The sequence below is a fragment of the Ixodes scapularis genome, unplaced genomic scaffold (genome assembly GCF_016920785.2).
Source record: "Ixodes scapularis isolate PalLabHiFi unplaced genomic scaffold, ASM1692078v2 PGA_scaffold1__304_contigs__length_218370807, whole genome shotgun sequence".
Taxonomy (NCBI): domain Eukaryota; kingdom Metazoa; phylum Arthropoda; class Arachnida; order Ixodida; family Ixodidae; genus Ixodes; species Ixodes scapularis.
In genome coordinates, this window is record NW_024609846.1 from 63,252,638 (window position 1) to 63,316,087 (window position 63,450).

At 44.4% G+C, this 63,450-nt stretch overlaps 4 protein-coding genes across 4 annotated transcripts; 2 read left to right on the forward strand and 2 right to left on the reverse strand.

The window, feature by feature from the left end:
* Positions 1 to 5,559: 5,559 nt before the first annotated feature.
* On the reverse strand, positions 5,560 to 9,583 carry LOC120846657. Its single transcript, XM_040218502.3, has 3 exons — positions 9,534 to 9,583; positions 9,128 to 9,335; positions 5,560 to 5,788 (listed from the first exon to the last, which is right to left on the reverse strand). The coding sequence occupies exons 1-3, from the start codon at positions 9,571 to 9,573 to the stop codon at positions 5,731 to 5,733; spliced, it is 306 nt and encodes a 101-aa protein (XP_040074436.3). The 5' UTR covers positions 9,574 to 9,583; the 3' UTR covers positions 5,560 to 5,730.
* Positions 9,584 to 28,459: 18,876 nt separating this feature from the next.
* On the forward strand, positions 28,460 to 32,452 carry LOC115315071 (P2X purinoceptor 7-like; the record flags this gene model as incomplete). Its single annotated transcript, XM_040218490.1, has 3 exons — positions 28,460 to 28,521; positions 28,597 to 28,803; positions 32,299 to 32,452. Coding segments are annotated over 3 exons (423 nt in total), but the record flags the coding sequence as incomplete, so codon positions are not given.
* A 4,882-nt stretch (positions 32,453 to 37,334) lies between these two features.
* On the reverse strand, positions 37,335 to 41,303 carry LOC120836226. Its single transcript, XM_042290203.1, has 11 exons — positions 41,206 to 41,303; positions 40,095 to 40,197; positions 39,750 to 40,032; positions 39,350 to 39,713; positions 38,878 to 39,051; positions 38,716 to 38,791; positions 38,503 to 38,613; positions 38,166 to 38,414; positions 37,937 to 38,108; positions 37,596 to 37,744; positions 37,335 to 37,516 (listed from the first exon to the last, which is right to left on the reverse strand). The coding sequence occupies exons 1-11, from the start codon at positions 41,272 to 41,274 to the stop codon at positions 37,335 to 37,337; spliced, it is 1,932 nt and encodes a 643-aa protein (XP_042146137.1). The 5' UTR covers positions 41,275 to 41,303.
* A 5,063-nt stretch (positions 41,304 to 46,366) lies between these two features.
* LOC115319203 (monocarboxylate transporter 14) lies at positions 46,367 to 59,986 on the forward strand. Its single transcript, XM_040218503.3, has 4 exons — positions 46,367 to 46,538; positions 49,313 to 49,456; positions 53,541 to 54,386; positions 59,352 to 59,986. The coding sequence occupies exons 1-4, from the start codon at positions 46,367 to 46,369 to the stop codon at positions 59,498 to 59,500; spliced, it is 1,311 nt and encodes a 436-aa protein (XP_040074437.1). The 3' UTR covers positions 59,501 to 59,986.
* The last annotated feature ends 3,464 nt before the right edge of the window (positions 59,987 to 63,450 follow it).

Below are 63,450 nucleotides of genomic sequence, written 5' to 3' on the forward strand. Positions count from 1 at the left end.
TATTGCGGCTACAACAGTGCTGCAACCAGAGACAGCCATGTGGATCAAAGCGCGGTCAAATCCACCCCATCTTAACGGTGACATTGTCTGTGAGGCTTCCCGGATTTCAAAACCTGGCTACGAAGTGGCAGTACCTCGAACGCTGACTACAAGTATAGGCGGCCATTTCAGCATCCTGATGATGAATCTCGGGCATAACTCCGTCACTCTTCAGCAAGGACACTATGTCGGCAAGTCGTTTCCTCTCACTCTAACAGAACTTCTAACAGCGGCTATCGATCAACCAGGATCGTCAGAACTACCCTCAAAAGAATGCGCACAAATACCATGGGATCTGTTCCAGTTTGGTCCAACCCTCGCCAATCATCAGATTGAATCCCTCAAAGAACTAATCACAACCTACTGGGCATGTGTGGCACTAACTCCGAACGAACTCGGATGCACACATCTAGCGGAACACAACATTAATAGGGGCGATCATGCTCCCATTCACCAGTCCTTACGTCGCCTTGCTCCAGTAGAGCATGCCGTCATCCGAACACAGGTCGACGACATGCTTAATAGAGGAATCGTCACACCATCCAACAGCCCATGGTCGTCACCGGTCGTCTTGGTACGCAAGAAAGATGGGACTGTACGTTTTTGTGTTGATCACAGGAAGGTCAACAGCATCACGAAACAGGACGTATATCCCCGACCTCGCCTTGATGATTCACTAGACAGACTACAAGGCGCAAGTTTCTTCACAACACTTGACCTCTTGTCAGGATATTGGCAAGTACCTCTGAACCCCGACGATGCCGAAAAATCGGCGTCAATAACTCCTGGCGGGCTTTACCAATTTACGCGATTACCATTCGGCCTTTGCAACGCGCCAGCTACCTTCCAACGTCTTATGATAGAGTTCTAGGCCACCTCAAGTGGACTATGGCTCTGGTATATCTTGACGACATTATTGTATATGAGACGACGTTTGAAGAACACAACCGAAGACTCGAGCTTGTTCTTGACGCGCTACAACGAGCGAAGTTACGAATCAAACCTCAAAAATGCTTTTTTGGTTTTGAAGAAGTTCTCTATCTCGGTCATGTTATCACCAAGAATGGCATCAAACCCGATCCTGCAAAGCTGGAAGCGGTGTCACAGTATCCAAGACCAAGCCGCTTTTCAGAGGTCAAGAGCTTTCTCGGCTTTGCATCCTATTTTCGCCGGTTTATACCACAATTCGCCAGTCGTGCAACACCCCTGACACTCCTACTTCGTAAAAACAACCATTGGCGGTGGACAATAAACGAGGAACGTGCCTTCAACGACATTAAGGAAAGCCTTCTTCAGGCACCAATCTTAGCCCATTTTAACATGGAATTCCCATCTTTTCTTCACACCGACGCCAGTGGAACTGGTCTTGGAGCTGTATTACTCCAAGAACACCCCGACAAATCTCAACGAGTAATCGCTTACGCCAGTCGCCGCCTTACCGATGCCGAACAACGCTACCATTCATCGGAGCTCGAATGCCTAGCTCTCATCTGGGCTATTCAACACTTTCGGCCCTACTTGTATGGTCATCGTTTCACAGCCATTACAGACAACTCTGCGTTACTTTGGCTACAGTCGAAACGAGACCTTACCCCCAAGCTTGCTCGCTGGGCTCTACTACTCCAAGAGTATCAGCTGAATATCTGCCATCGAGGTGGAAAATATCACACGGACGCCGATTTTCTCTCACGCAATCCTATAGCCCCAGCTGAAGAACAGAACAAAGAAAAGGTTCAGTTTTGCACCCCTGTGTTTAACCTTGCTGAATCTCAAACTTCCGACCCAGAAGTTCAAGATATTATGTCGCGACTGAGATCTCCTTCTAATACAGCGGAACGACGTCTACGCCGCGCCTATCGTGTCTGCGATGGGCTCCTCTGCCACCGCGGGACGCAAGGTTGGTTGTCCTTCGTGCCCACGCAGTTACGTACCGCCGTGCTCCACCTGTGTCACGACAACCTAACCGCTGGACATTTAGGAAGAGACAAAACTACAAAGAAGATCTTGGAGCGCTACTGGTGGCCGCGTTGCCGAATACATAGCGTCGTGCATTAAATGTCAGTCACGGAAAATGGCGTCCAGCCTGTACCACTGTGGCGTCCAGCCTGTACCACTGCCTAAAGCACCCTTTGAAATTCTCGGCATCGACCATCTCGGCCCGTTCCCCCCTACTCTAAGTGGTAACAAGTATGTTCTTGTCGCCATCGATTCCCTAAGTAAATGGGTAGAGTTACGTGCAGTTCCAAGCACCGCGGTCGACCACATCGTGCTATTCTTACGACAACAAGTTATTCTTCGGCATGGTGTACCTCGCGTCATCGTGAGTGATCGCGCCTCATCTTTCGTTTCCCGTCGGTTTGCGAGAGAAATGGAAACTCATGGTATCCATCACTCTCAAGCGGCGCCATACCATCCACAAACAAGTGGTCTTGTTGAACGGGCCAACCGCACCATCAGTGGCATACTCGCGAGCTACGTGAACGAACAACATAACAACTGGGACGAACTGGTGTCATACGCAGCCTTTGCAATGAACACTGCTGAACAATCAACAACCGAGTTTACCCCTTTCCAAATAGTGTACGGACGGACACCAGTTCTGCCCTGCGAATCCGGTGACAATGCCGTTTGGAAGCTAAGAACAGAGCACTCTACAAGTAGCTCTCGACGCCGCTTCCAAGCCGTGCGAAAGAAAGCTCGCGATTCCATGTTGCGTGCTCAGGTAAGCACTCAAGAACGCACTGCTCCATCATTCCCCCTACCTCCTGTACGTTGTGGGGACTGGGTTTTGGTACGCCGACCCCTTCGAAAGAAAGGCCTGGCTGAAAAGTTACTCCCACGCTACAGAGGCCCCTGTGAGGTTCTTCTTCAGCTGGGTCCTGTGACATTTCAAGTTCGTGATTGTACTGGCAGTCCCCATCATACCAATGCAACATTCACGGCACATCGTAGCCACCTTAAGCACTACGTCCCACGTTCGTCGAGACACACACACCATGCACCTCAACTCGGTCCATGAACTCGATCATTATCGATTCATAGGGCGGAGGGGGCGAGTGTAACAGCGAAGAAGAAAGGAAAGAAGAAGAGGTGCTCCGGACAGGGAGCGAGGACGAGAACGTTGGAGAACTTTGGAGAACCCAGGAAATAAACCGTGACAATATTAGTAGAGTGTTGAGAGTATGTGCTAATTAAATCACCAAAAAACCCTTGCAAAACGAGGTGGTTCTATAAAAATTAAATTGTCAATTCCTTATACAGTCATGTATCGTTAACAGATAACAGCTGAATCCCCCCCCCCCCCCCCCCCCCTTTTCATACTATAAGTCACTGATATAAAAAAAATGTATTCTCCCAGTTCGCCCCCTAAAATATTGTCTATACAGCAGAGTTTTCATATTAACGATAAATCACTGTACTTACATTCATTGCCTTTACCAGTTCTTAAGGATATGTTAGGTTATGTTAAGTTTCTACTTTAAGCAGGATTAAAACTGAGCAGGTATAATCAGCGGCAATATGAGCTGCAGCAGCCTATAGTGCAAGCCGAAAGGGTAAAATGTCGCATCTGGTACCTCCGGCAGGCTAAGCTATAAAGTTGGCTGCGCCAAACTGCAGCAATAGGAAATCCGACAGTCTTTTGCAACCTCTCTTTAAACATTAAAGAATTTCCGTCTTCTTTGCCGGCCTCAATGCTGCTGGGCAAGCTCATATTACCGCACGTTGTGCTTCCAACATGCTATAAAAAGTTCGCTACATTCTTTGACGGCCAACTATCGAAAAAAACTCTGTGCAAGACCAGGACTGGAGCACAACGTTTTTGTCCCAGCCTCTCAATTCTGATAAATGTCTAGACAGAAAAAAACTTCGAGGCCTGCTCAAGTAGCAAAAGGCCATGTGTTCCAGCTTGTGTTTTCCTTTTTTGTGTGTATTTGCCAAAGTACTAATTGGCTCGAGGGCTCTATATTTTATAGATAAAATAAATAAATAAATAAATAAATAATTTTATAGATAAATAAATAAATAAATAAAAATAGTCCATATTTAGCTGGGCACTGGGTTCTCTTCAAAACGTTCCCTGGCGAGGCGCGGTTGCCCATTTTTCCAAAGTAAAACCTACCGAACCATCCCTAATTCATGACCGGTCTTTCTAAACAAGCATTCGTTTTCAGGATCTTGCTATAGTACCAGGATGGGCTCGAGGGCTTTACATTTTATATTCTGCCGTTAGCTGGAAACTGTGCTGTCGTCTAAAAGTTCCCTGGCGAGGCGCGGGTGCCCAAATTTCAAAGCATGATTGAATTACTAAAATCAGCCGAACCCTTCCCCATTAGAACCGGTTTTCGCAAAAAGAATTCACTTGGGAGTACTTGCCTTAATACCAGGGTGGACTTGAGGGCTCTAAAGTTTATATTCTGTCTTTAGATGGGAACTGGGTTGTCCTCAAACACTTCCCTGGAAAGGAGTGGGTGCCCAAGTTTCAAAAGATGAAGGAATGCGTAAAAACTGCCAGACCATCCCCAATTTGTCAACGGATTTCTTAAAAAGGATTTGTTTTTGAGTATTTGCCATAGTAAACGGATGGGCTCGAAGGCTCTACATTTAATATTCCGCCTTTAAGTGGGAACCGGGTAGTCTTCAAGACGTTGCCTGGCAAGGCGCGAGTACCCCAATTTGAAGTGATGAACGAATGCCTAAGAACAGCCGAACCATCCTTACTTAGAGAGCGGCTATTACAAAAAGGATTCGTTTTTGGAAATTTGCCCTTGTACTAGGATGCTCGCGAGAGTTTTAAATTTGGTATTCTTTCTTTAGCTGATAAGGACGCTGTCCTGAAAAGATTTCCTTCCGAGTCGTGGGTGCCCAAATTTCATAAAGATGAACGAATGCCTGAAAGCAAACGAACCACCCCACTTTAAGATCATTTTTTTTAGATAAGATTCACTTTGGAGAGTTTCCCATAGTACCAGGATGGGCTGAAGCGCTCTTTATTTGATATTCCGCCTTTAGTTGGGTATTGAGTTTTCTTCAAAACGTTCCCTGGTGAGGCGCGAATGCCCAAACTTTAAAAGATGGAACAATCTGCAAAAACGGCCGATTCGTCCCCCACTTTGAAACTATGCTACTTGGTATGCGTTGAATGTTTTCATGATTTGGCATGATGTATACAAAATATAAAATTATAACCCCCGTTTTCGCGTTGCCAGCCTTGCGCCTCTTGCAGGAGTGGTAACTTTAGCCGATCGCCGCAATTCTCACGTGCTGCGATTCCTTCTAAAATTTACAGAATTAGTGGTTTTCGTTGGCGTGAATTTGAAGGGTGTTTTTGAAATATTTAAAAATATGAAAAAGGAGTTTGTGAACTAGCCATCTATGCAATGCCCCACTGGTCGTATAACGTACGGGATTATGCTGCCTTAATGTAGCCTCAACAAAATGAAAAAATAAGAATAAACGATGCGAACTTCATATAAATGACAAAAATTTTTATTTAATGTTGGAGTACATTCGAGCGTGGTGTAAATGCTGCATGAGCGATAGTTTATTTATGTCCTTTCAGCTTAACTCGAAAGGCAGCCGACGCTAAGCGCTAATGTGACCAATCAAGCAGTGTAAAAAGTGCAAGTCACTGGGCCTTTTTTAAATTTTTTCAGTGATGATAAAACATGACGAACGCTGTGACGGTGCCTTTTAAAGTTGTCGGATTAATACAATCATTTCGAGGCGTCGGATGCGTCTGGACCTAAATCTGAAACAAAATATAGGTGATATACTCTTACTAAGGCGCAGGAACGTTTAATCATTTTTGAGCACATTAAAAAGTACGTTGAAATCAAGGCTGTTATCACGGAAAGTCTGAATTTCCCTGGCGGCTGCCTGAAATCTTCCGATCTCTGCCGAAATTTCCTTCGCCTGCCCAAATAATTATAATGCTGAATATTCGTAGTTTTCTGCATCACTTCCATTTTTACGATGAGAGGTGTATCTTTTAGCTTTGACGCCTCGCGGTATACGTTTTGTAAAAATTAGTTTATCGGGCCAAAACAGTGGTTAAAGCAAATCTGGCAAGGGGAAGTGTTACCGGGAGACTCAAACTAATAAATGAAAGCCTATCTTCGCCTTAGATGTTATGCACGTCATCGAAACATGGTACTGGTTTAACAATTTCTTCAACGCTTTTCGTTAAAGTAAGTCCAAGACAAAAGGTGTAACACAAGCTTGAGTTCTCAAACTCGAACTCACGGAACACAACACACAGTTAGCACCATTTAGTGCACGGCACTTCACGAAATATTATTAGTCATGGTAAGTATGTATCTCCAGATATCGCAGTATTTCTTCCTGTACTCAAGCTTTCTTTTTCGAGGATGCAGAGTGAGGTCTGCTGATGTTGCCGCAAAAAAGCAGCAAGAGTGCTCCTCAGTGTTTCCAGATGGTCGCACAACAAACCGTCAAACGAATGGAGGGAATATCACAAATGTAACCAAGGCCACTGAAATTCGATGTTCTTTCTCGAAAAAAAAAAACATAATTGACTTTTAAATTCCAGTTATACACAGTTCCCGAAATTTCCCTCAGACTAGCAACGTTTCCCTCATTCCCATATAGACCTGAATATTACCTTAATCTGGGGAATTTCCCTCAGGTTGGTAGCCCTGGTTCAAACAGATCGACTTGTTATTTTGGGGTTATATTAGGTGTCTTTTTGCAGGGCATGACAGAGCTGGTGACGCGTGATATAAAGGAGCTAGCGGCGAGGTTTTTAATATTATGGTCGATTGCAGTGAATTAAAAGATGTACAGGTTCGCTCAAAGTAAAACGGAGCGTCGGAGCAGTGGCCAAACTGTATCACCGCTCTACCTATCAACGCCGACTGGTACAGATAGGTGCCGTCTGCGCATGCGCGCATCCCGTTCGCGGTGCCCATTGTCTTAATTGTTTAATCTTCGCATTAACGGCGTCTCGAGCTGCCAAACGCTATTCCGATAAACACCGCTAGGTGTACGGCTCACATGGGGAGATAGTGCTGAGGGCAAGTCGGAGAGGGGCGAGTATCTTTCCGTGCGTGCTGAGCACCTAGCGGTGTTTTTAGGAAGAGCGTTACGTCGTTCGAGCTACCGACAACATGTGTGTTGGAAGAAGAAAACGGAGGCTCCCGCAGAAGGCACGTTCGCATGTGAAGATGGAGCCTATCAGTTCCAGCCGGCGCTGCTAGATTGCACGGCGATGCAGTTCGGTCGCCGCTCCGGCGCTCCGTTTTACTTTGACCGAACCTGTACTTTGTGCGTCAAGTGAGCGAAGTTACAGTTTAAACGCGCGTGGCTTGCACCTTGAAATAATTTAAGGTGCAAGCCAAGCCACGATTTGCTTCAAGCTTGTTTATTTGGCACTTGAGCGCACAAAAAATCACTGGAAAAAATAGTTCTTTCAAACAAAGAAGGGAAGTTGTGAAACTAGCCTGTCCCCGATTGGGTCCTGTGGGACTCAGTGCGTGTGAAAGGCAACAAAACAGTTGGGGTTTTGGAGGCACAGAAATACAACACACTTCAGACATTTCACCCTTGATTTGCCCGCGCAACCTGGATACCTACACCTCATATGTGATCCAAGCCTTTGGTGCTCTGGGAAGTGTCCTGTCATGTCATATCTGACATCATCTGGAGGAAGCGGAATGATTTTGCTCCTCTGCCGCCCAGTGTGTGTAGTCTCTTCCTCATTGCTCTCCTCTTCCTGCTCTCGCACTATCTTGGATCCCCGTATTTCTGCTTGAATGAGTGAAATTGCAAGATCTAGTCTCTGCTGTTTTGGAACGTCAGCTCGTTCACAGTCTCTCTTGTACTCTATCCAGCCGTTACAACAGGCCAAGTCTAAGAAGTGGGCAAAGACGCGGACAGTCCATTTCTTTGTTCGCAAAGATATCCGATAGTAGGAGACAAACCTGTCAATTAAATCAACCCCGCCCATGGACCTGTTGTACCTTGCAACTGCATCGGGTTGCTTCACTTTTATTTTCTTCTTTTCAGCTTTCGACCACCTCTCGCAACTTCCTTCGGGCTCTGTGCCGAATGCAGTGGATAAGACCAAGACAGCTTTGTTGTCTTTCCACTTCACAATGCACACTTTGTCGCCACTTCGCACTTTACAGTGTGACTCACCGCGCTGCATTGACCGGTCAGGCGGCATTGTCCCTGCAATGCCACGAGTACGGTTGGCCATCACTGTGCCGGTCATAAAAACATTTTTTTTCAATGAGGTGCTCAGCTATCTTCAGGCCCGTGAAATACTTGTCAGTGAACACGAAAGTCTCTCGGTCCCTCCTTAGTGTTTCGAGAAGCTTCTTGACGACGCTTCCCCCAAGTCCGAACTCTCGCATGTCATCATCAGACACTGTGCCCTTGCCAACATAGATGGAAAAGTCCAGAACCAAGCCATCCGGAGATGCCATTATAAAATTTTTAAGGCTTACAGGATTTGGCTTGGAAGGCACAGACTGCCGCACGGGACATCACCCCGAGAACGGAATCATCTGCTCATCGATTGATAGTTCACGAGATCGGGGCAGCTCCAAGCAAGCATTTCTGAACGAGTTCACAATAGGCTCTACTAGAAAGAGCCTGTTTTCTTCCTTTTGTTTTGTGGTTACCGACACCTTGTCAACAAAGTGAATGTTGCTTCTCAGTTCAAAGAACCTGTTTCTTGACATTGCTTGTGCAATTAGATCAACACCTAGCACTTGGGACCAGTAGAGCCGAACTCTTGGGAGCTTCAGTACACCCATGGCAATGTGGATACCAACAAACATCTTCAACTCTCTTGAATCCGTTTGAATTGACCTCTCCCCCTTTTCTTGAACGGAATATAGATTTGTCTGGCATGCTAATTCCTCCCAGAAGTCCTCTTGAAAGTATCTAAGAAAATATTTCAATGGTGTGTCTGGCTCCTGGCGCGCCTGGTTGCTTGGTATTTCCTCCTCTTCTTTGATGGTAATGCCGGAAAATCTGATTTCAAAAATAAGAAGTGGGTTTCAGTGCACAGAGCATCTTCTAGTTTACTTGATATACGCGTAGAATACTGAAAGATACATACGCTTTGCTCCTCCACCTTGGCGGAGTCATTGCTGGTGGCCTTTGGTCACTTTGATCGTCCTGGCTGTCGTCACTATCATCATTCTCAGGTTCTGTATCACCACGGCCGTCCACACCATTGGCAAGAGCATCGGTGCCCTCTGAGTCTGTAAGATCAGCGTCACTTTCTTGCAGTAGGGCCTGAATTTCTTCGTCAGTCAGGTACGGTGCTGAAAGCAATCAGGTGGTACTTAGGACCCACAGTACCCGATTGGGGACATCAGATCTAAACAACGCTTAACAGCAAATAACAACGCAACTGTGACACTAAACTCTTCTCAGGCAGTGTTCTGACCTTTCAAAAGGACTGCGACACCCTGAAAGTAACGTTCTAGTGCATATTGCTTGAGAACAAAAAAATTACTCACCACGAGGACGACGGCGTGCGGATTCCATGGAAGATGCCATCTTGGAACGCGCTGTGCAGCGCTTCTGCTGGACCGGTAGCGCCATCTCACGGAGCGTGCATAAAGTAGTGCTTGCAGAGGCGGGAAATTTGAATTTGAAGGGGAGAGACCCATTGGGTGACCAACTGCACACGCTTAAACCACTGTCCCCGATTGGGGTCACAGGGACTGAGGAGGTTAATATAGGGTGGTCCAAGTCACCAGGCTCCATCTAAAATGACCGTAACAATCGACACCTGCGCGTATCAATCAAAACTTTTCGTCAAAGGTAAATTTCACAGGTCGGTTTTTTCTTGTAAAATTACAAACCGTAGTTTTCTTTCTGTAAAAAATAAGGCCAAGAAACTTGCCAGGGTCTATGGCGGGCAGTGACGCAGACGACAGGGGTTCAGTAGCGGGTCGTGTTTGGCGTTCGTATTGATTGATGGCGTCGGGAGCAGCTTCCGAAGGTGCAGCCGACCAGCGAAAGAAAGCAGACGACACACAGACGAAATCCGAATGCCATTATTCTACAGTTTTTAGTTCTCCAGTTCATTGAGGTCTAGGAAAAGAACACAACAGAGGAATTTTTTTTTATTCTCAGCTTTTGAATTGAGAGGATAAACATGGATATTTAAATTGTCCCTGGCTAGACCAGTTCCAGTATTCTAAAAAAATAAATGATATGTCTCGACATTTTTATGCATTTAATAGACATATAAAATGTCACCAAAAGCACTCACATTGGAAACTTCCTCAACTAGCTCAATAACACGGAACCACTCGAGAACCCAGTTGCCAGAAATCTCGGTCACCAGTGGACTTTTGGGTTTCTCGTAATGACGTATGCAAAGAGCAGTGTTCATAGCTACCTGGTTGGCGGTCCGGGCACTTTTCCAGCGTCACATTTCTCCGTGTTTCCTTCATAATCCTCTGGGAGTCAACTACTTTGTTTTCGGTCGCAAACACCTGGTGTGTTTTTTGTACAGTAAAGCACTTCAGCCAACCACATTTTGAATGGAAGGATCATATTTATTTAACGTGAGACCCTGCCATGTCGACCGGCGCCTTTGGTCCTACGACCGTTTTCGACGTTGCATCTTACGATTTGGTGCGAAGAGTCCAGACACCAATGCGAGATCGTTCGAAGCACACGACGGCAATAAAAATGGCACACATGAACAGGTTGATTCCACTCAACATACTGAACACATTGTCGTAGCTGCCTAGAGAATCCCTAAAAATGCCTAAAAAAAGGAAAACAAAAAGAAACAGTATAATATATTAAGGCTTAAAATTATGCTATTTTTTCATTCGAATGAATAAGATCAGTGCGAAATTATTAAAATTAAACGTTACGCAGGGACATTTTTATTCAGATTTGTTTAAGTCAAAGTGACGTAACCGTTGAGTAAAATTTCGCCGTAGCTCCGCTCCGCAGCATGGGCCGAGAGCAGGATGGGGCGGAAGCAGAGAGAAACAGCGAAAATTACGTCATCGGCGGTGTCAGATTTTTACTGCCAACATTATTGATCAGCTAAGTTACGCAACTGCTCATAGGCGTTGCTCGCACGAGCAGAACCCCCCCCCCCCCCCCCCCCCCCCCTCTCACCACGGCTCGCCTCCCGGCGTTCGACGCGCCGGACGGCTGTGATGGTAATTGCAGAGTACTCTACGGAATACGAACGTTTCTAAGCTCGGCGTCTAGGTGGCGTTTCACCGTACTCTAGTCTTTGAATCACACAGTTTTGCAACGAAAATCTAGATGGTGCTTCAAACGACCGGAGGCATACTGAAGTGAGTGAGGGTGGGGGGGGGGGGGGGGGGGGTGAGGGAGGGAGGGAGGGGAGGGGGGGCACTTTCCTCCCCGCTCCATGGCAGTTCCACAACTGAGGTAATCAGGTAATGTTGGCTCCTGGTGACCTCTAAGCTGGTTCGGAGATGCCGACAACGACGTCATGACGCCTTTGACATATAACAGTTGGCATGTCCTGCAAAAATCACCATGCGTTAAAAAAAAATAAAGACGTGTTATGTCAATTTTTGCCCAATTTAAGCACAATAATCAAATTTAGAGATCGATCGACTATGCTAGACGGTTCATTACACAGAATTTTCCAAACGGCTCCAGCTTTCCGGTAAAAAAATAATATCGCCGAAGCCTCTTTTATACTTACTTCCCTCCTCGGCCGCCGTATTAGCGTGGTGTCAGCTTTACTTTATAAATCTTACGTAACCCATAGAGAAATTAAATAAAACATTACATGGTCGCCATCTTGTTTAGTGAAATGAAACAAAAAAGGTCCCTTTGCCTGGTGTAAAAACGTTCGCCTTAGGTAAACCCATTTATCGTGCGTGTAAAGAATACCTTGAGTGATCACATTTAGAGTAAGTTAAGAATGTTTTGAAATACATAAAACAGAGATATCGGGTATGTGAAATCCACTTCCTCAAATAACTGAAGCAGACACAAAACAATTTCTTGTAAATTACTCTGTGCGTTACACATACCTATGAGTGTCGGTGTGACGAAGAGCATAGGTATTAAGAGCACCCCCGAGCATCCAAAACAGGCCGAGATGGATTCCACTCCGAGATAGTCAGCCATCAGAACGGGCTCCACAGAGACAAGAAATCCAACGGACAGAGAGATGCACAAGGACAGTAGTATGATTTCTACGTAGAGTGTAGCGTACGGCATTAGCACCATGGAAATGCCCAATATAAAAAAGTTAGCCATGACGACGGTGCAACGTCGAAGCAGCAGTTTGTCGGCTAGCAGTGGAATAATTATTCGGCCAACTAGTTCACTAATAGATCCGTATATGATGAGTGATTCAGCTTTCGCTAGAGCTGAACCTTTGTCCACGGCGTAATCAACCAGGACCGATGAATTCACAAAGGTCGTGATGTCTGCCGCTATGGTAGCAGTATTGATTACAAAAAACATTGGCTTCCGCATTAACTCCAGTATTTTCGTTCCTCTTCCTGAACACTGAGAGCTGTCGCTTTCTCGTCTTCCTGCTAGTTCTAACCCTATAGAATGAGGATCATAATTCCAACTTGAAGTCTCTGATGCCACTGCGGTATCTCTGTTTTGGACTATTAAGCTTTTCCCTGGTGCTTCTTTTAAGAGAAGAGTGAGGGTTGGAATGTTCAGGGATATTGCCCCAAAGATGAGTAGTGTATCGCGGAAGCCATACTCTTGCTCTAGGAAGGCCAGCAGATTCGGGAACAAAATACCAGAGCATGACCATCCAGCATACTTGATTCCCAACGCTACGCTCCTGTAGCGGTCAAAATGCATTGTCAAGATGATGCTCAGGGTGAGCAGGGTGAGTCCCACTCCAAGACCTACAAAAGAAAGTCAACTTCAAAATCCGAAATAATGACAGATGCCTCCATACATACGTTTGTAGACACCTAACACCAGTTCTTCCATAGATAGTACCATTATTTAAAAATGAATTAAGTTATTCGAATTTGAGGTTACGCAAAGCAAACAAATTCTCCAGTTAAAAAAAAAAAAACTTATGTCGGACTGAAACACAAGTCAAATTCTAATAAAAAAAGGCAATATTTTCCTTTAAAAAAGGTCTTATACAGCTCAGAAATTTCTCTTTCTTTATATTAAAACCTCTTTTGTTATAATTATTTTTATACCCCAAGTAGCACATACTAGGCTCCAAAAGGCCTGCGGTGGTCCCACGTAGGCAGCCCACCTGGGTCCCATGTCGCTTTTGCAACTTGAGCCCAAGTCGGCCCGACCCCGGCTGCCCACCGGGCTTCCTTCGTGGGACCCGCAGCGGGCCTAGTTAGGCAACCCACCTCGGCTTCTTTCGTGGGACCAACAGGGAGCCTACTTGGGCATTCCACATGGGTTGCCCTCGCCGCACCCACAGGGGGCCGACTTGCGCAGTCTTCCTAGGCTTCTGTCAGAAGACCTCCAGCAGAAGTTCGACCCGATTTATTGTCATGTGAGCTTTTCAAGTGAGAAAAACTACTCTATTTTACAATTCAGTGATAGACTGAGTTGATCTGTAGTCGTTATAAATAACTCAAAGTGCCTTGTTTTGTAATATCTGAAATTTTCGTTTTAGGGGCCCCACAGTGGGCTGTCATAATCCATAACGGGTAGAGTTCAACTTGTATGTGCAGTTGTTTTTACTTGAGGTGATGAGTTTCTTAAGGCTCTCTATAGTGGAAAGATGCTTTGCATGACCCGTTTGCATATTTGATCAACATAAAGTTGTGGAAGTTAGTTGTGGAAGTCGTAAAACAACAACAAAACATCGTTTATGAAGAACTTAATGATGATGGAAGAAAACAACTGAGCCATTGCTTAGAAGGACTCACCGTGAATAGCCCCAAGCGTTACATTCATCCACGTCATGTCTGGTGCAAATCTAGAGGCTATAAACCCAATCGAGTTGAGCATTCCTCCAAAAAGGGAAATTCGAAAGATGGATATTCGTCGTTGTAAAACCGCCACGATAATGCCTAAACAAAAAAGTAGGAAGATCGACAGTTATTTTCGCTAGAAGAGCTGCCGTTATGTTGAGGGCATGCAACACTCACAACTGGTATACGTATAAAACAAAAAAACAGCGCCTTTCGAATATTTTTTTTTTCTTAGCTAATTTAGAAAACAATTCTTCAACCTTAGCCTCCACAGTTATCGTCGTTAAAATCTATAGATATCATTGCGTCCGGTGAAAACAAAATTGCAACTTGTACGCGATGTACGAATATTCCAGATCCGGCAATTGATTTTCTGATTACGGTCATAATAGTTCGTGAATTTACAAGTGCAACATTATTGACACCTAAGTCAACATACCGTGGCGGCTTAAGGCAACCTAGCCAATCCATTTAAACGCTGTCCCATCTTTTCCCGCATTGACCAGTGCGAAATTGATTTCATATTTCGGATATTAGTTTGCTGTATAAAATCGTATCGATCACTCTTCCCCCCTTCCTTCCTTATTGTTTTCAGTGAATTGCATAGCATATAAACTTTTTCAGCCCTATTCAATTTTGTATCTACCAACGCAATTATGTTTTTTTCAGTTTTCTTTCATTTTCTTTGTTTTTGTTTTTGCACACAGCTACGCAAATATCTGTTTTTCTTCAGTCAGTTACATGGAAGATTGGTTTTGTTCTGAGCATCTTTATATATTTATGGTAAATAAATTCATTAATAGGTGTAAATGGCACTTGGCTCGTCGTACCTGCAATATGACACATGGCGATGATGATACACTCTGGCCAAGAAGCAACCTCCCGGTTGACTTGAAACTCCTTCATCAGGTTCACGTATAGGAATCCTGAGTTTGATATAGTGACTGTTGCCAGGCAGGTTGTGAGAGCAGCGGCTGCCACCAGGTGCCAGGAGGTGTCGACTTCTTGACGCGGTCTCGTTTTGCTACTTTTTATTTTCGACGGTGTTCCAGCGGCACTAGCCGCAGTCGACAGACTCATTGCTCCTCTGAAATAAAAGAGTTTGCAATAAAAAAATGTAATGAATAAAATTAAGTTAGAAACAAACCAAAGACGTGGAACCATTTTGTTTTACAAAAAAGCTTTAAACCTGATCCGAAGTTCGAGTGCGTGACTCAGCATGCAAACTATCAACGCTGTTCAAAACATAGCTCAGAGCAGTAATTCTCTGTTTCAGAACGTCAAGCACGGCTATTACTGTAACAAAATAAAATTTCAGTTAAAATTAAACGAATCAATATTGCGTAGCGGTCTTTTTTGTGGAAAGCTTTGTAATGTATGAAAGAGGATGTTAGCGCAGAACGATCTTTTGGAAATCACTCATAAAGTGATCCCTAGAGGGAGAGTTGTTTGTCCCCTTTTTAGTGTCAGAGCGTCGGCTTTAAAATCATAAATTGTACATTAGTGACGTTTATAATTCCTGGAGAAGGCGAACAAGGGGGACGAAGGGCAAGCACAAACCTTCAAACACAGCCTGGTGCGCGACTGAAAACATCCTCCTGACCCTGGTATCGAACCAGAGACCTCACCATTTCCAGTGGAGCGTTCTACCAACTGAGCTAACCAGGAGATAGACGTCAGCAGAGCAAACAGGTTTTACCAGCTGCCACCAGTCTAACACCAACAAGGGTGAGCGACGTGCATTTTAGGGGTATGATGATAACTCAGTTAATGCAAAGGTACAATGAAGCTGACAAGAATAACGATAATAATCGGTGGTGAAGGGGAACAAGGGGGACAAAGGACAAATCCAAATCTCCAAACACAGCTAGATGACTGGTGCGCAACAAAAAAAAAAATCCGCCTGGTGCTGGTGTCGAACCAGGGGCCTCTCCATACGCAGTGGAGTGCGCTACCAACGGCGCTAACCAGGAATTAGACATCAGTAGACAAAATGGGTTTTAACTACTGCTACCAATCTAACACCAACAAGGGTGAACGGCCTGCATTTTAGGGTTGTGATAATAAAGCAATTCATGCAAAGGTGGCAGGCGAGCTGGAAAAAAATACGATAATAATTCCTAGTGGAGGGGCACAACGGACACAAAGGACAAACACAAATCTCTAAACGAAAGAAGAAGTCCCTGGTGCGATGCCAGGAACAGCCAGGTTTTTTTTTTTTCAGTCGCGCACGAGTCACATAGCTGTGTTTGGATATTTTTGTTAGTCCTTTGGTCCCTTTTGTTCTTCTTCTGCAGAGATTAGTATCGTAATTAATTTCAAGCTCGATTGCACTTTTACATTAATTGCATTATCATTATAACCTTAAAATGCAGGCCGTTCACCCTTCTTGGTTTTAGACGGAAGGCAGCTGTTAAAACCCTTTTGCCCTACTGACGTCTAACCAGAGGTTTGCTCAGAAATTGAAATTAGAAAAGGTGACTAAATTTTTTTCTTTCTTTTCGGGGGGGGGGGGGGGGGGGGGGAAGGGGGGGGGGGAAGGCGGGCGGCATTGAGAATAGAGGAGTCGTTGCGAATTTAGGGGGTGCCTTCAGAAAAACAAGGGGTTGTACACTACCCCTAGGGTGTGTGTAGGGAAGTCACCGCGTCAAACTCCTAGTTAGCTCGGGAGTTCGCTTCCGGCTTGCGACGAGAGCGGACGGAAAATGCAGCGCTCTGATAAAAGCGCGTTATCCGCTCCTGCGAGCCGAGGAACCAACGATGCCGCGGGCAGTAGTAACGATGACTATCGTATTCTGTTGCCTCGTTTCTCCGACGGAAAGATGTGCATGAACTCCGTTTTTTTTACACGCCGACCTTTCTGGAAGACCGTACCGAGCCGTCGACTTTTGCGACGGCTTGAAAGACATCGTGGATTCCAACGACGTGGTGTCACTCGGCAAATATCAGATGAGCCACGTCTGGATGGTGACGTTAACAAGCATGGCAGTCACGGAAAAGCTGAAGGCGGCCGGGCAGCTCAAGGTGAAAGGAAAGAAGTGCCCTGTGATTGACCCTCAGCCAAAGGACGTGAAGATGAAACTGTTCTGGCTGCCGACATACCTGGAGGACAGGCGGGTCGTTGAAGCCCTGGAACCCTACGGCCGGGTACAAACCATCACGAGAGAGGAGTGGCGAGTCCCGGGCATACAAAACATGGAAACCCTCAACAGGGAAGTATCTCTCACCTTACACGACACGGTGACCTCCGGAGACCTCCCTCACCTGATCAAGGTCTTCGGAGTGCAGTCTCTTCTTCTGGTGCCAGGCAGGCCACCGCTCTGCCTCCGGTGTAAGAAGGTGGGCCATATTCGGAGGCACTGCCGTGCCCCAAAGTGTGCTCGATCCAACCGTTTCGGCCATGAGGGCAGCGACTGCTTTTCAACGTACGCCACTGCGCTGAGAGGCTCCGGGGAGGACACCCGAGGAAACGACAATAATTTAATGGACATCTCGGAGGTTGTAGGCGTGAATGGCAACATCCCTTTAATGAAGCGCTCCAGCGGTGCTTCCCCGAGTCCTGAGTGCTCAAAGCCAACCGGAGAAAAGTCGCCTGGGGAACCTGCCAGCACCACCGTGTTTTCTGTGAAGCCCGACACCAATCCGAGCGACGGCGGCGAAAACTCGGTGTCGGGTAAAGTACAGGTGTCGATGGCAGCAGTTCCCAAGGACCGCCAAGCGAGCCTCAGAGTACTGGACCAGCGCGACGACGTCCAAGAACCCTCTGACATGGACACCAGCACGGCGAAGGAAGGCAAGCGAAGGCACGGGGAACCGCCCAGCACTTATGAAAGTAAGCGGCTGAACGCAAAGCCGCGCGCTGCGCAGAAGTACCCTTTGCCTTAAAGAATGGTCAGCGGCTTACGCTTTGCTACTCTAAACGTTAGAGGGTTTAATTCCAGGAAGCGACAGTACCAATTACGGGGTTTACTCGAGCATACAGAAATTGATATCTTGGCACTGCAAGAAACAAAACTGTCTACCGAGGAGCAGGTTGAGCGCGCGTTGCAGTCCTTTCTGTACAATTATGAGGTTTGTGTAACCCATGCAGTAGGCCTTTCAGGGGGTGTTTTCTTTTCATAAAAAAAATCCGTAAATATGTCACACGTAGCGATCACAAGTGACCTTTGCGGTCGTTTTGTTCTTTGTGACTTCGTAGTGTCAGAATCGAGGTGGAGGGTGATTTGTGTCTATGCTCCGAATTGTGTAAATGAACGAGTAGCATTTTTTAATCATCTTCGGTCGTATACTGCGTGCGATAGGCGGATAGTTATCCTCGGAGATTTCAACTGCGTTTGCGACACGGCTGACCGAGCACCGCCTAGAAGTCGCCTTGACAAAAGCGAGCAGGTATTACTGGATGTGATAGAAGAAGGCGACTTAATTGATGTAGCTTCTTTTCAACCGAAGGGTAGGAACTTACTTTTCACGCATTTTCAACAAGCTTCACACGAGCGGCAAGATAGAATTTACTGCTCCTTAGATCTCATTAATTAACTAAGTGCTTATGTTGTCAACCCAGTGTTTTTCTCCGACCATTGTATGGTCGCTACAACGATTGGGCAAAAGCCGCGAAGAGAAAAGCCAATTAATTGGAAATTATGGAAGCTTAATGCTCAGCTTCTCAAAGACGAAGTTTTTGTGGCGGATACAGGAAAGTTAATCCAAGAATTATCCACCCAAAAAGGCCGTTTTCACACGACGTGGGAGCGACTTGCGCAATTTATACGAGTACGAAAGTGAATACACAGGACAGGGATTTGAAGATATAGCTTGCGTTAAAGCCCAGCTTGATAGCCTTTATCAAGAGCGTTATCAAGGGGCGGACGTACGTGCTCGAGCTGAAAAGTTCCTTCTAGGAGAGCAACCAACAAGAAAAGCGCTGGAAGACGAAAAACGCCATGCTTTAAAAAAGGAAATTCTAGAAATAGAGCATAACAGCAGAATATACACAGATAAACAAGAGATATATAACACTTTCCTTGAGCATTATCGCTCAATTTTTTGCCTAAAAACGGCTCCGCAAGAAATGGAAAGACTCGCGAAACTGATCACATTGCTACCCAGGCTAACAGAAAAGCAGATTGAGACGCTCGAGGAAACCATCAGTTTAGCAGAAATCGAGGCCGCGTTTGATGCCCTACCTCAAGGAAAAACGCCGGGACCGGATGGTATTATATCAGAGTTTTATAAATTACACAAATATGCAATTTGTCCAATACTACAAAAAGTGATCCAAGACTCATATGACCCCAACGGGTTGCCCCCTTCCTTTCTGCGAGCTCACACTGTTCTCATTCCCAAAAGCAAAGAACCCAGCACACTTCGCCGCGTAGGAGGCTATCGCCCTATAACTTTGTGCAATGTTGATTATAAAATTTTCGGAAAGGTTTTGGCAAACCGGCTGCAGACAGTTATTCAGGAGCTGGTCGGAGACCATCAAACATGTGGGATTAGAGGAAGGGCCATACAAACCAATGTGCATTTAGCCCGTTCTGTTTTAGGAAACGTATCTAGAAAAGGAGACCAAGTGGCAATGCTTCAAGTTGACCTTGAAAAAGCTTTTGACCGCGTTCAACATCAGGTGCTTTTTAAGGTTATGTCGCATGTTGGTGTTGGAAAAATAATCCCACAGGGGGTTAAGATTTCCTATAAGGATTGTCACACAAGCTTAATAGTAAACAATACTCTGTTGGAAAGCATCCCAGTGAATTCTTCGGTACGGCAGGGGTGTCCCTTGTCCCCCTTACTCTTTGCCCTCTACCTGGAGCCGCTTTGTCAAAGTGTTATTCAAAGTAATAAGATCAGCGGCTCACCTTGCGGAGCGCGGAAACCAAGGTTTCGGCCTACGCGGACGACATCGCATACTTGTGCAAGGATAACGAAAGTATCCGCCACGCTGTTGCGCTTACGCGCGATTTTTGCGCGGCCACTGGAGCAGAGGTGAACTGGCAAAAGTGCCGAGGTTTCTGGCACGGCTCGTGGGCCGCAACGCCAGCCAAGTATGAAGGAATTGAATGGAGTTGCACACCGTGTAACTACCTTGGAGTGCCCCAGCAGCACTACAGGAACAGCACGACCTACTGGTCCGAAGTGGCGACTGACCTCGACAAACGCACAAAGAGCTGGGCACACCGGGATGTGTCGATCTTTACACGGTCGACCATGTGTAATATATTCCTCGTGGCCAAACTCTGGTATGTTCTGCAGGCTCTCCATTGTGCAAGGTGCAACATTCAGAAGTTTCATCGCATATTTGCCGTTTTTATTTGGAAATCCACCTGGGAGCCTATACGGCGGGAAAACCTCTTCCGTCGCATATCGGACGGCGGTGTTGGTCTTCCGCACTTATTCGTTCAACAGTTGGTATCCAGGTTTTTTTTCTGAGGGATCGAGAAACTCCTTTGATCCGTGAAACGATGCAGGATGCACTGGCATGCTTTCTTCCAACATTTGTCGTATCATCAGTCGGAGACGCGGACCAACCCGCGAGACTAGTGGGCTATCTGAAAGAAGTTGTCGACACCTTTAACTTTTTAGTAGTTAGGTTCTCCAGGGAATACCTTGCAAGTGTTACGAGGAAAAAGCTTTCCGAGACCTGGTGGATGTTCTTTTTCCAACTCCAATTTATCGAACTGTGTTCAGTTACAGTCGCGGCCAAGATGTATTTTGCCGGGTTAAAAAGATGGGCGTCCCGCCAGCGGTCAAACCGTTTTTCTTTAAGCTGCACTGTTCTGTACTTCCTACCAAAGTCTGGTTAAAAGGAAAAGGTATTTTTGTTCCATGGACAGAGAATTGCTTGTTGTGCAAAGCGCCAGAAACTGTGGAGCCTATTTTTATTGATTGTTGGGACGCCTTTTTTTGGGGGGGATGTCCTGCAGCGCACGAGTAAAAAAGACCTAGACATGTCCGCGCATTCAATTCGTTTTCTGCCTGTCGCGTCGGGTGACACTGTCCCCTATGATCTAATCATGATCTGAGGTTTATATGGCATCTGGAAATCTTTAATGGATGTAAGAAACGCTATTCACTCACCAAGGACTGTACGCCTGCATTTTATTCAGTTAGTAGCGCAAGTCAAGAGTGTCTACGACGCTTCAGACCATGTGCCCGACTGGATGCCTTTATTAGGAAGATTGATAGAACTCAAGAAATTTTAGGATGCTGATGCGGGCAACGCCCTTTGTGCCCTAAATTGTGTGCTGTAATCGCGTTGTTATTTTCCATGCAATAAAGAAAAAAAAACTCCTAGTTAGCTCAGTCGTTAGAGCGCTCCAATGGAAATGGAGAGGTCCCTTCTTCGACACCACGAGCAGGCGGATTTTTTTTTGTCGGGCACCAGTCACCTTGTTGTGTTTGGATATTTGTGTATATTCTTTGTCCCCCATGTTCACCTTCTCTATCGATTATTATCGTTGTTCTTGTCCGACTCGCGCACATGTTTGAAATAATTGGTTTATCAACATATAGTGCCTTAGTTTATTTTGTTGTCTTATTTCTTGATCTTCTGAAATAATATTTCAATAACCGGTTTCACCTCCTTCTTCCTGTACTACATATTCCACTCATAAATGTCTGAACCATATTTTTTGCGTTAAGTGACGTTCACTGTGCGTCACAACGCAAGTGCTACATCTGCTCGTTTTCGCGCTTCTATCGCAAAGGATAGTATTTAGCGAAACGCATTACGAAGTACCCGGATGACACGGGTAAGCACATTTTATTTCCCTAGTTGTTTTGGTCAAAGCCACGCAGCTGTGGATAAAGAAGAATCAAAATAATGATGACGTTCTGCTCGTGAAACTGTGTAGAGTGCAAGCTGCAGTCAGATGCCATACACCGGTAATTTTATACTGCATCTACACTGCGCAATATGTTTGGAGAGAACTCCACATTAGCGCGTTTTCACATTTTATATACGAAAAGCGCTGACGGCGCACAAAAATGAATTGCTCACCTTAGTGGCGGTGGGCACTTTTGACCAAACTAGTATTTTTAGAGAAACATTTTTTTGTTCTAAAAAAAGCTGAAAAAAAGACAACAACTAGGCGATTGCTTGTTCAATTTAAGAGTTACGCGGTATGTAGCAGTGTGTGCTTTATGCTCCTCTCACATGACGGTCAGCAGAGTACTACTAAAATCTAACTCTACTCGAACAATCCTCATAGTTGCTATTGAAACAAATACAATGAGCATAAACGCATATTTTTTCAGTATGCGGATTCGGACTTTAAAATTTAAAATTGACAGAGCTATTCTCTCACTGAAATTGAGATGATTTTATCAATCTTCCGAACTTCCAGGTCCCAGACAGATAGGCCTCCAGACAAGCCATTAATGAGGCTTTAAGATGTTCTGCTCAAAATCGTAAAATATAAAGGTAAAAAAAAAACTATATTCCAAGTAACACTTTTGCATTCCAGTAGCTTTCACGTGTTCTACCAGCTAAGACGTCAGTTTTTAAACGAAAAATATCTCCTTGAAATCACTCAGGCTTAATACTTGTTGGTGCATTGTTTTTCTTAGCTGGGTTTTATGATTACGTTAGGAAAATGTAATCACGTACAAAAACTCCAATACATTTCATACCATGTCTTGTGAGCTCTTATCACCAACAACTCTACAACATGTAAACTAACGCTTCTGTCGAAATTTATAATAAGGAAGAGGGCATACCGACAAAGAGGAAGAAGAAGCGCGATTCCTAGTAAAGGAATTCACGAGATGGACGATGTAGGCCTAGCCATGAGCAGACGATGCCGGACATTCTTAATATAAATATCTGCATGTAAACGCTGCTGTTGACCTCGTCAACTAACGACCAGTCAGCCATTCTTACAACAGGGTGGCGAAACCCGGGAGAGGGCTTAACGATGCGGTGATGACGTTACTGGACACGTATCGACGAGAGATCACAACAACCAACGCACCCAAGATCGACCGGGAACATGAAAGAGCCGCCAACTAATGCAACGCGCATCCAAGGCATTCCCACATTAGGCGACATCAACAACTGATCTTCAACAACATCAACAATATCTTCTCCAAAAAAGAGAAAATGCATTGTGCACGCAGGTAACCACTCTCCTTGAGACAGTCCGACACACTTAACGATATCATCGAGAAGTTAAAAGACTACCAATGTCAACTGAAATACCTGAACGATACCATCGAGCCATTCATACCCACTGAAGAACTTGAAGAATTCACTTACGTCATAGAACTAAACGACAGCATTGTGGGGCAACGGTCAATGCTGATGTTTAAAGCTCAACTAGTCAATCAGTGTGTGTGTGTGTGGGGGGGGGGGGGGGAGGGAAGAACGGGAGAAAGTTGAAAAAAACAAAAACTAGCATTTATCGAAACAACGTAATACATCAGGCACGAGGTCCAACAGACCACACCCCGTGAGACCAATTCAGCTTAACGTAACCGCCCGTGGCAAAGATTATGAACCCGCAACTGTCGCCGGATTACCTACCAAGTATGCCGAGGATTGCTTCGTCCCAGTAAAGCGACCAGACCAGCAGACGAAGGACATACACGCAAAGATTGGACCGAAAGACGTCACTAATATGCCACTGAACAACCAAACTGTGCAAGAGACCTTGGCGGAAGACTACAGTCTACATGATGACGGACAATCAAGTCGTAGCTGGTCCAGAAAGAGAATATAAACAGGTTCGTATGAAAATAAAAAACAAAACACAAAATCGAGAGGATGAAAAAAGCGAGTCAGAAGCAGGAAAAAAAAAATTAACAAACGTAAATTTAACTAGGTAACTAACCACATCAGGGATCATGATTCAGACAAAATATTCAGCGGGAGATAAAATCTTATAGACAAGACCGATCAAAAAATAAAGGTAGAACATGATGAACAAAGGGAATGCATGAGCGGCAAACGAGAGCTTTAAAGGAAAACAGAAAAAGGGCTTATCAAACTGTTTTCGCCTTGTCTCCAGCTTGTGCATCGAATACACCGGGGCCATTCAGTTCAGTTACTACTTCACTGCAATAACGAATGGAAGATTTCCTTGCCAAATCACGCAAAAGGAAAGGTCGCCTCGTGATGCCACTGAAATGGTAGATATGATGTGCAACAGCACGACAAAAATGTCGAAGATATGATATCCAAATTACCGATACTTCCCTGCGGATTACAGAAACGTAACCTAAGCCCTTATGGAAATAATAAAAAAAATATATATAGCTTTTCTTCAACATTCAAAATGACAGCGGGAGCACGTTAATATTATCGTCTATTTTACGGGGAGAGTGTGTTGAAACCTATAAGATGGAAGCGGCATCCCGACAAATAGTAAGAAGAAGAGGGATCCCGAGGAAGGAATGCACGGGCTGGAGGACGGAGGCCTGGCCATGAGCGGACGATGCCGAACATTCTTAATGTAAATATCTGTATATAAACGCTGTTGTTGACCTCATAAACTGACCATCAGTCGTCAGCCGTTCTTACAACAGCTTCTAACCCACTTTAGATTGTCCGCAAAAATCGGTTACTCAACGTCTCACGCTACGATTTACTAGAGAGGTGCGGCTGGGTTGTGGAAACATAAATAATATCAACGGATGAGCTTACCCGGTTGAAAAGAAAAAAAAAAAAAGCCTGTTGTGGGTTCTTTACGGCGGCATTCGCAGACATCATCATAACCGGGCTTGCCTAGTTGTATGTGCTACCGAAAGATGGCACAACGTAATACATGAGAGTAATGCAACGCCTCGACCGATAATATTCGTACCAAATATATGAAGCCATGAGGGATTTAAACCCGTGTATTTTTATTAGGTAATATTTAATAAATAAATTATCGCACAATTAGAATTTAACTTTAGAGAGACGGGCGCCGGCATAGTGAAAAAGTTTCCGATGAACGTCTGCTAAGCTCGGCGCCGGCGCCATCGACGCTTCCGACATCTGTCGGCGGTAGATTTAACCAGGCGAGTCCGGTCATGACGTCATCTTCGAATGTTGACCGCGGTAGATAGCCCGAAGCCGGCTTTTCTTCTTTCTTTTTTTTGAACAAGGTAAGCTCATCTGTTTTCCTACAAAGGTTGCATCTATGCACCTTTGTAGGAATTCGCAGCGCGATACCTGGAGAAACCGATTTTTGCGGGCGTCTAAGTTGCTTAGAAGCGTTAGTTTACGTGCTGTAGTAATGCAAAAAAATACTTGTTTTCGCCTCACGAATAGGAGCTTTGATCAAGATGCCTTAACACATTTGTATACTATTTACCTATGTCTGTATTTATTATTATTGGAGGGTAGCAGATAAAGTGCTCTAGCCTAGTAAACAGCACAACCAAAAGTAGATTACTGCAGACTTTGTTAAATCGAATCTTCTGTACTCAAGCTCATAGTTGGGCACGTGACCACACAACGACGTAATTCCAGCTTTCGTGGCCAATAGATTGGTTTTCAACGTGCCTACAATCTATATTTTATATAGTAGTCAAGGACTTATACCAGCACATTGTAAATAGATTATTTCAGCCGTAAAACGCAAAAAAAAAACTGAGCATATTTTTTTTTACTATTGTGCTTGTTGTTTTTTAATCACGCACAATTTTGTTTTATTTTATAGCCAGTGTTGGGCCGAATATCCTCTAGCCGCCATGTCTGCAACGATTCTATGGATGTTAATACTATTATGGGATAATTTTAGGCGTTGGAATTCTAGCAATATTAAAGGGTAAAAAAAAACGTACCTTCAATCACTCTTGTGACTTCGTTGGCGAAGTGTGCTGCTGTCTAGACATAGGCGCTGTGCAGGAAGGAGGCTGCATCTGCGCTTCACAGCGGACTGAGCGCAGCAACGCAAATTCATAAATATAGTGTACACCGTAGAAATTTTATTTCAGCAAATCTGTGTTCCACAGAACAGTCTGAAATAAAAGGAAGTCCCCGGCTCTATGTTCCAGCTGGAAAATAACATGCACGTGAAACCTTTTGTCATTTCTTTACGTGTTTACAAAAACGATGAATCTTTCATATATAACAAATAACATTTCGTAAATGTTATTTGTTTGTATATTTACAGAAATGTTTGTAGAGTAACCGTTTGCGGAGTTCACGTAACCTCCTAATATTTCTGATTACTCATAAAAAACGAAGGTGATAAAATCTTCCAGAAAAAATTATATTAAAAAATTAGCTTTTCCTCCAAACGATAATCGTCTACCAGCGTGTGTTCCCAACGTTACCTATACTTCGTTTTACCTTAAAGAGTGATGCAGGTAAAGAAGTGGAAATATTAAAAAAAATGTGATTGTGTGTTTCATTGTTTTATTACTCCTAAATCTTCATACTTTATGTATAGAAAAATAAGAACCGAACAATGTTGCAGAATTAGTCAAATTTTCATTTTAAAACCTTCCGGGGACCTAGGAAGTCGGTGATGTGAGCCATGTTTGTAGGTGTGGTTCTGCGAATTGGGAGGTCGCCTGCCACCATAATTATTTTGACAAGTAAGCGTAGGCATGTACTCTCCACCCCTCCTTTCGTAGCCTTAATTTCTTTACAAAATAACAACAAAAAACGTTTTGTCTCACCGCGATGGACTGTTGCTTTATTCACGATAGAAACTGCTCAAACGACGCAGACGAAGTGAAGAAGCAAACAAGATAAGACGGTGTCGTGTTTGTTTCCTCGCTTCGTCACCATGGTTTGAGCTGTTTTCACCACGTATTACGTTTAGCAATTCGACTAATTTGCTACCTATGTAGAGTGTTGCTCACACATTTATGGTAATATTAAAACGCGTTTTGAAGTTTTTGCAGTCTTGAGGCCTGGAGCTTCACAGATTGCGCACAATACTTTTTGCTCTTAACATTGTCTTATGACAACCAAATTTGGCATGTTAAAACTTTAGGAAATAAACAGTGAAGGTGTAACTAGAATGCATATTCTTATAATTATAGACACTTAAAGAAATAGTACTTTGAAAATGGTGTTTTTGTTATTTTTACTTATTTAAGACGAAGAAGCTACCGTACAAATGTTTATTTATTGCACTCAGCTCTTCAAAAGGTACAAATTAGCCTATTTTACTAGGTTCTTTTTTGTGCCTTGCCATGGCCCATATGCGCAAACGGACATGGGATTGTTTGAACGTGCATTACACCCAGTGCATTAAAAACAAGCTATATAAAAACTAACTTCACATTTATGAAGATGCGATCAAGTACTATAAACTGCGGAAATTTCATTCAGTTGTCACAAATACTGAAGAAAATATGTTTCTTCCCCTGGCGCCCGGACGCAGAAGTTCGGACGCAGATGACGCTGCGAGCTCATGGAACGAATCAAACAGTGCCCAAAGCACAAGACACTGTGTCTTCCCCGTTCATGATTGGCTCAGCCGTAATTTAAAGCGTACAGAAAATTTACAAACACCAAGTGGAGAAGAACTTGACACAGAGTTATTGGTCCCACAAGGTCATAACGATGACTACGTTCGGTCTTGAGATTAAATGAAGTATATCTATTTTGGTCAATAGGTATACACATGCGAGTAAAAAAAAATTGTCGAGAATTTTCCAGTAAAATATTTCATGATAAAGGAAACAAGAAAGAAGGCGTCTCAAAGTGCGCCTCCCAACTCCGTGCATTCGATATCTGGTTTTGTGGAACTAAAATTTGATAACCGAAAGAATTCACTCTCTGGGTATGACTACCATTTAGAGAACTTTCGAACGGTTTACAAAATATTCACGTCAGTTCTAAAGAATCAGGATGTTAGCTTACATTCATGAGGACGGCTCTTGCCAATGTTAATTTTTATAGAATATAGGTCAGTCAGTTTCAGCATATTTTATTTTCTTAGAAACACTGAAAGTTTCCCAATTGATCTTGAGGTGAGCACGTTGGTATAGCGTAAATTCTTAACAAAGAAAACATAAAAAAAACACGGACGTCACATATTTCGTGTTGTCTAATTGTTCGGTAATTATATTTTTAGTTTTTCGTAAGTTTTCCCTTACGAATAAATCCTTAAAGGGGCAGTCAAGCGGTTTTTGAGTTCGTGTTTTGATGATGACAGCTGAATTAAGACACCCGAAGTATCCCTAAAAACCAAAAAATATAGTCATACGGTGATTATTTCTTTAATAAAAATGTAAATGAAGACCGCCAAACCTCGGATCCACCCGAAAACGAAACCACTCTCATTGGTCATCGCACGCATATCAAAACGATCTCGGGCCAATGGCGTTGAACGACGCTCCGTCGCGCAGCGATCCCGAGGTAGCCGCACCGGCCGAACTTCTTTGTCATTCGAGCTTTGATCATGGCGGAGTTCTGTACGCTCGAGGACCTGACGCCGTTGGAGCTTGACATTCTTCGGCGGACAGCCGACCTGGGGATGATTTCCTACGACGCTACTCCGACGTGTGATGTATACGACAGCAGCGCATCGGAGTCGTGTTCGGGCTCTGATGACGAGCAGGCGGCCATGTCCGAGGACGAAGACGGCGCCTTTGACGAGACGGGGCGGATCGGCAACACCGACTGGTGGGTGATACGCTGTTTATTTTACCGCTGTATGTGTCATTTACGCTTGCTCTCTTCTTATCTTCTTTCTCAAAGGTGCCAGTGCGGATGTTGCGCGCAGATGCCGACAGCTGACGAGTGCGTCTGCTGCCGCGAGTACCCCGCCGCCGCGTCGAGGCAACCTGGCTGCCTAACAAGCAACCCGGATTTCGAGACGGTGTGCTTGAATCCGGGGGTGCTCGAGGTCGCCTACCTCATGATGCGCCACTACCGCCAGGACGGAATGGGCACAACAGCGCACGAGTGAGTTCAACGCCATAATTTGCTGTTCGGCTAACTTGCAAACCGGCGCCAGCAGTAAAACGTTAGACAGCTACTTTACTATCTGTTTCAGTGAGCGTTACGCACGTTACTTTTCAAATGTGAAGTCACATTAGCGGTTGCATAGCATGTTTTACTTGCGTTTCGTGCCGTGTTTCATTGTGAAGTTGTGGGTCATCAGAAAGTAAAATGTTCAAAACCTCGATTGCTGCATCAGTATCTCTTGCTTCAGAACAAGTTCGTGAGATCTGGTTAGCTCCAGTTTAGCTTATCACTAGTGATGGGACGGACCTTTATTCGAATCTGAAGGTTCGGAAAGATTCGGAAAAGTAGCCGAATCCCAAGCGATTCGGAAAAGTTTGGAAACATTCGGAGCGTTGCCATGGTTGTCAAATCACGTTGATGAGTGTTTCAACTTTTCGTGATATTATACTCACTGAATTCTACAAAGTGCACTAAATATATTGTAATATAATATCACAGTAATAAATAAAATGTTCCGCTTTGTTTAAATTATTTTGGATGTTTGTCGAGAACGGTAGCCAGACATCTCGGGAAAATTGGTTTCAGTTCCAAATTACGACCCAATAGGCATGCTTGGTGCACACACATAGAAATGCAAGCGCATTTTTTCATCGCTGTAAGAGATTGATGCCGTACGTGCTCTTCGGTACAGACCCATTTCGTGCCCATAATTACTGTCATAGTGGCACACAACCACACAAGTGAGTATGTTCGATTCGATTATCTCCAACGAGTTTCCACTGAGGTATAGGTGACATTCACTTGACGTCACTCGCTAGGTTCGCTGGCATCGCCCACCACGGTCGCCATCTTCGAGGTCTCTTTCTATCGCGGGTGTCGTATGGCCGGACCTTTTGAGCGTGGTTTAGCAGCATTTTACAACATTAAAGAGCCTTTTTAACCGAAACTAGGGGTTATTCTTATACTTTGGTGCTTTTGAAGCGCCGTAGCAGTATTTTTTGTGTGTTTTAGTTCGTTTTTGTCGCTATCGGACTCGTTCACCGCGGCCGCGTTGCCCCCTCGGCTCCATGAAGCGCTCCGTGTCGCGCGCCGTGCCCACGGCGGTAGCTCTTGCAAGAACTGATTTTTCTACTTTGGTGATTTTGTAGCACGGTGTGATTACTCTGTTTTGTTTTGCTAGTTTCTTTATTGTTTTTCTCTAGCGGATTTGCTGCACTACGGCCGTGTAACCGCGTTGCTCCATCGCCTCTGTGTCGTACATACGTCCTGCCTTCGGTGTTCGTTCCTGTGCAAAGACATACCGTGCGGCTCACAGAGTGCGCAGCTTATGAAAGATGCGGCGCATTTTTCATTAGCCCTAGCGATTTAAAAACCGCATGTAAGCGATTTGGCGAGCGGCGAGACAAGCGACGGTGACCCGCTTCGTTGCCGCGAGGCGAACCGCATGAAAGCGTCGGGAGCAAACGACCAAGGCGATGAGCACTAAGTTTTCTAAAAATCCCAAAACAGAGCTACGCGACGAGCGACAGTGAGGCGTGAACCGCATGTAAGCGATTTAGCGAGCGGCGACGAGTGACGGAGATTTCTCACTGTCGGTTGTCGCTCGGTTTTTAGATTTCTAGAAAACGTCGCTGATCGCCTTGGTCGCTTGCTTCTGTCGTTTTCACGCGGCTTGTCTCGTCGCGCAAGTGACCGAGCGACAGCGAAGCGGGTCGTCGTCGCTTCAGTCGTGGCTGTCGCTCGTCTCGTCTCATTGCTCGCTTACATGCGGTTCAGCCTTTACACACGCGGTACTCGGCGGCAACAAGAAAACTAAAACGGCCCGCCCCCGAGATAAACCTCTTTCTTTCTTGTTCAACGAAAGCTCCTTCAACGATATAAAATTATACGACCGCGTAGCCAAGCCAGTCAAACCGCGACCTCGAAGATGGCGAATCGACGGTGGCGCTCCCTGGCAAAATTGAACCTGCAGGCTCAGTGAATACCGCCTATTGCTATCGAAACACGGGAAACAATGTGAAACTCCTGGTTAATGCTATCCGATTTAGTTAGTGTTTCGTTGCAAACAATGAAGTCGCGTTGGACACCGCTGTGTTGTGTTTTTTTTTTTCGTCAAATAAAGTTCACGTATAAAAAAACTTGCTGACGAGAACGGAGAAACGACAGTGCAACGTTTTTCTTCGCCACCGGTGCCGGTACGCGGTCGAAGTTGTGACGAGCAACATTCATCTAGTTTTCGCGCCTTATAGGTGCAGACATACGCAGCTCTAGAGAAGGAGACAAATCATTTCCTTGCCTGAATATATATTTCTTGTACGTTGCATCACATTATGTATAATACTCCTCATTTTGCTACATCTTACCGATCACCGCGAAACCGCACAGGAAGCGAAACCGTGCATTGGTTAGGCCCACGTCAACCACACCGATCAGCTCAGCTGGACCTTGGCGCCTGCCAGGGTTTAGAACGACAGTTTAGTACATACCATATGTTGAAATAAGCAAGACGAAATCTGGTTATATGCAGTAACAGTACCTAAGAAAAGCACAACTGTCCACATTGGCGAAGTTTACGACTATTTTCACACTGCCGTCTGCAACCAGCGACGAATCTGATGAATCTGTCCGAATCCAAATCTCCGGTGATTCGTCCTATCACTAATATTACGTTCACATTATGGACCTAACGGGCGTAACTTTTGCAACAAACGTTGGCACAACATGCATAAGCGCTACGCTCAGGGTACACTACTGAACGCAGCGTTCACACCCATTGGAGTAGTGCGCTCAAGTTTCGCCTCTGACTGCTGCGCCACTCGAGACCCCCGTGGGATGCCTTTGAAGTTTTGATATGGCCATTTTCTCCTCGGTAGCAGCGACGGGCTTGCAATTGTGTCGTTAAAAAAGCTGATCACGGCGGAATGTGCCCCTTGATCATTGCCCCTTAATTCCACTCCGGCAGGTGCAGCTTCCAGACGAAATGGTGCGTCGAGACTTTGAACACTAGATAAAAAACAACAAAAAAGCTAATTTCCCTCAGCTTCATTGAAGTCCCTCTCTGAATTATCCAAACGTTATTGATAGCGTGCAAGCAATTATGATAAAAGCAATGCCCCGTCTCTTTGGCGTGAACTACTGCATCTCTTTGCCACAAAGAGATGCAGTATTTCGATCAAGTCAGCATGAACAGTGCTGCCGCATATTTTAGGGTTTGTGACATGCATATTGTTGTGCATGTTAGGCTTTGGTCATCTGGTCTGTTGGAACAACCTAATATAATGTTCACACCTGTCAATTGAATTTGTGGAAAGAATAATGGACACAATCTAGAACTTGCTCTGCTCTTCGGGTTATTTTAGATCGGTTGCTGCCCAGGCATGAGGGCCCGTTGCAGCACTTTTTTTTTGTTTCTACTGGTAGAGCCCAGAATCTGCAATTTTAAAAGGTTGTGATATTGCGTCTTACAGAAAATTATTGTGGTTATTCTTTCAGGCGCAACCGCTACGCCGCCTACCGGCAGTGCGTCCTGTGGCTGTGGCGGCGCCTTGGCCAGCACAACAGGCGACCACTGCCATCCTGTGTGGTGAAGGCCATCAGGGGCCAGTTTCCCGACACTTCATATTCTGGCTTTCGGCACAGTCACTGAAAGCCACTCTGGGGGCTCAAGCATATGAGGGTAAGTCAAAACGTATCTGCAATGTGGCTATAACGTTTCGTACATTGTTTTTACTGACTTCTGTCTTCGTTTATTTTATTGTTACGCCGTTGTGGTTCTGCTATGAAAGTTTGACCATAATTCATTTGTTTTCTCTTTGCTGCAAATAGATCATGGCCCCTCCCTTGGAAGTTTGCACCAAAGAGGAAAAGCGAGCAGGGAACCAGTGTCTCGCTCAACGGAGTGTCTATGAATTGAGCGTCCACACCTTCCGACCACATAAACCGGAACCCTGCTCGTTTTTCCTCTTTGGTGCAAACTTCCAAGGGAAGGGCTGTGATCTATTCGCAACAAAAGGAAAACCAAGGAAGAATTATTATCAAACTTTCATAGCAGGACCACAACAGCATAACAATAAAATAAACGAAGACAGAAGTCAGTAAAACAATGTACGTAAAGTTATAGCCACATTGCAGATATTTTTTCACTTGCCTGCACCCCCCCCCCCTCCCCTCCTCAAGCGGATTCCCACCTTACTGTGGTGGAGGGGTTTGTGTGCCCCAATGACCCTCTTGGGCTATGCCGGCCAGGGTCACCCATGCCGGACAGGCCAGAGGATAGGGGCCAGACAAAGAGGAATCCGTGGGTTAGTACCCACCCATGCCTGCCTTACTGAAAGTGTAATGTATATTCACATCGCAGGCATGGGTGGGTTAGTACCCACCCATGCCTGCGATGTTAGAAATGTTGAAGTATTGATTCCTTCGTTGATTGACAAAGTGTCAATAGTGCCATGTGATCTTTGAAAGGCACTAAAGATATGTGAATCCGTCATGTATGTTGTGAAGGTAATAAAATGCGATTGCTTTTTTGGACACATTAACCACGTCTTTGTCATACGAGTTTCTCTTTGGGGAGGTATACAAACATGAGTGGTGTACAGGGTCGTCCACTCTGCGTGGCCAGCGCTCCGCGAAGCGCCGCAGGTGAGCGCCTTGCGAGTTAGGGCCAATTAGTGCGCAGGCTCAGGGAGAGCCAGGGGCCAAGCCTCCCCCGCGTCATCTGCTACAGTGTCGGCACAGCGGCCATGTTCTGAGGCGAAGCAAGCACTGTTCTTACATCCCTGGTGTCACATGATACTCAGAAACTTTGATCTGCAAGTGCTCTGCACAACTTGTTCCTCTGAGAAAGGTAAACCAGCCGGCACACAGCAAGTGTCCCGCACGAGAAAAAATTACTTTGCCACATAGCGAAGTAATTGCCGCGTCGGTTGCTTATGTAGCAGACGACGCAGCAAAGGCTTGGACAATGGTTATCTCTAATCGGCCCCAATTCACAAGGCAGCCAACTGCGGCGCTCCACCGAGCATCAGCCTAAGGCCCCTGAATAAGAAAGGTAGCGACATCTTCCCCCCCCCCCCCTCCTTTGACGCGCACACCTTTTATCGTTATGTTTTGCTTTTTCGCACCCGTGTGTCGACTGTAGCGCCTCCTGGAACGCTCCAAGATAGCAGACGGCCTTCCTATACTTGAGTCAGAGCGCACTCAAAGGCTTGAAGACACGGAAATACATGGACACAGGCTAAAAGCGCACTGTCACGGTCTGCCAGCCGCGAAGAATGTGCTCAAAGAAAGGCAATGAAAGCCGTGACGTTGCACAGTCGGCGTTATTTGATTGGCGGCATGAGCTCATAGCATGCACTGCACTCCGACAGAATAGGCATTCCTTCTCCCTTCTCGTCCCTCATGCACACTTTTATTGTTATCTTTTGCTCTTTCGCGCTCGCGCGTCGACGGTAGCGCCGCCTGGATCGCTCCAAGATAGCAGGCGGCATTCTTCAAAGGATGTCGCTACTTTTCCGTATACAGGGGCTTTACATCAGCCACGCAGTGCCGTGTGCACCCCAACAGTGGACAACCATGTACATCGAGACCTACTTGCTTATTTGCAGGGCACAATCATGACGCAATTTTTTTAATATGATTTCACCATTCCTTTATTGGCAGAAAATGCCCTCTATCCATTTTTTATGCCCGATGCACCGGATCCTACAGGTAATTTTTAGGTTACATTCTATCTGCTTCCACCTTCTCTTGATGAGTCAGGTGAAACAGAAAAGTTATTCCAAACATTTATTTATAACTATCTGGAGTGCAGTGCACCTCCCAGTCTACACAGGAGAGATATCGCACAAAGGTGAAACAAGAGAATGATTCAGATGGGGGAAAACCGTGGTGTAGACTGGCAGTACTGCTTGGATATCATTAAAAATAACTCTGAGTGATCCGAGTTATGCACAACTTTACTCAGCATTGCCAGTCTACCTCCTGGCTGAAAACCCCATTTATTAAAAAAGTCGCAGGCGAGCAGTGCTGTAATCGTGGTAACTCCTCTTCAACCTGTCAGCTTGCCAGCACATGAAATGGAAAATCAACGCCAGGGTATTAGATGCTTCAATTATAAAAAAGTAACGTGCCATGAACACGTTCATTAGTGTGCTTCAACTGAATATACATTACACTTTCAGTAAACCTACTATTTTTCCTTTGACAATGTTGGAAATTCCTGGCATGCAATGACAGACCCTGTCCTTCTACTTGGTTGTCAATGTCACACTCCGGTCGAGGTCACATTATGAACAGTGCGTGAGATGGTAGCCCACTCGTAAGTATAGGGTCCTGATTATCTTGACTTCCCTAATGTAGCTGCACCGAAGACAATATACTGACCAGACTTTCTCAAATAAATGTTACGCCTCACTCCTTGCTAACAAATATTGAAAAATGGAGGCCTCCTGATATATTTTTCTTTGCTCGCTGGTGTTCCTTGTCCTCTAGCATCCACACTGGCAGGTGATATCAGTCGTCAAAGCTTGCATCTCTCGTGGTCCTGAAATCCAAACACAAATGTTGGAATAGGTCTCAATTCTACTTAAAAATGATTGCAAAGCAACACATATCCTTACTGCAGGGTCTCTGGTTTCAGGATTGGCCATTCTTTCCTGGTAGTGCTCACCTGGTGCAAGTGTTGTAAAACAAACTTGCTTCTTTATAAGCTGGTTCACCCTTTGCTGCAGCCAAACTTACTGCCCGGGGCATTTTTGTAGAGAAAAAGTGGCGTGGTTACAGGACTGCTAGCATCGTGCAGCGGCCACACTTACTGCTGGCTTTCATGACGAGACTGCGGGACGATTGAGTGGACTTTGTACTGCCTGGGGCATTTCTGTAGAGAAAAGGTTGCGTAGTTACAGAACTGCTAGCATCGTGCAGCGGCCACACTTACTGCTGGCTTTTATGACGAGACTGCGGGACGAATGAGTGGACTTTGTCCTGCCTGGGGCATTTCTGTAGAGAAAAGGTTGCGTAGTTACAGAACTGCTAGCATCGTGCAGCGGCCACACTTACTGCTGGCTTTTATGACGAGACTGCGGGACGAATGAGTGGACTTTGTACTGCCTGGGGCATTTCTGTAGAGAAAAGGTTGCGTAGTTACAGAACTGCTAGCATCGTGCAGCGGCCACACTTACTGCTGGCTTTTATGACGAGACTGCGGGACGAATGAGTGGACTTTGTACTGCCTGGGGCATTTCTGTAGAGAAAAGATTGCGTAGTTACAGAACTGCTAGCATCGTGCAGCGGCCACACTTACTGCTGGCTTTTACGACGAGACTGCGGGACGAATGAGTGGACTTTGTACTGCCTGGGGCATTTCTGTAGAGAAAAGGTTGCGTAGTTACAGAACTGCTAGCATCGTGCAGCGGCCACACGTACTGCTGGCTTTTATGAAGAGACTGCGGGACGAATGAGTGCACTTTGTACTGCCTGGGGCATTTCTGTAGAGAAAAGGTTGCGTAGTTACAGAACTGCTAGCATCGTGCAGCGGCCACACTTACTGCTGGCTTTTATGACGAGACTGCGGGACGAATGAGTGGACTTTGTACTGCCTGGGGCATTTCTGTAGAGAAAAGGTTGCGTAGTTACAGAACTGCTAGCTAGCATCGTGCAGCGGCCACACTTACTGTTGGCTTTTATGACGAGACTGCGGCACGAATGAGTGGACTTTGTACTGCCTGGGGCATTTCTGTAGAGAAAAGGTTGGGTAGTTACAGAACCGCTATGCTCCGTTTCACCTTCCGTCCGAGCACAGCGGACGCTAGGAGCCATCCCAGCCAATGCGGCGTTGAGGGAGTGTCATGCGACCTTGAGCTCCCTGTGTCGCTCCGCCCCACCGGCAGGTCACGCGACTTTCTCCCGGCGCTGGATCGGCTGGGATGGCTCGTGGCGTCCACTGCGCTCGGACTGAAGGTGAAACGGAGTATAGCATCGTGCAGCGGCCACACTTACTGCTGGCTTTTATGACGAGACTGCGGGACGATTGAGTGGACTTTGTACTGCCTGGGGCATTTCTGTAGAGAAAAGGTTGGGTAGTTACAGAATTGCTAGCATCGTGCAGCGGCCACACTTACTGCTGGCTTTTATGACGAGACTGCGGGACGATTGAGTGGACTTTGTACTGCCTGGGGCATTTCTGTAGAGAAAAGGTTGGGTAGTTACAGAACTGCTAGCTAGCATCGTGCAGCGGCCACACTTACTGCTGGCTTTTATGACGAGACTGCGGGACGAATGAGTGGACTTTGTACTGTCCGGGGAATTTCTGTAGAGAAAAGGTTGCGTATTTATAAACCGGTTATCGCTTCGTTGCAGCCACACTTACCACTGGCTTTGAGGATGAGATGGCAGGCTGCATGGAGGGCATGGCGATGTTCAGGGAGTCCTGTGAAAGTAGAGTCATTGATGTACTAGGACGCTCATTTTAACTGGCAGGTATACTTCGTTCAGGCTGCGGAAATGAAAGATGAGTTTAGAGAGTGCCCTTACTGCAGACTACGGCCGAACCGGGACCTCCGTGCTTCCACTAACTCCTCCTTTGAAGGCCTGGCAAAGGCCGCAGTCATGGGCGCCGGAAAGATGTTTGTGCTGGCCTTCGCCGCAGTAGCAAGACACCGCCATCGACTATTGATTGCGATCACCTCCTCTACGAGCTTGTGAACGTAGCCTGGAATTGAAGGTTCTTTTTTTTCACTTTATCAAATGACCGAGCAAGTCAACGACCATAAAATGAATGCCACACTTACTGTAGGTGGGTGCTGTCTTGACGGGACAAGCTGTGTGGTGGCCCTTGCGTGCTTTGGATGTTTTCACCGCCCAGCGTGGCTTGCCCTCTTGTGTCTCAGCTTGGCAGCGATCAGCGTTCTCATTGAAATGCAAGATTGCCACTCGAGTCCTGCAGTGAAATGGTGTTTTATTAGGGATGATGTTTGCAATAATAATTGTCATTCGACCGTTTCTCTTGTACTTTGAGAGACCAATATCTAGTCGTTGGGGAAAAGGACTAAGTCAGGTCGTAGTAGGTTCAGGTGATAAACGAATATATGCAAACTGATTAAACATTAATGCAGCTTGATCATAATATTACCTTGCACGCATGCCTTCTGGAGTGAATGCCCGGGACTTGGGAGCGAAGTCAATGAGGACGCTGTGGAAGGATTCCAGGGCGAATGTCTGGCCGTGGGGGGACATCTGGGCCAGGTCCTTCAGGAGGCGCTTGTTCCCAGTGATCTGCTTGTAGTGACTGTAGGCCGGGGAGTCTGAAGAAAGAATGTGGTTTAGGAAAAGCAAACTAGGCTATGAAGGCAATAACTTACTGGGATCCATCCACATTTTTGTGGCTTCGAGAATTTCGTTGTGCACACACCGCGTGTAGCTGCCCCCGTGACCAGTGTGCTTGTCGATGACGTGGTTCTGCATGCTCAGCCAGATCTCGACGAGCAGCTCCCTGTTGCCTCCCGCAGCCATGGCAGACCAGTACATGTGGTTGGTGGTCGCCTGCGTCCACTCTTCTAGCGGTTGACATCCAGCTCGTTTTCGTGCTGCGTTCAGCTTTTTCTTCACACCTAAGATTTGACGAGATAACTCAGATCAACCTGCAGCATATTTCCCTGAAAATGTAGGTTAAATGCAATACTTGTCAAAAGTGTTTACTTTTGGAGATGTGCCAAATGTCGAAGTAGTGGGCGGTCCCAGGTTCGTGCACCTCCATGTGTTTTCGTATGGCAGGGTGGCGGTCAGTGCCCAAGGATTTTACATGGATACCTGCACCATATAATTCCAGAAAGTTGCAATAATAAAACTAAATGTGAGCTCAGGTTGCTGAATTTGCTGCGTAGCTGCTGAGCCTTGACTGAGTGCACGTACGTTTCTCCTTGAAGAATTCCAGCAGCTTGATGAGGCCCTCCTTCTCCATGTTGACACTTGCCATGGCTTGCTCCGACTACAAGCAGAGGTGTGGCATATTTTAATCGAGTTATGCGACCAGCAAAGCAGTTTTTATATTTTCGCTCAGATCAGGTTTCTTACCTCTCCTAGCTGGACTTGGATGGAGTGGAGGATCTTGTTGATCTGCTGAACATGTGCAGTGTAGGTCAGGAACTTGGCAGAGAACCCAGGAGAGTCGAATCTGCCATCGCTGGTGATGTCAACATCCTGGTCCTCCAGCTGTCTGACCAGATCCTGTTGTTCTTGCAGGTAGACCTGTTAATGTAAATGATTGTTGCTGTGCAAACCAGGTGAACCTTCCGAAGTTACGGTTATGTGTGCACAATAAAATAAAACTTGCTTATTTGTAATTTCAGTACCTCCTAAATACACAAGTAAATAAATATTTAGTAGTCAACCCTGGCTATGTTGCAGTATTTCTTTACAAAAACTAAAGTGCATTAGTCATTTTTCAACTAAGATTTCACTCTTCTCTGCCTTCAGATCTACCTATTTAAGCACCACTAAGAAAAAAAAACAGAAAGCAACTAAGACCCTTTGAAATATTGCTCACTTCGTCGATTGCAGGGAACAGGAGGCTCTTCTGATACGTGTAGAAGGTCTGATCGCTGAAGACCTCCACGTTCATGTGGCGCAGCATCCTCAAGGTGCTTGTGACATTTGATCCAGAGAACAGCAGGTGGCTGGACAGCAGGATGTTTCCAGCTGCCCTCCCGTTCATGAGAGGCTGACTGTCCCATATCCGCTCGTGATTCAGGGGGCAGATGCTTTTCACCTTGATCAGTGTGCCCAGGGGGGTGATTGTGGTGTTGCAGGGCCTTGAACACTCCTGGCAGGTGCTGAACAGCTCCCTCAGGCAGCTCTCAAACACGAGGAACTGTCGCTCCCCCTCTGGTGGGCCTGGTGTGTATTGATCGCTGCAGCAGAATCAAGAAAATATTTAGAAACGAAACGGAATGTAAACAAGAACAGCTTTCCTCTCAAAATCTTCGTCACGAGTTGGGGAGTATGTCAGATCGGATCCCGATGAGATGCTGGTGGCTCCAGGGCTTAGCGGACTTAGTGGAACCGCCTCCTCCACAGCAATGGCTGTCGCTGGTGGTGCAGCTGCTGGTAGTGCAGCTACTGGTGGTGTAACTGCCTCCTCCATGGCAATGGCTGTCGCTGGTGGTACAGCTGCTGGTGGTGCAGCTACTGGTGGTGCAGCTGCTACCACAGCAAGGGTGTTTGTCACTGCTACAATTAGAAATTACAGACTTGTAACCTCTATATGCACGCTGATTTCCGAAAGTACTTACGAGCACCTTGACCTGTTGTGGCAGGCTCCACAGCACCATTGTCCTGATGCTCAGGACTACTAGAAGGTACTAGTACCCGACTGGTGGCACCAGTGTCGTTGCCCTGCGGAAGAGTTGTTTCAAGAAAGATGAGTATTTATTTATTGAATCTCATGGTGACACAGTGGTATTATGCATCATCTGCCTAGTTCTTGGGATATGTTCTGCACACATGATTTTCATTACTCGTAACAGTTTGCAATGGTACAAGCTCGGCAAGCAGTAAAGGTAAGGGGGGGAGGGCAATTTTCTGAATTAAAAATAGTCTTGCATTTCCCACATCTTTGTAACCCAATCATTTCCTTCTATTTTTCAACGCGCAACATGTACTATCGGGACCAAAAGAATAGAAACAAAGCAGCGCATAATACGGCGTGCAAGTGAACCAAAATGCGCCTTTCGCGTAGGAGAGAGTTTGTACGAGCTTCCGGGAAAACATAAATACGCATAAACAACGTGCCAATCAACGCGCAATTTAGAGAATACGCAAGAAACGCACGTTTACGAAGCAGCCAGGTACGCGCTGCCACTGGTTGATCTAAGATGGCAAACAAGAGCACGTGGGCACATGTCGGTTGTAAACGAACGCATGAGATACGCGAGCAGTAGACGCACTTGCACTCCGTATATATTCCACCCACCCTTATTTCGCCAAAGACCACCGTGAAAAGACGCTCACGCGCTCCTGTTCTATTTCATCTGGTGCCGACGGATCAGTGTGCACAGTAACGGCATTACTGTTGCTTGTGAAAACAAAATTAGGCTGCGACCTTCCGGGGTCCGAAATATTGAGACTAACCCTCCATAAAACAGGAAATAACTGATCTTGACGACACTACTGGCACTGGGATTATCTATTATTATACATTACGTATCGATTGCACTTTTCGTGGGTATCGGTACGTCCGTGTTCGGTCACTGTCCAAATAAATCCCTTTACGTGGACAGCTCCTGCTCATAAGCTTCGCGTGCACGCGCAATTCGTCTTGCAACTTGTTCCGAACACGTGGCTTCTAAGATTTTCGGAACTCCCCACAAAAGCTATGCCGCGAAAAAAAGAAAACTAACTTACCACGACTTTCTGGCGCTTCAGCGGAGATGCCTCGATCACGTCCTCGACTGGAAGCAGAAGCGTCGGCATCGCGTTCCATCGAAGCTGTGAACGACCCGTGTCCTCCGCGCAGAAGAACTCACTTTGGTCGAAGTGTTCGTGACAAAAACGGGGCGTCATAGGCAAGTTCTGGGTGTCGTCTTGGCGGCCGGCGCGACGTAACCACGTGCTTCTCCGAGGTTCATCTTTCGGCAGGACGACGAAACGCAGGCCTTTTCGGGCGTTCTTCGATTTGCGGTTGGGGCAAGTCGTAACCAAACAAACGTTTGGCATCGCAGCGTAACCTCTGGTACGCGATGTCAAACGATGTCGCGACGTTGAATTTCGCCTCGGGAGGACGGGCGGACACAAACGCACTTCCCGAAAACCCGGAGGGAAAGAGTTCATGATACGCGCGCTTCCGCGCATCCCGAGGGAACGGGAAATTCACCCCACGCGGAGGAAGGCAAAAGAAAACGTAGTCCCTTGTTTGTGAAACGATAATTGCAGTATCGCGTGTTCTAAACTAGAAATATTTTACGTCTTGTGAAATTATCATGCACAACTTATTTAAATGAACTGAAAATTGCTTCTTTAGCGAAACTTTACAAAGACCGCCAAAATTTTCAAACATACGATAATTTCATTGGCCCTCGCAAGTACAGAAAAGAGTCCGCACGTATTTTATTCCTGCGTGATTAATAGGCGGTCCTGACTTCTAAAACTGAAGATACTCATTCACTGACACTTCCTTAACGCCATCGCACCAAAAAGTAGCTTCTCCAAAAACCGCTTGACTGCCCCTTTAAAAGTTAAGTTTCATAGCAACGTTTTCTTTTTGTTTGTTTTTTCAATATATCTTCTAAACGGAATATTTGAACGGACAATTTCCCGAAAGGTACATCTTGGGAAAGTATGCATTTAGGGTATCAAGAGCAAATCGGATACAAATAAAAACCGAAAACACTTAAGACTGCTTAAGTGTAGAAGCACGAAAACATTACCACACGCAGCGCATTCCTCCAAGCAGCGCGCCACGACTTCCTTTTTCACTCGGCGCCCCGGCGGTGACATCACATCCACCACTACGCAGGAGCGGAGCCCCCGTAGGCTCCACAGCTTCCGTGACGAAGCATCTGCGTTGCTGTACTTTTCTTTGTGTGTTAGTTCTGAGGCGCGTCCGCTTTGACCTTGTGGCGCGTGCTTCATGACGTATTTTTGTAACCATCTTTCGGGCACAACGCCGCCGCTTTTTCGTGTAATGGGACAAGTAAAGCTTTCACCTTAAAAATCTCCCATGAAAGCCAGTTTCATTTTTCTGCACTGAATATTTCACCACCTGAGCGGAATGAATGGAAATATGAATAAATACGTTATGAAACATTCACTTTTTTATTTTATTTCTTCAGCCTGTTGCAAGAATTCAAATTTGACAACACATGAATCACAATGTTTGGTCCGAATTAAAAAAGAACAATACAAAAAAAAAAATAAACTTATTTTGGTCTCTTTATCAGTCAATTGAAGGAAGGATATCTACATTTTTCTTCAAAAGCAACACAAAAAATATATAGAAAATATTATTTATAATTGCATCGGTCCAATAAGTTTCCGATAAAGCTGCCGACGGCGTGTATTCTCTTAGAGTTTGCTGCGTTGCCCTACATAAGTGAAATGAGTGGTTCGGCTGAGAATTGAATATGGGCCTCTGTAGCGTGGTATTCGCGAATCCGACCTAGCACTGTTGCGTCTGTAGTAAAACCAAGTCCCTTAGACAATTAAACACGAAGTTGTGTATGCTGCGCAGCAGGCGCACTGCCGTTTTTGATATACAATTCTGCAGAGACGTTCCGGTTGGCGAGCCTCTTCAGCATGACATCTGGCGTCAGAGCAGCCTATACTCCGCGACAACTTTTTTGGCAATGCAGTGGAAGGTACAGGCCCGCGTCCCCTCTCCCATTTTGAGTGTACGCAGGCTCTCCTCCTCCCCCATTTCCGGGGAGAGGAGGAGAGCCTGCGTACACTCAAAATGGGAGAGGGGACGCGGGACGTACCTTTCACTGCATTGCCAAGAAAAGTTGTCGCGGAGTATAGCTCAGTCAGTGTAGTTTCGTGTTGTAGCAGAAGACGAGCGTCAAGTACCGAAGTGGGCTCATGACCGAAAATGAGATAAAATAGTGAAGCAGTGTCCATAACCGCTACCGCCTGAAAATAAAATCACAACAATGATCCTGTAATGTCTAATCCTTGCCAGTTCACCATCTTAAAAACCGCAAACGAGGATAAAATAGTAAAGAAAAAAGGATATATCACTGCTCCTTACGAGCAAGCAAAAAGACAGCCCCGGTCTACACTCATGCATGACCGGCGAAAGCTTTACGCAGAGAAGCGGTGTTGTTAAAGGGCCGCTTTGTAAAAGGGCTTCCTGCCCTTCGCGCTACGAAGATGACACCGCGAGGCAATCTCTACTGTGAAAACTGCAATCGTTCTGTTGTACTAAATGATTCTTGTTCCGATTGTACAATCTTTCAGAAAAACAAAAAAAAAAAGCGAATTTCTATAGTGCACACACAAGTATACCAGTGAAATGACGATACTGCTGCAGATGTGTGGCCTCAAAAACAAAGATGCGTCGCATTTGTTTACATATGATTTTCAATCAACACTACAAAGTCCGGCGCAGGGCGCATTGTCAGCGTGCTCGCCATAGGTGCCTCGTCCTCCCCTGGCCTGATTCAAACTATATTAAGGATTTCAGAGGTGCAGTAGCTGCTTGCTTACAATGTACTTGTTTCGGGGTAATTAAGCCTCCAGTTATCCTTACATATAAAGATTTTTTAAAATTTATTTATCTTTAGATAATTAGCTTTTCTAAGCAATTAAAAGAACAAACGTGTATTTTCATGCGATACGCCATCGCTTTGATTACCAGTTACTCTCATACATGGTTAGGTTGGTCAGCGATTCGTTGTGATTGGCGGTATGTGGGCTTCGAGGGCAGAGCATCTAATTGACTCTTTTATATTCTAAATTATCTCCGCGATTTTTTTTTTTTGTTAACATGGAAGCATGTAGTGAAAAATGGTTGACTAGATGTCACATTGTGGATCCCAACATCTGATCTTGAGATGTTACGGCAGCAGGCGCGTTAGATGTAAGTATATCAGCGTACGAAACACCCTCTTGCCTACCACACACGTTACGCGGTGCAATTACACTGCTTGGACGTGAAAAAATTGTAACTCATATTTTACGTGCTTTATGGACGTCCCTGACCATAAAGGAAACAAAACAATCCTTTTCAATGTGGTTTCTTGTACAGAATGGTCAACCAGGATACGCACCGTCTCATACAAATAAGTTCGAAGACTTAAACAAGCTCACAGGTAATACGCCAGAGAAACGCTTAACTTCGCACAAGCTTGGTAATCCTAGGTGCCTAACTTGGGCATTATATTGTTTTGCTCCAAGGTTAGTCCCAGAGTACTCTTCTTCGGCATTTCTATGACTTTTCTCTGGCTTGCCATAGAATTGCCGAAATGCCACACCAGAGCCAAAGATGCAACGTATTTAAACCGAAGAACTAGCCGTGAAGTCTAAACCTGACACTTAATTGACAATTCAAGCCCTAATTTGCCCATGCATGAAAGCCGAAGAACCGCAACTTAAGCCTAAATCTCGCTCTTGTTTAGAAATTTAGGCGAGACGACGCCAAAGAACAGCCGATCTACGTGCAGCTAAGCCCAATTTTTACATATGTCTGGCGAATTAGGGACATGATACCCAAATTCTGGCCGAAGGAAATAAAGTTCATCTCGACCTTGGCTTCTTCGGGCTTTTCAAAGCCCTAAACTCCTAGACAGAAAGCCACGTTCAACTCAAATTAGAGTCTACAAGGGAAACTGACGAAACATTAAACTGGACGCTGCGGGGACCGTGTTGTATACAAGTGAACAATTAGGCCTTCGATTTCCATTTTTTGTTTTGTTTTGTTTCTGGCTCTAATCTGAACAGCCTGTACAATCATTTGGAAGCAATGTACTGCGCTGGTCAATTAACGTTGAATTTCAGTCCTTATTTTCACATCCCTGAACCTGCTCGGGAACGAGCTGCTTGTTCACCACAGTAAAACGCGCAGCTGTCGGAATTCCCGCAAAAACATTTCCCGGAAAAGCGAACACCTGAAAATGCCGTAATCATGTCGGGGCAAAAACGGAGGTTCAAAGCATACCAGGCACCCACTACAGCGGCAGGTATGGCACTTTTACTTGCGACTGTATAAGTTTACATAACAGAGCGGACTGTACTAAGTCGCAGAATTTGGTGCATATTTTAAGCGTGTTCCGCCTAGCGGAACCAATAGACAGCGCAGAGAAGGCGCCATTGGAAGGTGAATTTCGCTGATTCGCGTATATCGAGTGGCTAAATTTGTATCGCGATACCATTTACAACGACCTGGAAGTACCCTGACATGGCCATCACTCAAAGTTACAGCAATCGGTAACTTGCAACTGAACGAACATCGTGCACTACCTGAAAGCTGCGGAGTAAGTATTGTTTACACTGCTCCAACGTGGTTTGGTCAACTGAGGCTAGAATAAAATCATAAAATCATGTCGCCGACACGGCGCATAGGTTACCACAATGCGATTGCAAAAGTAAAATCTTTAAATTCAAGGTTTGAAAAATATCTTAGATTAATGATCCCTCAAACCCTATATTAATGTTTGTCACTGAACATGACCGGACCAACGGCTAATAACAGGATAGCCAATGTTAGGATTTTATGTAACAAACTAACATCTGAAACAATTACATAGGTTTACATGCTTTTTGGTAAAAAGTATACAAAGGGTAATTGTTGTTTACGTGTTTCTTTTTCTTTTTATTATTTGGTGATTCAAGACGTAAATGGGTTGCAGCATATAACAAATCAACCTGCGGTATTTTTGTCTAGTTTTAGTAAAATTAGGAAGCCACTTTCGAAAAAGAGAATGTAACATATTTCGAACCAAAAACATTGAGGTATATTACACGTACGAGACTGCGTTTGGTGTTTTTCTTTTATATTGTTCTTGCAGGAGTCACAATGACAAAAGACAGCTATCAAGTCCATAAAATCTCCCATAGAGAAGAGTACGTCATGGATCGCGCTTGGCACATTCCGTTCCTCGGTACCCTGGTGTCTTTCTTCGCGTCCTCGCCCTACAGAATATCAGGCCTCCTTTTGGTAAAAATTATGGAGGAATTTAACGTCAACCGCGAGGAAGCTTCGTGGCCAGTAAATATGATATCTTCTGGCTACGACATAGGAGGTAAGGAGCATCAAAGTTGGCACACTTATTTACTATAATTGGTGGCAGCTTTCTGCGGCATTTCAAAAACGAAGACTAAACAAATATATTTTTTTTGGGGGGAGGGGTAAATCTTTTTGGCATTATAGAAGTGAAGAGCGCTCGCGCTTGGCTTTGATCTGTGCCTAACGTAAGCGAGCGCACTGTGTACCATACGACGAGCAAGTGCTCCAAAATGCGGTCCAATGGGACAAAGACGCCAATCAAGGGGGAACATTGAGGAAACATAGGGAACACGCAATGACGAAAGAACCAAGCGCGCGCCGTCGATCGTTGAGGTCTGGGGCAAACAAAATCACGTGTCCTCATTCGGCGGGTAAATGAACACACAAGGTTCTCAAAAAGCAGACGAACTTACATGCCTTTAACGTCATGGCATTTAAAAAAACACAATAAAAATTAAGCAAATTTTTAACCATTAAATATGTATCATTTTTAGCGATATAATGAGAGCCACAGTCAGTAACAGGCTAAGATTGCAGTGATGAATTCACCTCAAAGACACACATATAAACCTGCTAGCCAATCGCTTCTAGTCGCTTCCTTGACGTCACTGAAATCAGGACTTCGGTATTCGCTCTTGTTCGCTGTAGTTTTGCGTAACGGAGCGAGAATTCAGCGGTCATGTCGCCGACGATGTGTTCAATATCAGTACGCCAATTTGGTCGAGCGAAAAGGCGACCGCCGTAACTACGATTGACAGGCTTCGTCCGTTTTCTGCGCGGTTTCGACTCAAGTGACGTAGAGAGGATATAGTGGTATAAGGCGTTTCTGCTCGGTGTTTTTTTTTTTTTTTTTTTTTTTTTGGGGGGGGGGGGGGGGGGCAACTTTAAAATCCTGCATTCACCGCTGTCGATACAATGTCTATCCGAGGCGTGAGATGCCACGCCCTGCTGACTGGCTGGTTTCCGTCTGCTTTTTGCTGGCTTCGCAATTAAAAGACGCCTACTAAAACAATGACGGCATCTCCATGTGGTGAATGATGTTGATTTGGGCGAAGCTCTGGTGGTGCTGATGATACTGATTTTGTTCATAGATAGTGCTGATGGTGCTGAATTTTTTTATTGCGCATAGGTAGTGCTGAGTTCCGGGTTGCGTTTCGACTTCATTATTACAGCTTTATGGTCGGCGAAATGCAGAGCCAGTGGTTCTTCTAGCAGATCCATCCTGAAGTCCGTAAAGACTATATGCAACTTTTGATCCATGACATCCCCAGCTCTTGAGTTATTACCACATCTCAGAGCCCCCTACTCGTCCCGCAGTCGCGGCCGAGAGATTGAGGCGATGGACTAGAAAGCCATTGGGGTGTCCCCGCCCAGGTTCGACTCCTGTCGACTGCGCAAACATTGTGTTTTTTTTTCTTTTTTTAAGAAGACATATGGGATGGCAATCGATGTGAGCACGGATGCCGGAGGGACAAGGCTAGAGCCTAAGGAGCTTTGCCCCTAATAGCAACTCCAAAAAAGAAATAACAGAACTTATTCTTCCGTAAAACCTGGTATTCTTGCGAATTATCGTCCCTGCAAGAAATCTCATTGTAAGTTAGGTAAGCCATGATCGGATAGCCCTAGGCCACCGTCACAAATGAAGACGCTATGGGACAAAGTTACAATCGCGTCCAGTTGCCCCCTTCATGACACGAACTAGAAACTAACCTTCTTCTATTCTCTGTATCTATCGAAATATCGTAGGCACCTTTGCCGTATCGCGAGAATACCGTCGCGCTCAATCAGCGGCAATCGTCGTTCCCTGCGGGTGCAGCGGATATATAGCCGCTGTCCCCGTCGCTTTACTTAGCGCGAGTTTGTGCGCTCATCCTGTGGCCCAACAGCTTAGCCAATACTGAATCAGCGGCAATTCCTACGGACATCAACCGTGACGCTTCGGCTTTGAGGTTTCAAAGAAATGGCCTTCTTTTAGCGTCGCCATGCTAGTATTGTCTGGCGCCATTTGTACTGAGAAGGAGCCACATAGTTTCGTTTATGAAATGCGCCAGCTGGGCTACACTGCGTATAGCAACTTCAAGTTCATGCCGGAATTTGCTGGGCGAGTTTATATTTCTGTCAGCATTCGTTTTATCAGTTAATCTGAAGCAACCAAGCCAACCTTACTCGAGCTTCCGTAGGTTTCTTATTTTATCGTCTACAACGTGTTCCTCCAAAAAAGAGAAAAAAGAAAAGAAAGAAAAGTACAGAGTTTTACTACAGCAAAAAGTGAACCAGGCGTCACGGAACGCCCATTCTCCGCCCAAATTTAGCGCTAGCAGTTCGAACCTAATGCCAAAATTTTAAAACAATTCGTTATGTAATTTAAGCGTTACAACTTTATTAGTTATTTTGTAAAAATTGAAATTGAAAAATGGGGGCCTATTTTTGTCTTTTTCCGGTTACTGGCACCATTCAGCTTCACGCATTCGAGAGTACCTTCGGCCGCCAGTTTCTCACTTAAAATTACAAAAATCACTTTTAACTTCTGTTAAGATTAACTTTTAATAAGATTAATCAGCTATAAATATCTGGCGTGTGCTTCGGATCGCTAGCCCAATATTTCGGGCAGAAATGAGCGTTCGGCAGTAATAAATTATTTTTTTTCAATAACAAAAAAAAAAAAAAAGAAACTTTCGCAATTTTTTTTTGTGTGTGGAAAAGGGGGGGGGGGGGGGGGGCAGCTGTACTAGGAAAAAGTAGGAACGCTACAGAGCATTTTGTCTTAATTCTTCTCGTTCATCCAAACAGGCCTTGTGTACGGTCTGCTTTCTCAATGGCTAAGCTTAGCACAAACTGCCGTCGTTGGAGCGCTACTCACATCATTCGGAGTCCTTACGTCGGTTCTCGTTTCGAACATTTGGTGGATGACGTGCACTCTGGGAATACTGCACGGTAAGTGTAAACTTCTATTTTGACCTGTTTTTCGCGTCCCTTTTGCATACGCTTTCAATAGATTAAGCTCCTCGGTGGAACACCTGGGAGCTTAATTTGTATTTCTCATTGTTGGTAAAAAATATGTTTCGAATAAAAAAAAAAATGTCTTCTGGCTTAGTTAACTGCTTATTTATCTTTATCGTCGTGGCGGTAGCCGTATTTTGTCTTAATATGGAGGCATTGAAATATGAACGAAATAACGCGTATTTTATTATATTTATTTTTACAAAAATAATTTGTTTACTTTTACATCCGGCGTATTATTCCGACTATAATTAGTGGGCTTCACTCAGTACGTTTGCCCCTTTTCAGTGTGACTGTTATCGCTGGCCGAATTACTTATTTGATGCAACTTATATATATTTTTTTTTATTGCTGGGGTAACTCTTTTTTAAGGTGCGAAGCGGCGAATTAGGTTTCCATATTCTTAATGTAGACAAAACTACATATAAAAAATTAGTGCCTCTTTCGCAATATTGCTGCAAATGCAGTCTTGCTTTCGCCGTCAAAGCCTAAAAGGCCTGGCAAGTTCCTACGTGCAACATCACCGCGGAGAAACACTCAACTGAATTGCTTCAAAATGCTGTTGCTGCTAGGCATTTGGCACGGATTTTATGCCTTTATGGAGCGAATACGGTAGCTGACAGATTCTATGTTTGGTTTAGTATTAAAACATCAGTGGGCAGTTTCATTTAAAATCGATTACGCGTGTCAAGCTAAATATTTTTACTTCCCTCAAAAAACAAATTATACATTATGGCCCCAGTTCCACAATAAAAAAGAACTTATTTTTTAGATAATTTTTAGAGTTATATTTATTTATTTATTTTTTTTTTTTTGCAAAAAACTTTGAAGTAAAGCAAGGTGAAATGATCCATTAAGGTTGCTTGATTTTCGTACTCAGTTCTGTCACTGGTTATAAATGCGTAAAATAGAAAACGTTTACACTAAGTTTTCTTGCAAATGCATGAGACATAGCCTATTTTCCCCTTTAAATTAGATTGCTTCGGCGTATTTGTTTACAAAAATAAAAGAAAAAATGCAAAATATCACATCTTTGCCGTTTTGGTGAGATATTTGGAGTCTTGTGTGTTAGACTTCATCATAAATTTTGTTTATATGCCTACATGCTATACTCATGTAGGCATACACATGTTCTATCAAGTAGCAGTACTCTAGTTTAATTTATTTTCCCAAAATAAATTATAGAATGTTTTTTTTTAAATTTCGTAAAACAAATTATTTTATCTTTAATTTTAATTTGCTTTAATAAAAAGATCAATTTTTATGTCCATATTTTCTTTTTTCTATTCCCAATAACGTTAACTTTTCTTGGCTTTAACCAAACTTCTCTATCTTTTGTCGTATTTTCTGTAGAAGTACAGCCTCTAGATTGTTTAACAATATCGGGCGAACGTCGACCGGCCGCTAGAAAAGCTATTTATGGCGGCGTGAAAGAGCAGGTCAGCGAGGGTACGCGCGTGTGTAAGAAGGCACACGCTTGGCCTCGCTGACTTGCTGTTTCGCGCCTCGACAAGGCGCTCATCTACAAGCCGGTGTTCTTAAAAAGACGATTTTAAAAAATCTGGAGGCTGTAGTCAAACACAGATCCATGCACGTGAATCGGCAAAAGGGTATTTTCTAAAGCTGGCTTTACTGCAAGGATTTGTTAACCTTGAAATGCTAAATGCAGGGGGTAAGGGGCGGCGAAAAGTGGCGGTGGAGATAGGGGGAGAAAGTTGTGTGGACGTGCCTCTCCCTTATAAAAAAATGTCTGCCACTACCCTCACCCCCTTATGCCTGCCCCAAAGCTATATATACACTCCGTGCGACGCGGCCGGCGCGCCGCCGCGCGGCCGTTACCGAAGGTAGGCAGTGAGAGTCCCAGCGAAACGAAACCACGCCGTGTACACTGGTACGCATTGAAGTCGGAGCGGTGCGGTTGCGTTGGGTTGACAGCATGAACTGCTGCGTCGTTAAGTGATCCAATAGTTATGCGTCGTGTCTCGTGGGGACGAAGTTTCACAGTTTTTCACCTCGCCGATGTTTTGTGGGACAGCGACAACGATGGACCGGTGCCGTACGACGCGAGAAATTTGGTCTCCGGATCATGCCTTCCACTGTGTCGGCACGGCTGACATATTCTACACTGCCGCTTTGCGCTCTTCGTTTGTTTTCGTACCAGTAATGCCATCCCACATTCGCGGGTATGCAGTACGAATTTCGTTGAAGGAATGCCCTCCAAGGAAGTTTCGTCCTCCTCGTACGTGTCGATGATATTTCCGGACCAGTATGGCACGCAGTCTGTACTTCATGAAGAAAGATTCGGACGGTACAAAAAGCGACCAATATGAATCTAAGGAAAACTACAATGAAACTTGGAATGAATGGACAATCGATGTTTGAGTATGGAAGTTTATGTGGTGTGCTTTCTTTTTTGATCGGCCTCCTTTTGGATGTGGAAACGCTGACACCCCGAGTCCTGTAGGCAACATTCTTTTTTCTCGGCTTTAGAGCTACCTATCGCAAAGTTGTTCGAACTGGAAGTACCGCCCACTGGTACCTTCCTACCAGTAAAATGTGCACCTCCCGGCCATGATGAGTGGTATTCTCTTGACAGCCTTTGATGCTCAAAACCGGTTCCCATTTAGTTACGCCGCTCAAACATATTTTTCCCTTGTTAAACTATGCCACCTCTATTAGGTATAATAAGTGTTTTGTCAAGTTATGGTCGTCCAAGTACCTGTGTGCCGAAAATCAGCCCCTCGCACAACCAGATTGCTACACAACAACTGACCGCAAAAGCCTTTGACGGCCAAACCGTGTGTTAAATGGCCCTGCAAACTTGGTTTTCTCAGCTTTGAAGCCACCTTTCGTAAAGTTGCTTCAATTGGAAGTACAGTGCACTAGCCTCTTCCTACCTGTAAACTCTCCATTTCCAACGACCAGTGGTATTCTCTTCACAGCCCTTTCACGGTCAAAACCGTTTCCCATTCAGTTACGCCGCCCAAACCAAATTTCGACCTGGTTTCCCTATGCCACTTATTTTTGGTATTATAAATGTTGTGTCAAGTTACGGTCATATCCAAGAAACTGTGTGTCCAAATCTGCACACAAAACACAAGATTTTGGATCCAATATTGGATATTCCTGACAACTTTATTCCTTTATTCGTTAGAACCATAATTTTCACATTTGCTGTCTTAATAAAACTTGGCCCACTTAGTGAACATCTCACTCACCTCCAAATGTCATCGTCCCAGCAGTCCTACGTTTACAGCGACGAGCGAAACAAATTTCCCACTGAGAGCAATTATGGTGGCGGCCGTCTTGCTTTTCGAAAAATTTCTCAAACCCCTTTTTCGACCACAACTAAAGAAATTACCCCTAATAACAACTCAAACTCCATATAAAAGGAGCGGAGAACAGCTAAATGCCCTTCTCAAATCTCTCCCAGCACTCATGCAACGGCACCCTCAACTTATCGGCTCAAAAAGCAAAAGTTCTGTCCGTGCGCGCTTCCGCCGCCACAGCTTTGCACGCGAAAAGGCGCCGCAGGCTGCTGAGCGCGCCTCACTGTCGAACGCCAGCTCCTCCGCTAGCGGCGCTACGCGCGTTTTTCAAAGCGCCCCCTATAGTTCCCGCACGGAGCGTATATATATATATATATATATATATATATATATATATATATATATATATACATATATATATATATATATATATATATATATATATATATATATATATATATATATATATATATATATATATATATATATATATATATATATATTGCTTTGGGGCAGGCATAACGGGGTGAGGGGCTCGGCTTCGTCAGGAGATGTCATAATCATGTCAAACTGTCATAACTGTCATAATACATGCAATAAACTCCTAGCATAGCAACTCCGCAAGCACGGATCTCTGACTTATTCCATTTTCCCGGTCCATTGTTCTCAAACTACTCTGCCTCACCCTATATTTATATCTATATATATATAGATATATATAACAGGTAATTTCATTATTATTGTTGCAGGACTGGGCAGTGGAACGATGAGTGTCTGCACACAAGTTTTTGTGAGCCACAACTTCGTAGTTTACAGAGGAATAGCTCATGGCATTGTAAGCACTGGGCCGAGCATTTCAGCACTCGTCTTCCCAGGCCTCCTTTTGTTAATGACAAGTGCATACAACTTCAAGGCCTCCGTAGTCCTCCTTGGCGGCGTCCTTCTAAACTTGATCCCCCTCAGTGCGCTTTTTACCCATCACTCGGCAACGACACCGTTCAATTTTTCAGAAACTAACAGTTCCCAAAACCCGACACCATCAGAGACTGCGTCAAACATTGAGGCAAAGCAACACGGAACTTTTGAAAAACCGTCCTCAACTCTTGAATTGAAGCCAAGGCTCCTGAGAACAGTGGCAGAGTTACTTCGAACTCCAATGTACTATGTCCTTCTTGTATCGTGGCTAGCCTTGTATTTGAACATGGACATTGTTCTTTCTACAATCGTCGACTTTGCCAAGGATATTGGAGTCTCCGAATCTAAAGCCGCGGCCCTCCTTTCTTATGCCTCAATCACGGATGCATTGGGGCGACTATTGATTCCGCTTGTAGCGGATAAGAAGCTTATCCGTCGAAGCACCCTGTCGGCCGTAAACTTTCTGGCACTCGCACTATTTGTTGCAGTCCTCGCCAGCGTGAGATCCTACGTGATACTGGTTATTTTAACGCTTCCCATGGCAGCGGGAATAGGTTGCTCGCAGGCGATGTTTGGTGCGCTACTGGCGGACTATATCGGCCTTCAACGATTATCAGCTGGTTATGGCCTATGCAGTGTCATCGGCGCCCCGATTCTACTTCTCAAGCCTCTATTTATAGGTGAGAACGTTTGCCCATTTTCACTTTTTATTTCGTCTTTCTAATGGGAGAAGTAAAGAAGAAACCTTTTCTGATTTCCGGCAACATTTTTGATTGCATGAATTATAAAGTAAGAACTGGCAAAATACTCAGCCTGGGGCTCCACAAAGTATTAGATGGAAATTTTGTATTCAAAGGTTGAAATTATGTTAAAGACTCAATAGTGATCTGCACCTCCTGTTCCGGTCCCCTAAGGGTGAATTACGAACAGAGAGTGTTCAGAAATAACTATATCATAACAACTATATCATAAAGACGTCTTCGTTTTGCACATAGCGACCCGTGCGTTTCTATGAATTGTCTGCGTTTCGTAATCAATTATAAACGCATTTTTGTTGTATTGAATAGTTATTTATGTTTTGATAAAAGCGGGAAACCAGGAGAAACATATCTAATCAAATCAGCAGGCCGAGTACACCTTTAATATCGAAGAGGCAGAGACGTTGTATTGTTTCGATTTATAAAACTTTCGCTTTAAACTAGCATGACTAGTTATTAGCTGTCATATTACTAAGACATAGAAAGTCACCAGATCATCGATATATTATATACGATTCTTTCCGAAACCAAACGCTAGGGTTTGTTCACCGCACATCGCACAGATCACCAGGGAACGGCCTTTCACTTCCATGATACACAAAAGTGAAGACACAGAAACGGTCCGAAACACACGAAGAGATTGTCGCGGAGAGAATAGGGAATAAAATAAATAAATAACAATAATATTACCCAACTCCGATCTTAACGAAAATTGTCTTAAACAAATATAAGATTTAGGTTCGAGCGGTGGCAAGGCGATAGGTCCACGCCTGGTGCAGAGTCAGACAAAGAAATCGACAACACGTAAAGGCAAAAAAAAAAAAAAAAAAATTCAGTCAAGACGGAAAAACTTAGCCACACACGGCAAGAACGAAAACCAACTCCTCCGGGCATTCCCTAAACGGGACACAACCAAATGCGTACGAACACGCTCTCTACAGCACCGTCAAGCCACTAGGCACTGACGAAATAAACCCAACAACTAAACAATGCTAACAAACAGTTAGTAAGAAAACATAGAAAAAAAAAAACGTTCAGCAGAATCGCATTCGAGAAACAAAGTTCAGCAGGGCGAAGAAACACACACGAAATAAAAAGTTAACGTGCTCTTCGTTAGTAATGTTGCCATCTTCGTCAGGTGGCAACTGGCAAACAGAAGCATCTTCGCGTTCTTCATCGGAAACGTTGAACAAAAGCTCAACTGCAGCCTCCAAAGTAACGAAGCGTTCCGCCATCTCCTAAGAGGAGAATTATTGCATGGTAAGGAAGTGTGCCACCACAAAAAAGGAAGCCATAAGGTTATTCTCTACTTACACTGACAAGTGGTGAGATTGCCACGTACTGCATGTGCATGACGCCACGACTTACTTGTGTTATGGTGCCTGGAACGCGTCTCCGACTGGTGTGTTTGGCGTGCTATGCTGCCCATACATCAAAAGTGGTCCCCAAGTGGCAACAAATGACGTCACAGAAGCCGGAGTGTCATGCTATTGACTGTCGCGCTACTGGCGGTTGGCCGTAGAAATGCTGGCGAAAAGCGCGAGCGAACGCGAGTGTCGCTGTCGTCACAGCGTCCCAGGCGTCCCAACTTCCGGCTGCTGCACCTTCCGTGGACTGTCACAGTGGGGAGCGACCTGCAACAGAACAGGCGTCTGCCATATCTACCACAGTTGCTGGGACACAACCAGGGTCGCGACCGGCGACAGCATGACACTTCTATGACGTCATCAGGCGGAAATCGAGGGACCACTTTTTTGAGCGCGGTAAACACACTAGTGGAGACGCGTTCCAGGCACCATGCTTGCGTTGAACAATCTCAAAAGAACGACAAGGAAAGCTGCCATTCAAGTTTCTGCCAACCGCCGCACAGGGGGCGCTACCAAAAAGACTAAAAACTATACCGAAGTGCAAGCTCCAGTTTACGTTGAATTTTGCTACTGTCAAATGCCAATGTTCCAAAAACGGAACGTTTGCAAAAAAACTCAATGCCAGTAAAAGACGTACAGGCTCTTTGGTTATTTATTTTTATCACATAATCGCGAATGATTTCCCTTTGTTCTAAATCGCTTTGTTCATTTGAACGCCATTTTTTCTTGCGAAATGACGTAACCCACAATTGGCTGTGAAAAAACCCAAGCTATGTAATTTCACAAACACTGATTCAAAGTTTTTAAAATGACAGATAGTAGAAGCTAAAATTGCGGTGTTTTGCACATTCATTGAACAGTATGCGAAAACGAAAATTAAAAACAAAGATGTATTGCAAAAGAGAACAAAAAATCAAGTTTCACACGTTCTAATTTTGGAACATTGGCAAGTAAAAGGTTCACCTCTGTCAGGCGACTTGAATGCGATGGGCTTCCCTAGCGCACTATGCCGGTTACATGATCGCATTGAATGCGACAACTGGATTCGATGCGACTAAGATTCATGTAAACGCAGCTTATGAGCTGTCGCCCCCCCCCCCCCCCCCCCCTCGATATATATATATATATATATATATATATATATTTATCGAGAGAGAGAGAGAGAAGGCTTGCAGAAGAGGAAATTCTAAAGTGTATGTCCTAGTCAGGGGCCAGACGGGCACCATTAGTTGGGGGCATATATATATATATATATATATATAGTTTTGATTCAGGTATTTTGCTAGTTGGGGTGTTACTGAAAACGGAAGAATCGGCAGACTTTTTTCTCGGTGCAATGGTTACAACAAGGGAACGAAACACATACCCATAACGCGTGTCTGAAAACTAGGTTGAGGTCTCGAACAAATATGATAGTGTAAAAAAATCTCCTTCACTTGATCAACTACCAAAATTAAAAGTGGGTCTGACGCCGTTTTGATATTATGTTCTAAATACTTTTCTCAATATATTTTTAGCAGATGCCCATCGTGTGATGATTTTCGACAGACAGTATTCCGTATCGCACGCTAATACATTTCGTTTCTCTAAACCTGATGAGTTTTCTGAGACGTGTTATGTTCCCAACACAACATCAAAGTCGTATCATTATGCTAACTATTGGAACTCTTGCACACGTCATACTTCAGTAATTCCATATGCGTTCGTCGTTGGCAGCAGGCATCTCGAGACGTCGCGAAAAGAGGAAGTGTCGTTGGAATTATTTCAGAAACAGCGGATTCTCGGCAAACGTCTGTCTTGGTTAATTTTTTCTGCGTTAATATTTTCAAGCGTTAAAATTCCACGTCCGAATTTTTAACGGTGATTCTTTCGGAACGAAATTTACTCCCATTTATTCCTCCATAGGAACTCCCCATAGTAACGGTTTGCTTGAAGGAGTGACGTCATACTTATGGTGTCCATTGTTATACAATTTGTTTTGGCAGACTTCCGGTGTTCTTACATTCTCTTATCTGAACATGTCTGAGACGAAAATGAGAATAGCTTTCTTGACCATCTAGTAGTTCCATTACTGAACGTATTAACGTCGACGAGCGCTGTACGTTAGGCTGTCTGAAGAAACGTGTAAACATGTAGTAGACTATTTCCAACCCACATTTGCTAAAAATGTTTTGTTTTTTATGGGGTTAATTCGATTTTGTTTTTCGTTGTACATTGATGCCATTATTAAATATATTACCAACTAGATCGTTTGTGCGCAAGTACAACCTATTAGTTTTTACTAACTTAACATACATCTGGTCTAGTTTAGACTAACTCGTTTGTGTATGATTTGTATTTGATCTGGGTGGCAGTGAAGCAGAACACAAATCGACTTCAAATATTTTTTCGTGAGACGAAGCATGCAACAATAAAGAGGAAGTTGATGTTTGTTCGGGCCTTGAGATATTTTAAAGAAGACTACTGAACTTTAATTCTTTCTAACGACGCTCAGTAAACGTCTCTTGCAACTGATTGGCCCGGGATGTCGTGGTACGTGTAACTCGAAACTTACTTTTCTCTCTGCCCGTCGAAAATTTTGTGTCGTCTTTTTTTTTTTTTTTTTTACGAAGTTTAAACGGATATTCAATTCTAAATGTGTATATCTGGCTAGAAACGGACGATATGTGGGGGCCTCATTTGAGAGCATGCAGCCTGTCGTTGAGAATATTCATGACTATTTTTACTTTGTTCTTTCTACGGCTCTTGGGCCTCATTGCACGCCTTGAAACCGGTCCACCAGAGTCTTAATGCGCTTTACCACCACATTAGCCACCTACATCTTGTTGTAGTTGTCAAAATCGGGAGCAAGCAATTGGTTCGTTTCATGGATATAGATGACGTTCGAATTCATCCTTTAAAAAAATATTAATATTAAGATGTTTTTATTAATATACCATATGAGAAATATTTGCTTACAATTCATAACAATTAACTAATAACCATGTTGCAAAGCGTGTATACGCTCACAAAGAAAAATATATATCGTGTGACAAACATTCTTCGCAAACATACCTTTTCATTCTTGTAAACACCAGCGCGACCAAGTCGCACAAAGTTTTGGAGTGTTGAACTGAGCGAGTTCGTAAAAGTTTAACATGATATAAATAGCAGCTACAAAAACAAGGACCACAAAAATAACACTTGCTACAGGACAACAACTGTAGTCATGTCACAATTTTTTTTTGTAGCCGTCTATCCTCCCAGAAGTTTTTTTTTTTTTTTTTGTAGCCGTTATTTTTATTAATTTTTGACTTGGTATAAACGTATAAAAACATAATCTGTTTCTCCGCAAAACAGTGAGCTACACTTGGTTACGGAACTTTGGCTCTTATGTGCTCAGAATTCCTCCGCAGTTTTTGTGCGCCTTAAGCAACTGGTCTCCTGCAAAAACAAAAAATGCCACGCTTGACTCATCCCTGAAATAGGCGAGAAAATATGCGTGAAAACTCTGACTTAAAAATGTTTAATATTTTTTCAGGTTACTTCAGAGACACCATTGGATCGTACGTGAACATGTTTCGTGTCCTGGCTGGGCTTCAAATATTGAACAGCGGCCTTTGGTTTGGAGTGCTTTTTGTAGAAAGAAAAAGGTTCACTCTGTCGCTTGGAAAAGAAACACCAAAATAATAGCGTAACCTACTACACAGATTACAATAAAATACTGAAGCTGCCAGACCGATGACGCGCAAGTAAAAAAAAACACAAAAAAGGGAGATTTTTTTAAGCACATTACACCACAGACATCTCAAAGAAAGAAACAAAATCTGAAGTCTTCGCAGATACTTCACGAAAGACTGAGCATTCAAATATATCAAATTTTTCTACAGCTAATACTGGAGCGGGTGCAGCGCAAAGGTAGGTTTCGTGATTTCTGGGCACACTTCATATGCGGGTATGCTTTGAGCTTTGAGCTTCCATTTATGCTCCTGTTTTGTTATTACCTCTCTGAGCACGCCAAGGCATGTCTTGTATCTGTTTTAGTTTGGTTTCCATCCGGTGTGTTGTTTGAGTTTTAATACGGAATTTTGCGTTTCCTGTCAATGTAGTGAGCACCACACAGGAGTCCGATTTGGTTGTGTATGAGCACAAGCAAAGTAAATTATTATTATTATATTGCTTGTTTCTGCTTGCCTGAAATAATATTGTCTTGTTTCCCTGCATGTATTGTGCTCTATGTTGTGGAGCTTGAACTGCTCTCTGAGTCTGCTATGGGAGAGTCAAACATGGAAATAGTTGCTAATTTGAACTTGAGTTGTGCGTGTGTGTGTGTGTTCATATTGAAGTGTGCCAGTAGTAAGACCCATAGGTTTTTCCTGGGCACTATACTAAACACTGATTGATTGATTGATTGATTGATGGCTATTATATCATTACTATTATTTGCTGGCTGAAGCAAAGGGGACAGAAAATGCACCATAAACAGATTTCTCATTTGCACCGTTTGACAGCAACCTGATGTAGCACATGTAATTCTGGGATACCAGTGGCAATGTGTTTTTGAAAGCTGGCGTGGCCCAGGGTTCTGTACTGTCTTTCTTTTTATTTAATTACGATATAAAGGACCTCGCGAAAATTCTTTCAGGATAGGAAATATTTCAATATGCGTACGATACTTTGTTAGTGTCACGGCATCTTAATGTGCGCAGTGCAGTTGCCTTATTGCACAATGATGCGACGCATGTGATGTGTTTGTTTGGAACTATTGTAGTGGAAATCAACATTAATAAAACAAAGTGATGGGTTTTAGAATTTCTGTAAAACGTAAATAAACTGGACCTCTCTTTTAGGGTTTCATTAATCAAGGAGTGCACACTGTAAATGTAAAATGCTTAGATGTTTATACACCAAGATCTCTCCTGAGATCTTATCATCTTTTCCTTTGCGTGTGCCACACTACAGCGCTGTGTCTGGTAGCGCATTTTCTCCCCCTCTGGCAAATATGTTGATCCCGGTCACCCGCATGCAACTGAAATTCAATGACTTCGCCGAAAAACTAGATATATTCAACGATAGCATTTCAGGTCTCCGAGCGTCATTAAGGCTATTGTTATGCATTTAATGGTGTTCTTAATTTTCTTTTTTTTTTGTAAGCGTTGTTCCCATCGCAAATGGGTGAGCGTACTACTGTAGACTGGTTGGATGTTTTTTTTTTTAATTGATGTTTGTATTCATGTATGTTGTGTTATTGTCTTCGTATCGCTTTTTAGGCCTTTTTACGCCTTTTTTATAGTCCTTGTCTCACAATTTTCCTTGTGTTTCGCGTGTTTCAACAAAAAGGCACCTGGTTCTTCTTAAACTCGCAATAAACATGATTATTATTATAATAATAACAATAATTATTATTATTATTATTATTATTAGAATAATATATATAGAAAAAATTAAAAAAGTCCACTTAAGTGGACTTTTCTAATTTTTTTTAGGGTGTCATCCCACAAGCCCTTCGCTGGCTTTGATGTGCCCGCAAACGTATCCCTCTTTAATGTTCCCACTGAGTCAATAAAATGTATGTATGTATGTATGTATGTATGTATGACACTTCCCTATTTGCAACAGGTGCTTCAGATACAAACTCCGCCTCGGCTTTCCTTCCCCGAATGACCGAGCCTGATCTACAAACGTCTTTCATTTTTTTGTACGGGTTTCCTCCCTGTCACTAATAGGTTTATCAAGTTGGGACTTCCTAAGTAAGTTAAAGATATTCAACCTTCCAGATAATACCCATTTATGGCTAGCGAATAATTTACCAGAATATTCGAAGGGCGCGTTCAAATATGTGGTCACGTGCCAGTTCGGACGGGCACCGTCCGACCTGGTATCCAAACGGATACTGGTTCAAACGGGCACCGTTTCCAATGGCAGCCGTTTTCATTCCATTTTTCATTTTATTTATTGTCCTCAAATCGCCCGTAGGCATCACATGAAGGGGGAGGGTACAAGGTGACTATATTCAAATACAAAATACACGCGAATGTGAGAAAGACAAAACATCAGCACGTACTTCAAAAAAAGAAAGCATACAGTATGCTTCAACTAACCAAGCAGACGACAGTCAGTGGTTACGCAAGCGCATATAGCAATAAAGGTAAAACATGCAGGTAGTGTACATGCACAGTACGCCTAAAAAATTAATTTAGTCACTGAACAAAGTTTCACAGGCGTCTCTGAGAAGAGCGACGTCCGCCAGACCCGCAACGGATTCAGGTAGACTGTTCCAGTCTTTATAGTGGCTAATTGCAAAGGCGATCCCGAAAATTGTTTGGTGCGAGTAGTTTCTTGAGTTCCTGGTTGAAGTAGTAGATTTTATGTAAAAATAAAAGCCTCGCTTGTTTACGCCTGCTACTCAGTGATTGCAAGCCTGCTCTCGATTTCGGGCAGTTACACTGGATGAGTGTGAGTAGACTTCATAAATAAAACGTGCAGCTTTGTTTTGTACGGACACTAGCTTCTGTGTAAGATTTATCTGCCATGGGTTCCAAATCACGCTAGCGTATTCAACTTTAGAACAAACAAATGATGTGTATGCAAGGATGCGGACTTCTGGAGGAGCTAAGTACATGTGTCTTTTCATGCATCCCAGCGATTGATTTGCCCTACCCAAAATAAAGTCTATGTGTTCCTTACAATCCAGCTTTTCTGTTAAGATAACGCTAAGAGACATATATACTTTGTTACCCCTTCAAGATTTGTGTTGGCGGGTGTATAATCAAAAGTAATATTGCTTTTCTTGGCCGAGAACGTCATGACTTTGCTTTTTGATACGTTAACACAGATTTGCCAATATGTACACCAAGCTATGATAAAATCAAAATCACGCTGCAGTTGCGAAGCATCGTCTGAGTTACGTATTTGCCTATAAATAACGCAATCGTCAGCAAATAGTCTAATTTTAGAGGTTATGTTTGTCGGGACGTCATTGATATAAACAAGATGTGTATGCAAGGATGCGTACTTAGCTCCTTTTTGATTTGATGATTTGAAGAAAAAGAACTCCAGATATTATATTTATTGTATTAGATGTTTATTTGTTAATGGCTACTGATTGTGTTCGGTGCGAGAGAAACTTAAGGGTCCAATAGACTACTTCCATAAAGCCCTGCGTGCAACACGGCGCGCGTTGCACTTTGGGAACTAGTTGGCCAGGGAGGAGGGTGGCATGGTTTCGGTTTCGATCGACAGGTCGACAACAGATTATACATGGAGCGTGGACTATTAACGGTCGTTATCTCATGTTTTCTGGTCCCGAGAGTGTCATTTGTGCTCTCTAAACTAACCTATATGGCCAGATCTCGAAGCTTTAGCACAAGCCTGAGACGTATCTTGTCTTAAAACATGCTTGTTGTATTTTTGTACTTGAGCCTTCCTGTTAGCGTTCCAATCTAGGTATGTGGACGAGCCAGTGCTGGGAATCTCAACTCTGCGAAGCTCGGGGTTCTTGCTTGTGTACGAATCAACAAGCTGTAGCAACCAATAAGTATGCATACATCGAGCTGGCGCCTTTACATTAGTGTTGTTGATCAGGAAGTTTGTTTGTTTCGTGCGTCCATAGACGAAATATTACTTTTTGCAATTACTGT

Bases quoted from the DNA above. Each gene is read 5' to 3' on its own strand.
- LOC120846657 (XM_040218502.3), bottom strand. From the start codon at position 9,573: ATGGCATCTTCCATGGAATCCGCACGCCGTCGTCCTCGTG. The intron at 9,336-9,533 runs GTGAGTAATTTT...GATTGCTTTCAG, and splicing joins CGCACGCCGTCGTCCTCGTG to CACCGTACCTGACTGACGAA. The intron at 5,789-9,127 runs GTATGTATCTTT...ATTTTGTTTCAG, and splicing joins CCAAGGTGGAGGAGCAAAGC to ATTTAGGTCCAGACGCATCC.
- LOC120836226 (XM_042290203.1), bottom strand. From the start codon at position 41,274: ATGCCGACGCTTCTGCTTCCAGTCGAGGACGTGATCGAGGCATCTCCG. The intron at 39,714-39,749 runs GTTTCGTTTCTA...ATTCTGCTGCAG, and splicing joins GCTGTTCTTGTTTACATTCC to CGATCAATACACACCAGGCC. The intron at 38,792-38,877 runs GTAAGAAACCTG...CTCTGCTTGTAG, and splicing joins TCCAAGTCCAGCTAGGAGAG to TCGGAGCAAGCCATGGCAAG.
- LOC115319203 (XM_040218503.3), top strand. From the start codon at position 46,367: ATGGATCGCGCTTGGCACATTCCGTTCCTCGGTACCCTGGTGTCTTTC. The intron at 46,539-49,312 runs GTAAGGAGCATC...TCATCCAAACAG, and splicing joins TTCTGGCTACGACATAGGAG to GCCTTGTGTACGGTCTGCTT. The intron at 54,387-59,351 runs GTGAGAACGTTT...ATATTTTTTCAG, and splicing joins TCTCAAGCCTCTATTTATAG to GTTACTTCAGAGACACCATT.